This window comes from Papilio xuthus, unplaced genomic scaffold, assembly GCF_000836235.2.
Source record: "Papilio xuthus unplaced genomic scaffold, Pxut_1.1 DF826938.1, whole genome shotgun sequence".
NCBI lineage: Eukaryota > Metazoa > Arthropoda > Insecta > Lepidoptera > Papilionidae > Papilio > Papilio xuthus.
In genome coordinates, this window is record NW_013531711.1 from 829487 (window position 1) to 901575 (window position 72089).

General features: G+C 33.8%; 3 protein-coding genes across 3 annotated transcripts; 1 reads left to right on the forward strand and 2 right to left on the reverse strand.

Moving 5' to 3' along the window:
- Positions 1 to 21559: 21559 nt before the first annotated feature.
- LOC106121827 (uncharacterized) lies at positions 21560 to 35519 on the forward strand. The gene is made up of 3 exons (XM_013317655.1): positions 21560 to 21638; positions 28599 to 28771; positions 32399 to 35519. Exons 2-3 carry the CDS (start codon positions 28620 to 28622, stop codon positions 35145 to 35147), a joined length of 2901 nt encoding a protein of 966 aa, XP_013173109.1. The 5' UTR covers positions 21560 to 21638; positions 28599 to 28619; the 3' UTR covers positions 35148 to 35519.
- A 15368-nt stretch (positions 35520 to 50887) lies between these two features.
- On the reverse strand, positions 50888 to 57345 carry LOC106121569 (uncharacterized). The gene is made up of 4 exons (XM_013317281.1): positions 57331 to 57345; positions 56837 to 57158; positions 56253 to 56352; positions 50888 to 51251 (listed from the first exon to the last, which is right to left on the reverse strand). The coding sequence occupies exons 1-4, from the start codon at positions 57343 to 57345 to the stop codon at positions 50888 to 50890; spliced, it is 801 nt and encodes a 266-aa protein (XP_013172735.1).
- Positions 52186 to 55512, reverse strand: LOC106121808 (uncharacterized). The gene is made up of 2 exons (XM_013317626.1): positions 53268 to 55512; positions 52186 to 52621 (listed from the first exon to the last, which is right to left on the reverse strand). The coding sequence occupies exons 1-2, from the start codon at positions 55111 to 55113 to the stop codon at positions 52608 to 52610; spliced, it is 1860 nt and encodes a 619-aa protein (XP_013173080.1). The 5' UTR covers positions 55114 to 55512; the 3' UTR covers positions 52186 to 52607.
- Positions 57346 to 72089: the final 14744 nt, after the last annotated feature.

Below are 72089 nucleotides of genomic sequence, written 5' to 3' on the forward strand. Positions count from 1 at the left end.
ATTAAATATTTTTACCTATATTTTAACCGTATTAAGTTTAAATAACCAGTATAAGCTGAGCTATCTACACACGTGTACGCTTCAAATTATATTTATAGAATTTAAATAGTCTTATAATATCGTAATTGTACGTGTCTAGTAAATAATTAAATCTGCTTGTAAAGTGTGGCGGCAGACTTTCAAGTTTATTACCTGACATATTTGAAATACCTGTTTTATTGCTAGACAGGGGAGGAGAAGACGAGTGCTTTGCAATTTTCTGTCCAATACTTCTTCTTATTTAAATTTACAAACAACAAACTTGACTTTAGTTTAATCTCTCGTTAAAGTTACTTTTTAAGTTGTTGCTTGTTTGCGCCGTTTTCAACTTAGATCACGTCTGATTCAGATGAATATAATCCAGACTTCATCTTGTTTGCTCAATTTGGAACTTTGAATATGAGTTCAATAAAAAACTTTGATTTGTACATTGAGCTCTTGATGTAACAATAGCGTTATCTCTTCGAAACATATGTTTTTATACATAAAAATATTAGAATATTTTGGTTAAATTACTAACATTTCTTGTACCATTTTAACTAAACCAATCTTATATCTTTAAATGAGCAATTCACGATATATGTTATGTTATGGTTATCTAACATAATTCACGATATATGTTGGTTATGTTTTATCTAACGAATGGTTATGGTTATATATATAACCATAACCATTCGTTAGATAAAACATTCGTTAGATTTTATCTTTATTTTAATAATATTAACGTGTTAATCGAATGTTTTTCTGAATAACGGAAACATTAACTGATGTCATATTTAACAGGAGCGAAGGAAACTCACAAAATTTTAGCATAAAAATTAAAACGGTCCAAATGGAAAACGCTTGTTCCGCGAAAATTGATATGATGGTAGGCTTTTGATTCTTGAATAATAAAGTATGCGAGATAATGATATCAGAAAAACGTAGCTATTATATTGATTTATAATTTCAATTATAATATTTAAAAATTTAACTTTTATGTTTTAGTAAGTAGAAATCTAATAAAACCCTGTCTTTCCCCAAAAAGGTAGAATAACTTACGACGATAAGAAAAAAAGGCTCAAAGAAAATAAAAATGTTCACAAAACTGTTGTTATAGTACTTTTCAAATATGTTTCTTGACGGCCCAAGATCATCGCCCTCCCCCCGCATCCTAGTACTCCCTTCTTCTTCTAGTACCTCTTCAGTCTTAAAGGTTGGCCGCTGATTTGGAATATTTGGTTGACTCTTTCATAAACTTAGCTCCCTGCTACACCTAAAATTGTGTTCTGAGCACCGACTCGCACGAACTTTAGAGCCGACAACGTATCTGAAAACTACTATACTATACTAATAGAAATCACTAATTATTATCTATGGCAGTGATCTATGGTCTATGTATTTATGGTAGAATGCTTCTATAAAGGTAAGGCTATATTTAATACATCGAAGCTTCGTGATAGTAATTATTTAAACACGTGTACTTTCCACTTTCAACAACAAAGTATTAGTACGATCTATCAATTTTATGTTTGTTCCCACAATGTAGTGGTTTGAGGTTCAATAATGATAGGCTATACGTATGATTGACAAAGAATTTCTGTTATTTTTACATATCGATTTGTTGGCTTACTACTACGAATAGATAACTGTCAGATTGTTGACTTTGTTAGTGTCAATATAAGGTTTTGTACACAGCGATAAAAATCAATATGTTCTTTAGTATACATATATATATATATATATATATATATATAAAGTATATTGATATAGCCTACTTTATTTTTGTTTATTATTTATTTACTGTGAGTTTCTGATACCAAAATCTGTTTAGTTAAAGATAATGTTGTCGATATGTTTTGTAGATAAATTTTGGTCTCGGAAACCCACAGTTAGACAATTGATTTTTCATTACTCCGTCAGTTAAAGGTACGTATATGAAATTGTGGATGTTCGTGGGCCACAGTCACTTCGCTTTTTCAGCGATTTTAGGTGGCCACTCGTATGTCGCCTTATGATATAAAAAAAACGCATGACAGGCTAGTTAGTTAATAAAAAATAAAGTTTTTTCTTTTTAGAAACCGCAATATTAAGCATTATAATAAATCCGTTCCCCAACTAAACGAAATTCAATTAAAAGCCTTTTAAAAGGTACAAAAATAGTTATTCATTGCACATAAAGGCTTGTCCCTGCCGAATGCGAGCGATTAATTCAATGTTGAGACGGAATTCCGGCCACAGGTCATTCGGACCCCTATTTACAGTCCAGACCCCTAATAGAACCCTTCAATACTACGCATTACCGATGCTTACAGAACATATAGAAACGAATGAAAAGGTGCAGATTTTTTATAGGTGAGTACTAAGTTATAGGAAAGACAAAGTCACTAATAATTCATTTTGAAAAAAAAAACAAAGTACGTGACGACTTCACTACACAATAAAATTGGTGCAAAGCTTTAAGTTTTAATATTGAACCGATATAAGTTTTTTTTTTGTTTTGTGTCTTCTATATCCATTTTTTTATTTAAAAAAATGTAGTGAATTTTTCAAAGGAATATAAAATTGAATAAGAAATTAAGTAAGAATTTAGAAATAGAAAACATATTTCGCGAAAAATCTCCATGTAAAAATGTCACGCTACGTGCTAAATTAAATTTACATATAAATCAAGCAAGAAAATATATTTTTCATAGAATTCTTCTCCATTTTTTCCCTTTACTTAATCTTACATTCAATTTTACATTTCTTTAAGTTATGAAGATCCTAATTGAAATTGTTTCTTACAATTATCAAACTCAAAGTGAAAATTCAAATTGCATTTTTATACAACCCTTTGTTGAAGGAATGTATTTCGAACATTATAAGAAACTTTTTGAGTTAATATTTACGATGTAATAAGGAACGAATAATAAAAGAAGAAACATTTAAGGAAAAATTAAATCTTTAGGCCCTTCGTACACAAAGCAAATGTTCGAAATCTGGCGAGTTTAGTCACAAAGCGAATTACGCAATACGATGAAGTTCATACACAGCGCACGTTGCCGACATTTCCATATATCATCGCCAAAGCCAGTTGCTCGCAACCTGCTGGTCAAGATCGTTGTGAGAAAAGTCACTGCAATTTTCAAGATGGCGGAGTATAATACAGTTGACATGTAGTCGCTATGCCTCTACTGACTGACTCAATGTTGCGAGCCCAGAGCGCGGGCAACGCGACTCTCGCGACGCAATCATACAATATTAGTTTCGACGATTTACGTCGCCTTGTGTGCAAAGGGCCTTAGATACTGGAAACAACGTGGGCAATACGGAAAAATTTATAACTTATAATTCTTAAATTTTGTTTTATTCTTCAGTTAATACTTTGAATAACAATTATGAATTTAATGAAATATAATAAAATAAATTTTTGTTTTAATATATTTTACCTTAAAAACATCCAGTATACTATATCAGCGGTATGTTAACAATTTGGGGACAAAGTTATTACAATTGTATTGTAATTAAAATCGAATTTCTTGTTCGTTGAACTGCTACGAGGGGGAGTTTTATTGGATTCGACCGACGCGAGCTATTCCGTCAACATTAAATATTACAACATCGAATATGGATTTAGGTAAATTACGATTATCAAAAAGCGACGCTTTAGAAAGACTCACGAAGATTTCTACCTAGTCATAATTCGTAAAATCTTACTCTTACTAATATTATAAATACTTAGGTAGCTAAAGTAAAGGTATCTCTGGAACGGCTCAACGAGTCTTGATGTTTGGCACAGATATATGTAGATCATAGTATATATAAACTTTAGGCAATAGATAAGAGAAGGTGCTGTCTCCTGAAACACAGTATTTACTAGTTCAGGAGACAGAGCCCACAAAATTTTTGTGTAAATGTTTTTTATTTGGTCAATAAAGGATTTTTAATTTTTAATTTTAATAGTCTGGAACAATAGGCTATTAAGTTTTTATTTCGGGCAGACGGAGTCGCAGGCGACCACTAGTATTATACTACTAGTACAATTAAAGTAAAATCTTATTTGTGTTGAATAGATTTTTTACTATGGATCACACAACTCAAATTAAATTGAAATTACTGCGCTGAATATATATTCAAAATGTATTGAAAACCGCAAACTTGAAGACCATTAGTCTGCTTTATCGGAATAGAACATCTGCTTCGAGTGTTTTCGTCTTATATCGTATAGAGGGCGCTGTCTAGAGGGCTTGCATTACAATACGCTCTGCACAAGTTCAGCTCTCGAAAATCTTCGCAAATATACGGAACCTAGACAAGACCCTTAAACTATACGTAAGCTGAAGTGAAGACATTTTATGTATATTTCCAAGCAGACAAGAATTTCATACTTTTTACCATAACATACTTGGGTAATTTTTTTTTGTTATTTTATATATAATTGTTGTTTTATATCGTTTTTAGGTGACTTAACATGTAGGTATAATTTATAAAATCTCTTAAAAAAACACAATAAGCTAGTAAAAGGGACGGAAATTGTCTAGATTGATGTGCGCAATTTAGAACAACTCTGGGTCGAGATTAAAAGAAATCTCTCCGCTGGAAGGAAGTACTGTTGTTACTTATTTCCCTGACCCGTTTTATCTCTTCTTATTTACTTTTAAAAATCACTGTCGTTATTCTCAGTGTGATGTGATTTTAGGATAACTTTCTATCTATTAATATCTCAAACTGCAAGTAGGTATAGTTAGTACTTTTAGTTAACTTTTTTTGTATCAGAACTACTGTTTTTAATTATGTAAATTTTCTTGTGATTGCTTCTTTAAATCTATACTAAGGGAGACCCTTAAGAGAGAAACAAGAACAACGCTTTACTTCAATGGTCGTTATTTAATGTTTCGAATGTAAAATACTGTTGAACTTTAAAAAAGTTTTTTCGACATAAAAATTTATTTTATACTTACATTTCAACGTTAATTAAAATATAATATTAACCTTAATGATATTCTAAGTAGTTATTTCCTTAGCGTTTCATGTATATCGTGCATTTTGTTAATGACCCAAGTTGAAGGAGCGTAGTCTTTCACGGTGCGTTTCATAGGCTACTATCATCGCGTCGACTGCCGACCCCAAAATAAAGGGTAAGAGAAAAGCTCACCCCTAACACGTAAAGTTTTCCCTCGTGCGCTGTAAAACTACCCTCTCTTACGCCAGTAGTGCTCCGGCTTTGCCGTCTAGAACCTAGGGAGGATCACCAAAGATTAAATAAATAAGATAATAAAACACAAAAATATAAACTAAAATAATATTATTATATGAAAAGAAAGATGTATTAAGAATCCTAACTAACTACAAACATAGATCTGACCTAGCACTATTATACTACAAATAAAAAATGAATGTATTTTCTTCGGTTCTTAATAATACAAAAATATACTAAATCAGTAATACTACCAAAAAGCGTGGTCATACATCCTGCAGGAATGATTAGACACTTAATTCAAGACGATTTTATCAAATTTGACAATGTGACTCTGAGAGACACGAAGCATTTAGGTACAAAATAAAACGATGTGATCTATGACGCGTCATACAACGCATCCGGCACACTTTACGGCCTATTTGCAATGAAGGCGCTTTACAACCGCCCTGTATCCGCTTATTTCCACCTTTATTCAGTATTTTTATATCACCTGCCGCAATTTTTTTCCTACCGAACAACATCTGCCAGTTATGTTATATTAAACGCGGCAGGAAGTTTGTTTATGTGAGTATTTCTCGTTTATTATACCGTTTGTATTGCGTTTTGGAATTGCTTCGCTTTGTGATGTCGTTTGATCGCTGAATAATTTTGCATCTGTCGGTACATTGAAGTTCATAAAGTTATATTGAATTTGTCTTAAAATATTATACTTATTTTTTTTTCTGTAGATGTCATCTACACCAAAGTATTAAAAATACAGCGACTAGTTTGAGACATTATTAGTTAGAATCCTTTGGCGCGGATGACGCGCTTTCGTTACAAAGTTCAGTGTCAGAATGAATAGTGAGGGGACATAAACGTCGACATTTTAGTAAGGCTAGGGTTGCGTCAATACACTGGCACATTTTCGTATTTTCTTCCTAACGGTAGCGAGAGAGAGAAGCGGGTCACCGATACTTGAGGACCACAAGACTGCAGCGACAAAGAAGAATATTTTTTTCAAATTATACACACGACATTTCTTTTACTCTTACATCGCACGATATTTATGCATTTCAAGTTCATAATATCTCTCTCTCCTTCTAATTAAGCAAATAACGACAGTACATCGTCTGTCAGATAAATAACATTGAGTACAAGCATTATCGAGTGCATCGCAAACCAGACAAGGTCCAATTAGTGGGCCCCGAGCCGCTCGGGCAAAAGCTCGTTACCCACGCATCTTCTCCCACGTTAAATAAGTAACGAATACATCCGCAAATTGTTATTTACAGCAAGATGTTTGGATCTAAAACAAAGCTAAGAAAATCACAGTTAAAATTACATTGAAATCTTTACGAAATTAATATTCACTTATTCTGTTGTACAGAATATTTAAATGTAACGTTCTGTATTATTATTATTTTGTCAAATTTATTGTTGATGTTCTTCAAATACGAGTAGGCTAAAGCTCGTAAAATATAACACCAATTAAAGACGATAAAAATTTTATAGATAACATTAGAGAATTTTTGATATCAGGAATCATTAGAGGCGATTATTTATCACCCTGAATAGATTTCGAAGGCTGGCAATCCACAACCGTGCGGTTTGTGCGAAGCTTCCTGCCTCGCACAGCAGCGTTGTGGAATGGTCTGTCCTCGGCGGTATATCCAAACCGCTACGACTTGGGGTCTTTCAAGAAGCGAGCTTATCACCACCTCAAAGTTCCTCTGGTATTGCTGATGTCCATGGGCGTCGTTGAACACCTCGGTGTTCCCGCTGCTCGTTTGCCCCCTTCTGTTATAAAAAAAAATTGAAATACAAAATTAAACTAAAATGTAAATATTGAAAGTAAATAATAAGTTAATAAACTTGGTAACTATTATGAATAGAATCGCCCACAAGACGCCTACACTTGCTGCCAAACAACCAGAACAATCATAATTAGTGCCTCAAGACTACTTTAATTACATTAACTTATACTACAGACAAATGTAAATAAGAATAAATATCTGAATGTTTTTCACATCAAAGACTCTTGTCTCAATTGTATATCAATCAGGTAATATACAAATGTTTCTTTTGAATAATAACATCACAGGTGAAACGAGCTAGCAAACGGGAACTGGAATAATCGAATCAATTTATTTTTTCTCGTCTAAACAACGTCTGAGTGAACTAACTGGGGAGAGGGCGCGGGCAGCGATGGAGAGGGGGGAGGCAGACGTCAGATATCGATTATTCGAGAGGGAATACAGCATTCACTCTAGACCCGGACACGTCTTTTCAACATCACATAGTAATTTAAATCTTATTCATATGAACATAAAGTTTTAATTCCAATAAGGTAAAAGGAATCACTCATGCTCGCAGTTGAAAGGTAAATATACCTCATCAAAATCATCTCTTATTGTCAAAGTAATTCAGTCGGAAATCCAGTAATTCGAAAACTCAATACGTAATACCAGCTGAAGATTTGTTGCAACTTGGATACTAAGTACAAGAATTTATCATCGAAAACTCAAGCGAGTCTTACTTAAGATGTTCACGTCGATAGATGCTAAGTTGGATTTAAGCACACCACTTTAACTTAAGCACCAGATGCGATCTCGATTTACGAGGTATTAAAACTTAGTTTTAAAGTAATGAAAAACTTTCGTGTAATTTAATTAGATGAAGGAAACACGATTCAATGACTTTAAAATTTTATATTAACAGCTCAGCAAAAATGGTTAGAATCGCAATAAGCTTTGCCTGATAAGTTTATGCAATATATTTAAGCTAGTATTCATTTGAATGAAGTGAAAAATTTACATTGAAACGTGGGATTGTTATCAAAATAAGCTTATTTAATGATACACGCACGCAGCATCTAAATATATTTGACATTAACCTTAAACAAAGGTTATTCAATAAATAAATTACTATACATTTTGGTCTTCAAAACGCTCGTATTACGTAATATCAAGCCAACTGTAAGGTCATTTATACTAATTTCACCATAATAAAACTAAAAATCTCGTCGCCAGGGAGACAGAAACCGCATTAATGGAAAAACTTCAGCGTCGACAATCCGTAGATTAGCATACAAAAGCGGCCGCGAACAATTTTCAACGAAAAAAGAGGATTAATTTAAAAAAACAATGGCCTCATATCAGTCCGCAGCAGACGGCGAACAAACAATGAAAACTTCAGTGCTCGTCAGGCATCATGTTTGAAATTGGAATTTAAAAAATAAAATTTATATTATAACACTATCCAACCTTTATTAATTAGGTATTAAGTATCGTAGCGATCTTTGGTAGAGGCCTATGCCTAGCAGTGGGCGTCTTATGACAGAAAAGAACTTCGGACTTGTGTCCCAACTTGTATTGTGGAACTTAAACAAAATTTAAGAGGGGAAAGGCAAGCACAAAGAGATAAAAGGGAAACAATAAGACATATACTAAGGTAAACATCCCTAAAGTAGTTTTTTCTTCAAATATTGAAAGCTTCGCGCTACTTGCTGATAGATGGCGCTTAGAGATTGGGCACGCATTCACTTGCCTATGACGATTTTGATTTACGAGGACGCTTAGTAAAGTTATGGCTACGGATACCAAGATTTATGAAATTAATGGATCAGTCCGAGACATCTTTACTTTGTCGTTAAAAGGTCTAAGAATATTAGTTTTACAACACTTTTTACCTTCAATTAAGTCTAGTTTAAAGGAGTAGGTCATTTGAGGTCAACACGTCCAACGGTAAAGCGCTATAATTTTGCTTCATAAAATACTTTACTTTTTATAGTTTTATTCCGAGAATTTTCTTTCCCAAAGTGTGAGACCCCTACTCGCAGTGTTATGTGACAGAAAACTTTGTAAGCAATTGCTTTGTACGAGTTATGGAGATCAACTTTTATCGCCAAACCATTTCACCCGCATCCACCCAAAGAGCTATCGACATGTTTAAGAAGTTGGAAGGAAAATATAATATTTAGGACACATAAAGATATCTATCTAATTTTACTTTTCTACGCAGAGGGTTATTGCATAAATTTATATTTATTAACCATTTTGACCTTAAATCAGTCTCAAGCAATTAAAAATTGTATACTCATTTCTTAACTAGAATTGTCAATGAGTCGTTCAATATTCAATTTATGTCTATTTATAAAATACAGTTAAGGCAGTATCGACTGTGAAATAAATTTGAAACCTTGACAAATTAGTTAATTTATGATTAAAAAAATAAAAATGTAAACAACGCCATCTAGTGTTCATTTAGTGAACTAACAAATCTTAACTGAAATTTCGCAATGAAGTTATTTTGCATTCAATGCGCTATTGTACACTAGATGGCACTGAAACCAAAACATTGAACCAAAAATGTTTCTCCAATTAGAAGTTATTGGCAATTATAATGAATTACATTCAATCTATTAAGTTTATACATTTTTATTTATTAATGACTTAAAAATACGATAAACATTACGTAAATATTATAGTTTAGGTGATTATAAGCGTGTTAACACATATCAATATTAATGAAGTAACCGATCAGTTTTTTGATTAATTTCTTTACTATTTTATTATTCATACGACTGTTTATTCATTAAGTTTGAAACCGCACAATACCAAGAATATCGTATTTCACTTTCCATAAGTAATTATTTTGCCATCTTAATTCGATAATTGAATCGTAATCGATTATTACAATTTCAAAAAGCCAAAATTGACAAAAAAAATATTTTTACGACTTTAACATATTGATGTCAGTAAAATACGCGGTAAACGAGCTGTTTAGTATTCTTTGGGCAGTTTGAGGAATTTATTCTTGCTGTATATATGTATTTGTACATACTTCTTGATATATTGTAGTGATAATAAAGGTCAAAGTAAGTACTTTGATCTTTGATATGTAGGTATATTGCCATGCCTCTATTAAAAGTTGCATTGATAGTATCCTGTTTATTAAACTTAACCTAATCTAACTTATAAATTGTTACGGTTACGATTTATGACATACGTCAGTAGTTAATCAATAGAAAGTTAAATAATAACCGACATTTTAAATGTGGAGTAATTTTTATTTACCTTAAATTACCAACTTGCATGACTATTTAAGAAAATAACGGATATAAGCTTAAATAGATTATAGATCCTATGTTGGGCTAATTGTCATGTATCATAGTGTTCCCAAAAAGCGACATCTGGTGAGTGAAAGCGGAATTATTTTGAATTCATACGTTGTCTTGAATGTAAATTTGCTATAATACATGATGGAATTCATTCGGCTACTCAATGGAAGAGATGTACGGAATCAATTAACAGTTCAAGGTGATTGAACAGAATATAGGACAATTGATAGAGTCAAAAATAGAAATCATTTCACGTTAGTTATGTATGTTTTGGAAATCTGACTAATTATAATAGAAATTCGTCTACTGAATCTTGTTCTCTTAAATAGAATTGTCGCCTTCAAGGCTAGTCAGACTCAATTTGAAGCATCTTAGCTGGGATGATGGTGGAAAACGAAATTGATATTGTCTTTAGAAACAATTAACTGTCTCAACCCTTGTGCTATGATTTTTTTAAGGTAAGCACATACTGATTTAGGTTTCCACCTTGTAACCTTGTAAACTTGTAACCTTGTATGTGATGAATCTTTCTGCAATTGAACTGTACCAGGAAACCAATTGTTTTGACTGTAAATATTATATTGATTTTTCAGGAAGTCAATGTTTTTAAGTTTTTAAATGACATTGAATAGACGAGGATAGTACGTCGTAGAAGGTGATTGTGCGTGTGGTTGGAAAGTGAAGTCGTGCGAAAAATTCTAATAATATGAGCTGCCGGGTTGTACGTGGCCGTGTAAAGGTTAAACAGCGAGATGATATCGTAAGACTTTCATCTGATATGATGGTCAGGAATGCCTCTGTACTTTGCTTCAAGCCCTACGAAAGGAAAAAATCGATCAAAATGATCTTGTGTTGTGATTGGATATTATTTGACGAATTATTAAAGAATGTAAGCTTTAATTTTTTTAAGGGCATAAGTTAAGAATAAGACAAAGAAATAATAAGTGGCCAGCAGTAAATATCACAAGTTACTGTATTTTTTTCTTACCTAATTTTTCTTCTTAATTGTTTTTACTTGCACTTCACACATGTGGTGGCTTTCTTTACTCTGTCCTGTAGGGACGCCTATGTGTAGTTAAGGATTGCACGGATTCGAACCTAAACCGCTGTAGTAAACTCATGAACCATAGAGTAAAGCGCATCATGACTACCGGCTCATTACTGATTGCAATAAATTGTGGCATTTATCAAAACATTGCAAAATGTTAGCTTCACTCACTTTTACCTCTGGCTCAAACTATTTAATAATAAACCTTGTTTACTAAGGCTTAAGGTTGAATATCTTTTAATGTATAGTATATTAAAGTATGAACTTCCTTAGACGCGGCAAAATTGAGTAGAGCATTACACTACAGGTTGTGGAAAAGAGTAGACGTATAAAATTTTCTTTATTCTTCAACGTAATTACGAGTGCGTGTAAAGTGTATGGGGATTTTGTATGGGAAATTTGTGATATTAAAATTCAGTTTTCTTTTTTTTTGGATTATTTTAGTGAGTATTTATTTATTTTCAAATTTATTTTTAATATTTAATTTAGCAATAAAATTGATTCATATTTTACGTGTAAGTTATTTATTTGGAGCTTATCCAATTTAAATGAAGTTCTTAAATCGATGTTTTCCTCCTCTGGATTTTCTTTTCTCTACAAAAAAATCAATTAGGAGGCCCGCGTCTAGTTCGTTTATAAACTGACGACGTAGGTCGATAGCTTAAAAGGACAACGTATAAGAAACATAGTTTAATAAATACATATTCGTTCAATTTTTATTAACTCAAACGATACTTACAACTGTTGTGACTCCCAACTAAAAAAAGGTCTTGTTTTATGATTACTTATTTTGTTGATTAAAAGCGTCAATAGTCTAATAGTTAAGGGGTACGGATTTCCGACCACGAGGTCGGGGGTTCGAATCCCGTCATTCGACTATTGTCGTAAACCATATCCTAGCACAAGCCTAGATTTAAGTTGATATGTTAAAAGAAATATTAGTAAATTTACAAAAAAAAAACTGCTAATATTTTCATATAAAAAAAAGTTTTTGTTTTTTCAATAAATTCAAAACCCAAATACAAACTATTTTTACAGTAAATCTATCTTGAATACGAAAGCTTTTGTTTTTATGTATTACCATATTTGGTAGCATTGTTGTATAAATGTCAGCAAAGTAAAAACCATTGGGATAGAATTCGCACGTCTGTGCCATTAAGTGAAAACACTTTCTATTGAATCAGAACATCGGGGAGTTAACTCATCATGATCTAAGTAAAGTCGATTGGATCAAATAATAGGTACAGTTTAGAACGTTATTTCCCTAGCCATTTGTACGTGTAACAGTTTTCTGGTTATATTCTGGAACAAAATTAATTTTGTAATTATACAATGTATATGACACTATACATAGAACAACTGAGTATTTAGGATAGGTTAAAGACTAAGATACAGGGTGTTATATAGGGGTCGACGTATTACATTCACCTTCTCGATCTATTTTTTTGTCAACCACAAAGTGGTACAGAATAAAAAGGTACTATGAGCGACCACTAATATTTGATACTTGATTTTGAAGAATTAGTGTGCTGATAGGATAAAGACTAAAGCTGTCTAAATTTTAGACTAGAGCAGACAAACAAATATAAGTGAAATATTGTTTTTAAAACGTTGAATTCAAAGTTAAATAAATCAATAGTATGGCTTATAGACATAAAATCATTAACAATAAAGATTTATCCCAAGCCAACAAAGGTTTGATGTAAACCGGGCCGGTAAACTGTGGCGTGTGTCAATTACTGCGGCTTGTGTCTCCATTGCAGTCATTATAAGATAACATCTCGGGCGCAGTCGCTCGGGAAATACTGTTTTATTTAGGCATCTAGTCTTAATAAATATCCCGTCTAAATAATAGAATCTATTAGTATTACAAAAATAGAACTTAACAATGACGTCACGGAAACGCCTATTCGATATTCTTTCTTTTAGTATAGTCATCAAAGATATCTGAGGTCTTAGACAAAATGTATTCGCATAGCGAACTTCAGAAGTGTAAGGAGCTGACGCGCGATAATCACGTGACTTATTATTGACAGATCCATTTTTGAAGTTCGTTGTGCTTCGGATCGAATGCACTTTGTCTAACCTCACTAGCCCGAAGAGAGGTATTGATATCGAAGTAAGTTATATCAGAAGTTATGTATAACCTTCGTGGTCATAGGAAATGGTATAAAAACTAAACCTGACAGATGTAGTACGTAAATGATACTGTGACATTTTTTGAAATTGACATGAGGGCGCTAGTGTGCTATCATAATTTATTTTACATGCCCCCGGTGGACAGATATCGCAACACAAGTATTAAGACGACTAAATCTAATCGTATATATTACTCGTATTTATGCAATCTGTAAACCAAGATTGTGAATAATTAAGTTTAAAATACTTTAAATAAAAAAACACGTTTTAAGAAAAAAGACCAATAATTTATATCCGCAAAAATTTATTTACAGCCTGAATCCTCTTAATTGACTTTCACTTAAAAATGGCTATAAGAAGGAAATAATGAAATCGCTCGATCGATCGTTCGACAATCATTATTAATGATATTTTCATGTTCATTACGCAATAAAATGCTAAAAACTGAAATATGCATTTCAACAATGTCATTAACTTGAAAGGTTAATTAATTTAAAAAAAAATCCTTTAACATTCCTTCGTAAAAGCATCCTTGTTTGAAAAAAACCATTAAAATTAAAAAAAAAATGAATTCGAAATTTAAAAATTTTTAGAATCTAATCTAATCTTATCCATTTAATATTGTTTGTGTTCTTAAACGCTTCTTAAAAAAAAAATAATCGCACAATGACTTAGTGTCAATAAATGGGTTCATCGCCCTACTGTTAATTAAAATTTCACTTGACATTGTAAAAGCATTCGCTCACCTCTTAGCGCCGTAATGAAGCATGATCGAGTTTTATGATCTCACTGCAAAGAACAGGTCTTTATGCAAATATCACGGTGATTATATATTTCGTTATAGATAATTTTACATCTTTGGACGTTCAATCTATTAGATAATAGGCGGTAAATCACGCTCCGCTACTGTATGTAATCTGTGGTTTCTAAAAGGTATTTCGACTTGTTATGGAACGTTTTCACTTTTGGCGCGAAACAAGATATTCGAAATTTTCTTATTTTTTTAATTACATAAGTCGCAGGAAAATACTTTTATGCCACTTAAACCGGTTAGGAATAAAGTCAAAAGTATTTAGCGTGTAGGTTCTATTATGATTGACAAATTAAAAATATTAGCAGCAAATACTTATTAGAGGAAATAGTTGCTATATAAATATATAAATATATTGAAATTAAATTGAATTTTGAAGTTAATCGGTTAGATCAAAGAAATTGATTCTCCACACTAGTGACGGGGATCGAAAACGCAACGATTCTGTTTACTTGCGTTTATTTTTTTTTACTTTAGTTTCGAGAACTCAAAATTAATAATAAATATTCGTATATCGATAAGAATAACTAACATTATAACAAATTATTAATCAGAAAAACCTTAATATACTTTAAGAAAATCGATTAAAATCTATCATCTTCATTTTGTACATACAAGGTTGTCAAAAATAAGATGTATAGTGAACTAAGTTACTAAATTATGTATTTTCCGGAACACAAATGTTGCCAACCCTTCGTCTGTTATTAAACAGCTATACTTTTGGGTACCAAAAGAAAAACTTGAAACAGTATGAAGCTATTTATTTATAACAAAAGTCGATTAGTCTCGGTCCCTTCGGCCACCTATCCAGTCTTTGTGATAGAACCTCAAGCACCTATTGTTGCACTAGAAAGTTCCATCTTTCCTCCGGCGATGGAAACTGCAAGGTTATCACTATTAGTATAAATTTTATGCGGTAGAAAGTAAATGGACTTAGATAAATCAAGACTAGAGACTGACATTTTCGCTTATAAAATAAAATTGCGGTCCCGATATAGTGCCTTGGGGTAATCCAATAAAAGTACTGAGTAAATGTACTTTAACTGGTCTATAATAAGAGTGGTTTAACTACATTAGTAGTCTTAGCATCTTGACAATATTTTAGATAATTTAAAAGTAGAAAATTGATACTATTTGAACTATTGCCAGACATTTTACCAATTTAATGCTTTGCCATCTGCTCATTCCAAGGCATTTCTCGATTCTATTTGTTTTTACATGCCATTCGTGTTTTTAAATTAAGTCCCAAAAACATGATTTATGTTTTATATTCGATCTGGTGGACGAAAAACTGGCGCGCCAACCCTATATAAGTGGGATAAAGATAAAGAGCTAATGCTTTTTTATTTTCAATACAAAAATCAATATAAAAGCTTCCTTAAATTTGATAAAAACTTTATTTAAAATTATAAACAAACAGACGAACAAAAATACCGAACAATGGCGTTATAATAGCAGCGGAAATGATTGCTCATGTTAAGCCTTCATGGTACACTTTCGTTTGACAGACACAAAATTTAACATTTGAATCGTGTGATGTACAAAACATGTCAAGAGAGATGTGATTTGATATGAATAAAAATGATATGATTTCTTCTACTGTTCTATTTAGTTGGCATCACAATGGTTACATAGGTACTTTAACTCTGAACCTATATATATCTTGCTACATTGTACTAGACATCAAGATTTTAACTTCGTAAGAGTTTCAGAGAATCAGAGATTCTCTAGATACCTTTAAACAAACATTTTTTTTTATATCATAAGGTGGCAAACGAGCAAGCGACCACATGAAATCGCTGAAATAGCGAAGTGACCGTTGCCCATAGACATACGCAATTGCATATGCGTTGCCTAACTTTAATCAACGGAGGAGAGGATGCACAGAAAGAAAATATCTTCCCTTTCCATGCTTCCTCTCATCCGGAAAGTCCACTTCCACTTCCCATTCTTTCCTTATAAAGAAAAGGATGGGAAGGGAAAGAGGACTAAATTAGGCCTCCGGGACGCACACTCATCAGACGAAACGCGGAATTGCTTCCACTTCACGCCTGTCTTCTGTGTGGTCGTGGTATTTCACCGGGCCGATTCGTGCGAAGATGTTAAAGCGGGCTCTACCACATCCATTGATCCTTCCATCCATCCAAATATTCGCATCTATACTAATATTATAAAGCGGAAGAGTTTGTTTGTTTGTTGAAACGCGCTAATCTCAAGAACTACTGGTCCGATTTAAAAAATTCTTTTTTTGTAGGATAGTCCATTTATAGAGGAAGGCTTTAGGCTATATAACATTACGCTGCGACCAATAGATTTTTTTTAATTCCTCGCGGACATTTTTATTTTATTCCATCAATCATTTTCCACAAACAAATCTAGCGCATACCAAATGAAGATAAAAGTAAATAATCATACCAGATAATACAACCGCAGAAACTAATAGGTGAAGCCTCGTTAGTTTTACGTCGTGACAATCAAAAGTGGAATAAAATTATGGGAAACTTTCGGCTTGACATTAGAAAGTATTCTCTTGTATAGATCAAGAAATAAATACTCTGTGTTTATAGTTTTTTAATCGATGCAAAATCGTGACTCAAGACGTCACAGTCGTAGTATATCGTGAGTACTTTGCCCTCGATGCTCGGATATTGTGAATTTTAAATAGTTTTCGTTGAAAGGTCAATTACTGTTCCAACTACCTCAAACGATGAGTAATATTGAAACTTGCGAATTTTATGCGAAATGCCTTAAACATACAAGGTATTTTAACCTTTATGTGGAAGCATGAAGGGCTAAGTTATAACTAGGTTGTTTGCTATTTAGGGACGAATAGATATTATTATTTTTTGTTGATTTTTGGCATTTTCTATGTTTACAGCCTCAAGAAAATTACATATTATATATTAGATTAAAAAACATTGTAAATTTAATCTTATCTTACTAATATTATAAATGCGAATGTTTGAATGGATGGATAGATGTTTGTTTGTTGGTAAAACATCTGAACGAGGCGCTGAAATTTAGCATAGATGTAGAACATAGTCTGGAGGAATGTATAGGCTACTAATTAAGTTTTTTTTTTTTAATTCTACGCGGCAGGGGTCGTGGGCGACAGCTATATTGAATAAACGTAGTTATTCATAATAGTTTTTTTCACTTTACGTGAATAGACTTAAATGATGAGATTATAACAATGGTAATTATTTTAAAAATCGCACATAATTAAATTTGACTTTAAATTAAGTTTCTATTTTTATATTCTATTTATATTTTACTTATGTAAAAAAATTCCCACTACTCTCAGATATTTTAAAAACATTCAAGACTTGAATTCATTTCGTTTTTTTCGTCTCCTTTCCAAATATGTCTCATTTACCTGTTGATTTTAAGCTGAGATAACTTGATACTTGAATTGTGAAAGGAGTTTAAGTGAAACTAAAAAAAATTACAAGATATATTAAGATATATGTTGTTATTACATGTGTTTTTTTCTTATTATAATTGATTTGTTTTTAAAAGATTTATCTATAAATACTGTCAGTAATTATGAGATAAACGGCAGAGAGAGCGATAAATTAGGAAACAATTAATTAAGACCTTAATGAGTAATATTTAAACAATATTTTAGTTTACAGAGAGACTTGCACGTATAATACAGACATTAGTCTTCGTTACGTTATCGACAAAATTAACATAGGTATAAGATTTTTGGTGTGCTTTACATTCGATAAAAAAATACTATACCAATATTAACACAAATTTTGTCGAAGACTACGAAGTTGATCTCTCTAATATTCTTTCTCGCCTCCCTTTACTCCTTGTTTGTTTTCTTTTTTTTATATATTATGAGATGGCAAACGAGCCATCGGCCACCTGAAATCGTTGAAATAGCGAAGAGACCGTTGCCCATAGACATACGCAATTGCATATGCGTTAACTACCTTTAATCGACGGAGGAGAGGATGCACAGAAAGAAAATATTTTCCCTTCCCATGCATCTTCTCATCCGGAAATTCCACTTCCACTTCCCATCCTTTCCTTATAAGAAAAAGGCTGGGAAGGACTAAATTCCGGGACGTACAACGTAAATGGTGTAAAATGAAATGTCCATTGTCTTCATATGATATGTCATTAAACTTCGAGAAATCTTGTTGATTCGTAGTAACGTGTGAATGATAGGAAGTCACGATTTCGTCACTTAATGATCGATCAAACTGGCAACAACTTACTTATAAGATAAATAATGAAAAGCAAATAATGATACATAATTATTTTATTACAGCAATTGGCGGATGACACCGGTCGTTAAGACAACGAAGAATAAGAAAAGGCCATAATCCCGAAGAATAAATTCAACTTTCGCTAACTTTAAAGACAATCAAAATAACGAGATACAAACTCAAAAGAATAGAAATTACATGTTGTTGGAAACAGCAAAGACGTGTTTACAAGAATCAATAGCAAATATAGAAAAGAAGATAACATTGAACAGACAAATGTAATGAAAAACGTAATAATAATTTAGTACATAGACTTGCACGTAACTGAATTACCTAACTTTATGGTCAAAATGTTAAATTAACAATCGAAGATAATTGTAATGTTTTAAAAAAGGAAGTAAATCGTAAAGTTAAATCAACAGTTTATTGGATGTATCGAAAATTAATGGCGTTGAATTGAAAGTGAAACAAATTCAAAATATTATGCAACTGATAAACCGAGCTGAAGAATTGTTTGCTTCAAGACGCTCTAAAGGGCCCAATGAAATGGATGGGTGAGTGTTTACAGATTATATAAAATCTGTTTATTTTTATCACGAAGAAAGTAAGCGTCGCAAATTTAATTATGTTTAAGCTATTAATAATTTAAACCTAGTCTAGTCATCATCACCTCTCTATACGTCCCCGATGAAAGGCTCGGAGCCTACCCTAACTTAGGGGTGATTAGGCCATAGTCAACCACGCTGGCCAAGTGCGGGTTGGTTGACTTCACACATATCTTTAAATTTCTTCTTAGATATGTGCAGGTTGCATCACGATGTTCAGTAATAAATTTATAATGCTGGTAATTTTAAAATCTATGTTAGTGCGAATATTACAAACTACAATTTGAAACGCAGTATTTGTGTTTACTTATTATTATGGAACTGTTTATGTATTTTAGAATATTCTTGTTTGTTTTGCAATTAACGCAATTTAGTTAAAGCAATACCTTATTAGCTGGACGGTAATGAAAGGCCTTCCTGAGACCAATCACTTTCCCTTTTGAGTGCACCTCAGTTTCACATATTATATATTCAGGATTAATATAAATGACAGCGATAAGGCTTCTACATTTATTTAATAACTTTTATATATAATCAATTAAAGTATATGTAGATTTAATCGAGTAAAATTATCTACCAATGTATTTTTGGGTTTCTATCCTTTTGGATAACCTCTTAAAAATTAAGGGAAGCAATTAAATAGTAGATCCAGCTATATTAATATTAGTAGTAAGTGTAAAATATAATTAAAATAACGTTTATGGATACTCAATATTTTATATACGTTACAAGAAATACTCATATTAAATAGGTACGGTACAAAATATAAATTATTTCCCGCTTTGTTCATGCACTATGTGCGCTACCTAATTGTCGTAGTGGAAAATAGCAAGTCTAATATCCGCCATCCAATAAGCTAAGCCAAGCCTTAGACGTCTGGCTGTGATTTAACTCGCTTTCTTGAGAAATCTCCAGTGATGCCTTATTGTTCACCATTACGAATATTATGGTATTAAATTGCGTATTATTATATTTGTTTTTTTTTTATAACTTTAGGTTGTGGTGCGGTTGATGTAGCTTAGGAATTGTTTATGCCTGGTATCAAGTGTGATATAAAACCTTTAATTGATTGAGATCCACTATAAAATAAGATAAGATTTTTTAGTTCACATGTTTTATGTGTAACAAACTATTGTTCTTTTTACCACTTTTGAATGTGCAAACATTTATTAAGATTTCACATTTTAGTGAGATTTATTTCGGAATTAATTAATGTTAGCTTACCGCTTTCTAGTGGTGAGTAGTTAAACTAAATAATACATTTTGTAATAGCGTCATCTAGTGGAGAGTTATAAAAACTAATTTATTTTCCAATACCGCCATCTGTTAGCAAGAAGTAAAAACATAATTAATTCCTGTAAACTTCACTACACTCAATTCCAAAAACATATCATAGATGGCGCTTATCTTAAACCAAGCTTGTCAAGTTAAAAAAAACACAAAAAGTCATTTAAAAGTAACAGTATCCAGTGTCAGTATCAAAATCAACATTCTTGAGCTTTCCACATTTTATAATCATGAACTGTATGAATGGAAACAAAAGTCTTAAAATAATAACATTATCTGAAATTCAAATCAAAACTCCGAAAAAATACGTTAGCGTTGTACAATGAAGAAATATTTGGTACATTATGTAAGAGTATGTAAGTGTATCTTTGGTGCATAATTTAAATTACCTCTTGTATAAAATTTTTGGTAAGGTGTTACAAATTAAATTTTATTACGAATGCATTGTTCATGTATCTAGGCTTAATGTTGCTAATTAATTCATTTTATTTTAGGGTTATTATTAAACGCAACGTAATAAGATACAATGATAGCGTGTTAGTACAGTTCATAGAATGCTTACGGCTTCTAAAATGTATTTATATTCATTTCATAGGCATTTATAACACCGTTATGGTAAGTGATACCATCTCAAAATTAACTTGGCCTAGGAAAAAATCCCCCATAACGTGTGAAAAGGTACAGCAAATTCTGTCATGAAATCAGTTTATAATAACGTTACTTACAAAATATAGGTATATCCTCAAATGTTTACTTCTTCGTCTAGATAGAGTTTCAACATTCCTATCATCAAGTAAACAGTCTATATCATAAATAACCTATTCTTATAGCAAGTCGTTAATTGGTCGCTAAAGAAGCACCTTAAAGTATATTTTACATAGTAGCAGCCCTTAGTGGCATCTTAATGAGTCTAGTAGACTACAAAATACGAAGTTCAAGTTTATCTTGCCCATATGATGGGACACGCATCTAAGAGTCAAAGGCCAAGCGGAAAACATCTCGTTGGTAAAGGAATAGGAATGTTTGCATTACTCCAACCTTGTTTATCACGTCACGTCACCGTGACGTGTGAAGGTGCGTTAAGAAAACACAAGGAAGTGGACCAGGGTACCGTTAGCCGGTCCGGCTCATCAGTGCACTCGCGCGCGCGTTACAAGTAACTCGTATACCCACGGTCTCCGGTCTGGACCGAACTTAGTGTGATCAACAACGGGTCTTTATTTAACGGTAAGTTATATCTTTAGTGCTAAGGAAATTCCTACTTTACGTATAAAATATTTATTACATCTACATTTAAAAAGACAGATTTGTATGTAGTTTTTGAAAATCGTAAATTAGTAAATGTGTTTTTAAGTTCTTAATCAAAAGCTTTGTTTAAAAAAGTTAAGTTACTTTTAACTTATTTTATAATCTGCGCTGGGTTTTCTCGGGGGAGTCGTGTCGTTTATGAAAAACCAATGTGAACTCGAAGCTTCAAAACCTCGGACCCTATGAAGTCCTTTATTGATGTTCGTCGAAATATTATGTCTTTTACTCATAGAAATAGAACATAATTTGTTAGTTTTTAGAGGTAATTTCTACTAATTACAGAAATAATAAAAGTATAAGTAAGAAGTATTCCCATCGTGCGTGAACCGATAACAATTTTGCCAATTTTTTGTTGGCAGGATAACAGAAATGTAAAAACATTTATCAGCAAGCACAAACATTTAAAGTTAATAATAAAATAATTGTCACATTATCGAGATAAACACGTCGATTTGTTGATTAATTCACGTTAACGCCGTACTATGTTTTAACGGGGCTAATCAGAAACAAGCGGCGTACAATAATCACCGGTGACGTATATAAGATTTGCGCGTAAATTCCATCTATAAATTAGTGAGTCAGCCCTAAGTTTTTGCGGAGAAAGTGACCTTAATTTCTAGAAGTATCAAGGGTGAGGGGTAAGGTGGGGCGAGGGGGGTTTGTTGTGTATCGGCTTCGCGCTTGCCACTTTCACCGATTATTATTGTTTATTCGTAGCACTCATATATTACGATTAGAATGTGGGTTTTTCGGTCGAAATACGTAATAATTTTTGAAGAAATAACAATAAAGAAAAATACCTAGCACGAACATCATCATCGACAAAATTTGTATTGATAATTGTGCATTGCCCCATCAAGCGTAGAGTAAATCAAATATATAATTTTAACATAATTTACGATGACGATACGAAGACGCTTGTCGAAAATATTCGTGATAGATCCTCAGTTGTTTTTAAGGATGAACAATTGTTTTTTCTACAATTTAAGGGTCGTTTATGTTTGTAGTGGTTTATCCAAGTCATGACTTTTATGAAGCCAACGGATTGAGATGTTTAGTTTCTATCAGTAAAAATATTTAAAAAAATAACTTTCGCTGTAAGGTTACTCAGAATTTCTATTAGTGATGAATCTGTTATTCACATATTAATCTATTTAGGACAAAATAGCAGAGTGGTTTAAGCGAATCGTCGTGAACACCACAATTCAATATCATGCACAATAATATATCAACAACTAGCTTCGAAATATTTGAATCTTTAACTCTATAAATTATAAATTAAAACTCTTAGAATTATTAACACGTCTTCAAGCAATCTTCTTCTAACTTTTGCGTCTTAAACAAAAGAATTAAGACATTAAATACCACAGATAACACAATAATATACTAATATTACTTGAGTTTACATTTCTCTCTTTCTCTCTCGAAATTTAAATTGAGAAAGCAATAAAAATTCTTATATGGATATATGGGTAACGGTATGATAACGGTCAGTTAACAACAGGTGACCTATTCGAATGCCACCTTGATATAAACATGTTTAATGTAAATGTTATAGCAATGAGAACATAAAATGTATTATAAGATTCAATCGGCACGAATTCCTTACCCTCTTTACATTCCTCATGTTTGTTTGTTGCTTTCACCGTTTTATGCACATTGGTACTATAGTTGTAAATTAAGGTTCTATTTCGGTATAGGAATAATTCAAATAAAGACCTAATTAAGAACCTTTTTAATTAAACACTACGTTATAGTACTATCACCCTGAATACTTCTATTTGAAAATGGAATGGATTTTCTTAAGTTTGAAGCTGCTACAACCTATCCTTACTACATAACCTTACAAATGTTTTGTAATCTTAAGGTAGTTGTAAAATAAAATTTTGATACAAAAGAAGTCAAAGTTTTGACTTCCTAAAACACTTATTTTCTTCCGATTAAAAATAGATTATGTTACACACTCTATTTGTACAGTTGATTTGTCAAAAGAAATCAAGACGTTACGCATTATCTTGAAGTATTTTGTAGGTCATTTGATTGACATTAAAATTATATAATACGTAGAATCATGACGTTACATAATCTGTGGTTATTCCGGGTTAAGACAGAATAGTATTTAAGTATGCTACTTTAAGATCAAAGGGCAAAGAACAAAATGTAAATGTAAAGTTTCGTTCATACATCGACGCTTTGGATCATTATAGCAATTTTAGTTGCAAATTAATTAAAATCCTATAATATTTTGTAAATATTATCAGACGAAATTACACAATGAATGAACAGTTTTACAAAAAAAAGTGGTAGACGATTTCAACCACCGAATTTTTGAAGTACATTTCCAAAGAACCTTAAATCGTTCATTTCGTTTCCTTTTTTGTCATCGATTTAATAGCCCATACATTGTATTTTTCCTACAATCCTTTTTGTTTGTTGAACCGTAACCGAAAAGCGTTTAAGGCGCGCTTGTTCCAAATACCAGAACAATTCGATGTACAACGGTACTCTAATGCAGAGTGCGACACACTTCCACCATACTTATGTTACCCTGGTACTTTATATAAATTAATCCGTGCTACCGAAAATTAAATTAATATGAAATGCAAATAAAAACTTGGAAAGCAGTGAATATTTAAAAAAAGATTTGAATAACTTTATTCAAACCACAAGATTTCTAGAAATAGTTAAACTAATAAAAGACCCCGACTGTTTTTGTCTGAATTGTGGACACATGTTCTACTCCTAAGGTAATGGCTACACTTTAAGGGATACGAATAAAATCTTATTCTGTCTTTAGCCATTGGAAACCTTTCTGTAGTTTGTTCTCTTCCATATGTATGTAACCCTGGTACTTTTGCGAACTCCCATGGGGCAATAACATAACTAGGAAACGCAATACCCATGTCAAAGCATGTAATTATGTAGAGGTGGAGTGTTCCGTCATGTGTTATTGTAGGACCACTTAGCATAAGTTGGTACAAAGATTATGCACTGTAGTATACTCGTAATTGTTTGCTGTACCCTATTTTCTTCCTATTCAGAAGATGTAAAGTTAGTTGGAAATTATTTTGTACGAGAATGTTTTTGAAACCAACGAATGTAAGTTTTAGGAGACTAGGACCACAGTCGTTGGCTCAATTTTAGATGACTACAAACATCATTGATTTCTCAGATATGTGCAAATTGCATCACAATATTTTCCCTCATAATGAACGTTTATAGTATTTCTAAGCTCCCATTACCTTGTGTAACATCGATGCTTATGGTAGGTGACAAATTATAGTGCGTGCTTAATATTGCATGTGACACTTGAAGCGTGGAAATGACATAAAGTGGAAAGTGTTTCCGGTATAACACAAGTGTGCCCGAGCCCCGTGAACGTTCATTAAATGTTACCAGGTTGTCACAAGTCGAGTGTGACAATAGTAATTGAATAAGAATGCTCACAAGTCGTGTTTCAAAATAACTGAAATGGATTTTCTGCTTTTGTTTTTAATTTTGTGTCTCCGGTGTCTATTCTATGGTAACTGTCCCGGGTAAGCGTCCCGGAGGCCTAATTTAGTCCTCTTTCCCTTTCCTCCCTTTTTCTTATAAGGAAAGGATGGAAAGTGGAAGTGGACTTTCCGGATGAGAGGATGAATGGCAAGGGAACATATTTTCTTTCTGTGCATCCTCTCCTCCGTCGATTTAGTTTAGGCAACGCATATGCAATTGCGTATGTCTATGGGCATCGGTCATTTCGCTATTTCAGCGATTTCGGGTGGCCGCTCGCTCGTTTGCCACCTTATGATATAAAAAAAGCTGTAGCGCTAATTAGTTAGAGCGGCATTTTATTTATTACTATGGAAATAGCTTTGCATCCTTATATTATATAATTAAGTACTTACGTTCCATAAATCTGTGTCTCAATCTTGATTAACACATTCATCGTTGATTTTTGAAACCCCTGATGAAAACATATCGTGAAGCACCATATTAACTTTGCCAAAATAGAGATAACAATATATTTTATACAGGGATTTAGGACGAACGATCAGTGCGTGAAAATTATAAGAGTTCATCATCAGCTTACTATAAGTCACCACGGAGGGGCTCGGAGCCTACCATAGGTTAGGGGTGACTAGGGCATAGTCAACCACGGTGGCCTACTGCGGGTTGAATTTCTTCGCAGTGTAGTTTGCATCACGATGTTTTCCTTCACCGTAAGATCATTCGATAAATGTAGATATGTAAATCGGAAATCGAAAAACACATCGGTATATAACGCGATTCGAAACCAAGACCTTTAGAGTATAAGCTTAACACCAGAGTCGCTGACGCTTTTAGAGTAACTGTTCTCTATTTAAATTTGGCAATATCAGCTGAATTCTAATAAAAAAGATTAATATAGTAAGGTAAAAGCATAGATAAATAATTACTGTGGACCCGTTGTAAAAGGAGCGCAGATGACGAACTAGAAATGAGAACGCATTCCGATACTCGTCTGCAGTTATACGATTAACATAATGGTCGCGCTCCACTGACGGCGTAAAGTGATAAGCGATAGCGATTCTATATTGAGATTGATTACAACTCGTGCTAAATAACATGACATTTGAGTATAATGACGTATAGAAACGACAGATTGAAGTAATAGATGTTATAGAAAATGGGTACAGCTATTTCGTTTAGACATCGACACGACGTAAATAAAAAATTATATTTTGTAAAAAAATATACAAATATTTTTGTATATCGATTAAATTAGGCATAATTAGTTAAAGAAGATATATATTAAATTTACTATTGGGCATAAAAATGTGAGTAATCTTACTTACTAATAATAAATGCGAAGTTTGTAAGGATAGATGTTTGTTATAAGGTATCTCCGGAACGGCTAAATGAATCTTGATGAAAAATGGATATTAAACATAGTCTGGAAGAACACATAGGTTAATAACATTTTTTTTAATACCGCGATGACGGAGTCGCAGGCAACAACCATTTAAAAAAAATAATGGTTTGGGATAAAGTATACTTATAGCTGATAAGTACTAAAGTAGCGTTTAAAGTTGACTAGCAAGTTTTAATACGGACCGGTTACTTAAGGGTAGTGCATTGACTCAACATCCTGGAATCTTATAGTTTATTTTATTATGGAACATAATTCTTTTTTAGAAACTCTGATAAATTTTTAGTTTTAACGCTTTACTCAAAATCATTAAGTAGTCAATAAGGGATTTCGAAGTAAGTCAAATCTGAGTGCGCCAAAAAGGTTTACGACTTTTTCAAAGTTAATTTCAGTTTTTTTTTTTTAATTTTGTAGAACTTAATAGAATTTTTATGCGCATAGTAAACATCCTAAAAATCGGATTTATAGCTGTCAATATAAAAAACCCAGTCAGTGGCACACATCCTTCTTTTTGTAACGGACTGAGTCCAAAAAGCTTGTTTTAGTTATAGAGGTCAGTAATGCTTCGTATAATGACCGCCAGTAGGTCATGGCCGCGGGGTCGTTGACCTTTTGACGGGTAACTTGTCGATACTTTGAATTTTTTTTTAAATTTCAGTTTATTTATTGTGACATGGAATTTAAATAAGTGGTTTCGTAAGATTTTTAAATAAGAAATTAAATTTTATATTGTATTTTAATATTGTTGTTTTTGGGGACCTTATTACATTAAGGTAAAATTAGTGTTATATCCAAAAAATCTCTATTTGAGAAGTAATATTTCGGTGTTTTTATTTTTTTTTCTTTAAAAATAAATAACAAAGGAGTCAAAAGAGTTTTCCCATGCAATTCATCATTCACGTTAGGAATATTTTAAGGTTTAGTTGCTTGTAATTCAAAATAATTCCTTGTGGCTATGCTTCATCCTTTGTGGTTTTCCTAAACAAAGGTTCGAGAATTTTAACCCCTTACATTCTTTGTGTGACTTTATGTATTTGCATTGAGTACTTACATGTGTTATGTTGTTATTTATATTTCACATTTTTATATATTTGAGAAAGAAAAGGAAACGAAAACATATTTATAGACTTTATTAGTTAGAATCATTTGGCGCGAATGACGTGCTTTCGTTACAAAGTCCAGTGTCAGAATGAATAGTGAGGGGACATAAACATCGATATTTTAGTAAGGCTAGTTGCATCAATACACTGGCACATTTTCGGATTTACTTCCTAATAATATGAACCTTAAACAATAGAAAAAAACTTAAGAAAAAATTGAAATGTGTAATTTTATTTTTTCTTTTGTTTGTTAATTTAAAGTCAAAAAATCAAAGCTATTTTATGTAGGCAGATGCTATGGATACTTGTTTTAAAATAGTGTCACCGAAATACCGTTGAAACAGGTTGTTCTAAAATTCTAAACTTTAAGCTATCATTAACAAGACAAACTCCTCCATTTATGTATTTAGTTGTATTGTAAATAACGGTATAGTAGATAGGAATATTTTTGATTTTTTTTGGGTCATATATTTCCAACTTTATAAATTATAAAACCAACTTAAATCTTATTTATAACGGTGTTCGAACCGTTACATGTTAAAGTCAATCAATGAAATCTGGACCTATAGTGAAGAGACGCAAGACTTTAAATCTCTTGTTTCAATATTAGCTTCTATATAAATGAATATTGCCCTGCATGTCATCCGATACTGGTTATATACTTCGGCAATTATCAAATTGTCTTTCAAGTTACCGTGAAATTTAGTAAAGATAATGTGAGGGATAATTTTTTTTGATACAAATGTTTCTTCAATGAAAACACACGGTTTTGTTGCCATCGATTATCAACTGATACTGTTTATACTGTAAAGTAGACTACTGTATTATATATTCGATTTATTACCTATGTTGAAAATTATAATTCTAACGATTTTTTTTTCTTTTCAGGTAGTTTCCGCGAGTTTCAACATGACGCGTCACAAATGTGCAAACTCAAAGTGGACTGTAGTTTTAGTTTTATTTGTTTTGTGTCAAACGGTTCTTTCGCGACCTCAAAATGATACGTCACCTGTTCAAAGTTCAACTCAACCCTCTACAGATACATCAGAAATTCCTACAAGGTATAATTTTAGGAGTAATTATAATTTAAGTACATTTGTGTCCCCAATAGCTATAAGTTTGATTAATAAATCTCGTTTAGATGTTAATTTAAGAAACCAAAAATCATCTATTGTAAATCTAAATGAACATGTTTCACATTTAAATAATCCTAAATTATTTCAAATATTAAATGATACGAAACATACATCACACAGACGTGGTCGGGTTGTAAGAGGTAATCTTAATTCATTTATTAATGAACAAACTACTAAAACAAATGACATAGGCAGGGCGTACACTTCAATATCTAAGTTAAAATTTAGCGAACAAAATGTACTAAAAGATGATAGTTTATTTCAAGAAAAAAATAAGCCAGTAATTAGAAAAGTCATAACTAAATGGATGGATCAAACTAAATATGAAGATTTAAATTTTGACAAAGAGAATAGTGATTCTGGAGATGGTAAAATAGTTGATAATTCCAAAGATAGTGACGATTATACTAGTAGTGAAAATAATAATAGCGAAATCAGTGGCTTTTCCAAAGATAATCATCCAAAACTTACAAAGAAAGTATATTATAAACCTAGGCCACAATATTCAGAACATCCAATAAATCCTCCTACTGTACAATACATGGACAATTATCCATACAGCCATACTAGACCTGCTTATGTATTTACAACCCCATCCCCCACGCCTATAATCACTAACGTAGGTTATCCACCACCTTGGCCCCAACAAAATTATCAAGTTATGCAACCCGTAACAACGACACAAAGACCTAATAGGATAACAAACCCCGTAAAAGATCATTATAATTATCATAATCATGTCAATAACTACCCTCAATATCCAACTAATAATTACGAGGTCACAACTTTTCAACCAACTTCAGCTTACACAGACAGAATTATAATAAGACCGGAAGAATACAGTGCTTCACCGGACGAATGTCCTACTATATATCTAACACTGAATAACACTTTCCAAGGTCAAGCTAAAGAAGCTTGTCCAGATCTAAATATCGCAGTAAACACAAACGTTGTGAACAAGAACAATGTAATAGAATCAGAGGAAGATACAGAAACATCCTTTGCAGATGTATTTGGATTACCATCTATGGATGATTCAGAATCAAGTGATAGTAATAATGACTATAATGAGTCGGTTGAAAGTGATGAAAATACCGAAAGTGCCTCTATAGAAGGAACAGCATTAACAAATTATAATGCAAACACAGTCGCTCAAGAATCAGCAGAACCGGGTAACTTTGCCTCACCTAGTTCTGCGTTATCCACAATCACAAAACCAGGACGTCCAAGTGACAATGACGATGATGTGTTTGGATTTTCCTCCATCATTAACTTCTTTAGACCAGCTTTAGGTGCATTTAATTGGTTAGCGACAATCAGTCCTTTAGGATTTGGAATAATCTCCTTTATTTTAACTCCAATAGCAATATTATTTGCAGGGTTTTCAGGACTTGCAGCATTATTTGCTCCATTATCGTTGACATATGCTAGAGAGGCTCCTTTACAAGTACCATCACCACTTCGGTATTTGGATAGTAATTTTATGACAGTGCAAGACTTAACTACGCCGTATCAAAGTTGGTTACCAAATGCACATGGGATTGATAAACAAGTTAGTGATAAAAATGACAAATCAATAAAACCAACATTGTTTTTTAGAATGAAAGAGTGGATGAGAAATTTAACTGATAAATTAAGAAATAATAAAAGAAGTTTCACTTCAAATAATCGTAAAAGTAAACGAAGAAAACGGGAGATTTGGACCTCAACTGTTAAATAACAATTTAGTATATTACAAACATAAAAGTAAAATAGCAAAATTAGACCTACGACCGTTAGTTTTCTAAAAAGCTACAGTATAAATAGTATCCATGAACATTTTTTAAAAACCAACACCTCCTACCTAAAAATAACTAATCCGTTTGGTTATAGTTATAAGGTTTAGAAGCTACGAAGTTTATTAAGAATTAAATTTTTAATTACGACAATACGTACAACCGTGGGCCTTCCACGAATATTTCTTACAAACGCCATCGTATCTTCATCGAAAAAATTTGAATTAAAATTTGTGCAGTTGCGTAATGTATACCAAAAATCTCATAGTAAGTTTGACATAAGTATGACGATGACGATACGAAGGCGAATGTCACAAATATTCGTAATACGTCGTAATTTTTTTTTCTGCTTAGTGTTAATAATAAATTTGCTAAACATGTAACGAAACTGTATCCCAATATTGCTATACTACATATCTTATACTACTACCATAACAATCATCATCATCAGCTCACTATAGGTCCCCTCCTAGGGGCTCGGAGCCTACCCTGAGTTAAGGGTGATTAGGCCATATTCAACCATGCTGGCCAAGTGCGAGTTGGTTGACTTCACACATATCTTTGAATATCTTCTCAGATATGTGCAGGTTGCATCACGATGTTTTCCTTCACCGTAAGAACGTCGGAAAAATGTACATATGCAGTCGGAAATCGAAAAACACATTTGTACATGGCGGGATTTGAACCCAGGACCTGCAGATTGCAAGTCAAGTGCTTGACCCCTGAGCTACCAGTCATAAATGACTTCTTGACAGTTAATTTTTTCCTTACATTTCTTTTTATTGAATAAACCAGTACTTGACCAAAAACCAATTGATAGTAAGTTGCTATGATCGAAGGTATGCACCATCTTAGTAAATTATTCACCCTAATCTTGAAGGCACCCAACTTATAGCTGGAGGGAAATACCGACGACGGCAACTTATGTTTAAGCATCTGGTAATTTATGGTATTTATAGAGTTAAATGTACGATTTTTTTCTTTTTTAATATTAAAATACAGTATTATTTTTAATATAATAATTTATTTATTTATTACTATGTAAATATTAATAAAAAGTAGTTAAGTTTTGTTTTAGTTACATTTAATTATTTCCCTAATAAATTATTTTCTTACATTATGTGTTATTTGTTTTATTTATTTAATATTATAATAGTCTAGAAATAATATATTTTGTTTAATGATACTTTACTTACAAAACCACACTACGATGTTTTTTCCCGGTCGAGGTAAAGTAATTTTTGAGTAAGCATGAATGAAGATGGCGTCAGAGAAAGGTCGAACATTGAAAAGTCAAATTAAAAATATAAATTAGTCTGTGGACATAAAAGTAGTATAAATTAGAATCGCCTTGTTTTTGTTACAATATACTAATAATAAATTTTATATTGTTTCCAATAATGATCAAAACATAACTATGACCTTGAGGTGTAACACAATCCTCAGGTTTATGTTTTGTCTCCAGTAAATACGATTTATTACATCATGGCAATAGTACTCAAGAATACTAAATCATAAGAGCGCTTAATGTGTGTGTAGCAAACGATTATTAAAATGACCAAGCTGTCCATATGATGTTAAGTGATGTTTAGGTACAAAACTATCCCATCACAATATTTAAGGATTTAAGAGATAAGTAAGGAGATGGTAAAACATAACATAAGTAATGAATGAACTGTGACTACAAAACTAATTTTGCCAATGAACAGTATAAAGCACCTCCTTTGTTCATTGATGATTCATTTACCTTTAATGACAGTCTTTTTTCAAATTTCAGAATCGAAAATATCGACGATGTCAAGCCGCAAGATCCAGCAACGCCCGTCTCTGAATCGCCTAGTACGTTACGAGAAGATAAGAAAAATAAGCCACCTATAATAGGAGATTCAATTAAAACAGTTACAAGTCAATTGGTTCATAAAACTGCAAACGAAACTATTGAAAACCCGATTGTCATAGACACAAGAATACCACCTAAGCTAAAAAGTCAAGTAAAACATCGCATCAAGACGAGGAACGATGATGGGGATGAACCTATAGAAAACTTTCATACTGGCATAGCGGTTCCCGTTACTATGGAAGAACTAGAATCTGAAAATGCTGTGACGGATGTAGTAAGCGAATCATCTACTCCAAATGAAGGAATTTCAACGTGGATTCTTTTGAATAACCCTCCAAACAAAGAAAACCCATCATCCACGACAGAACCAACAAAAGTTGAGGATCAACCAAAAAAACAAAAGCCAGCAAATTCTAGGAACAAAAATAAACGACCCCAAAATAATAAAGTCCCAAAAAGACCAATTATCGGTAGTACAAATAAATCTGATTTAATCGCTGGTGGTTCCGCCATTAATGAAAATGTCTATAACAAAATAAAGGACACTGTTTTATCAAACGTACAAAAGAATAAAAACACTGTTCAACGTACGACAACGACCACTACTACCCAAGTAACTACGACGGACGCACCAACAACTAAAAGAGAAGTAGTGACAAAAGCATCCGGTTCAATGGCACCTGTAGCTAAAGTAACTCCAAAACCTGCAAAAAAGAAGAATAAGAATAAGGTGAAAGTAAGTACTTATGCTCCCGAAGTAAGTGAATCAGCTTTATTACCTATGGAAGCTAAAGAGCAAGAGATAGAAATCGAAGTTAGCACGCCCGTAACAACAACTAAAAAACCTAAACGGTCATCTACTAGAAAGAAGACTAAAACAAAGAAAAGGAAAACAACTAAACATAAGCCCGAAAGCACTACTGCTGTTGCGACTGAATTAAAAACTGCAAATAAGACGAAATCAGCGAAGCAACCTAAACCAGCTACTAGTGGACCAATCACATCACAAATTTACAATTACTTTTCCAGAGAAGTAATGCCATCTGTAGGTGTCGGTGTTATTGGATTAGCGAGTTTAGTAGGCATTGCCAGCTACTTCTTATACCCGTTTACTTCACCGGTAAGACGAACCTTCGAAGTAGATAAGAAAGACGACATTTACAAGCACAACGCCGAGGAGTATGGAAGTGAGGGTAACGGTCAAGCAGAGGAAGAAATGTTAGGAACTGTGCTTGCAGGAATGCCAACTCATGCAAAACATAAGATCATAAATCCGTATGCTGCTCAAACTCCATCTTTGAATCGGTATCAAGTGAAAAAAGATCAAGATATCAGGTATCGTCATGTCCAACAACCGGCAAATTATGACCCGCACTATAAAGCACAGCAACATTACGCTCAACAAAAAACTGGTATTGCTCATGGCGCAGTGTATCCCGAACCATTAAATTACAACCGTCCTCATTACGAAACACGACATGCTTATACAACAGAACACAAATATGATAAAGCTTCGACATCATATACACCTTATCCTGCAGTAGAACCTATCTATGCAGCTCCACAGACAGGCGCGGGAATTTCATCATACGGTAGTGAAACAGCTAACGCAGTGGTTTACGGAGTTAAACCTTCTGCAGAATCTGATTTTAAGCCAGTTTATCCGTTTGATGGACAGTTTTATGGTGACACAACTAACCCACCTGCCACATATGCACCAACATCAATGTTTTTAGGTTCTAATAATGAAGACGAAGACGATTCGGATAAATATGATAATTCAAATTCTAACAGTGGCATGGCAGACAATAAATTCGTGGTGGGTAACGTTCCTAAAGAACTAAGCGAAGAGTCAGCAACACCAGCAGTTGTTCCGGAACACGGGCCTAGAAATATTAGAAGACGTCGTCATTTACGTAAGCGTAGAGGTCTTGCTCAATCAATTGATGACTTACTTAAAGCTGCAAAAGATAACAAGGATGTATTTTTGAGCAACGAAATAGATGAAATGCCTAGTATCTCAGGAAAATATACAGACATGTACCAAATGCCAGCTGAAAGTATGAATGTACCAAAAACCTCGGAAGGTGAAAACGTTCTAACAGTTTTCGCAGTATCTATGGATCCCGCCAAAGACCCGTCTCTAACTGAAACTACTACAATGAAAAATATTGTAGTTGAAAGCGTTTCAACTGTACCATTGGATCAAACGAAACAAGAAATAACAACAACAGAATCTGAAGGTATAAAGGAATCAGATATTACGACAAAATCGTTCAAAGTAATTGAAGTGTTTACAAATAATCCTATAACAACCGACAAGAGCAGTCCTTTGATAATTGATGGAGCAGAAAAAACTGACACAACTACACAGGGTAGAAATTCGAATACTGAAACGACTACAGAGTTAAAATCTGAAACGACTTCAACCATGCCACCTTCTCCATCTCCTGTCACAGAACCTAAAGTACAAACCACGTCACCAAAACCTACCGATGGTCCAGAAGTAATAACTTATCCACCTTTAAACCAAGATGGCGGATTTTTCGGTTTCTTAAAACGTTTGGTTGAATTCAAATACAGACTTGGATTAAGTATTTTACAAACTACGTCAGAATCTTTGAATAGATATTTACGTTCAATGGAAGAAACAGTAAAGAATGCAGCGAATGGATCACATCGATAAATTATTATTAGTATTATTTCTTCAGATACTCAGAATTTCGACTGTTTTGTTAATGTTTATTTCTTTCTATACTTTTATAAATGTCCCATTGGAACCCAAACGAATTAGTTCTAGATTAATAAAAAATAATAGGCATTTATTCATGTGTTTCGAAGGAACTCAAATGTTAGGTCTATTGACATACTAAAAGAAACTGTTTTGAACATCAACCGAAGGCATAAAATATGGTCCCACGAGGATCTCATTGCAATTTTTTGACATTGATAAGAGGGCCTCCAATTTTTAAGGATTACCAGTGAGCTAATATTTCCTTACTTCTTCTATTCCTTTAACTTCATTTGTTTTTCAACATTTGCATCGAAACTAAAACATATTAAAAATGTAGAGGTTATTTTATTAATTCGCGTAGAGCCGAGAATTTATAAGACTTGAATTTATCATAAGTTTTCTTATTTCTTATTTTATTTCTCTTATTTTACTTAGTTCCAATCTTATGCATTTAGTTTAGAAATTAAGGATAATTATTTTTCGAGCATTTCACTAAGAATTTAACAAAGGCATGGTATTAGTGTTGTTTGTAGTAAACTTATCGTCACACTTTTAGAATATACGTTATTATTTAATTATAATAATAACATATTTAACTATGTTATTGTAACATGTTATTCTGTAGCAATATAAGAAAAGTGTAACTGAGGTTGTCAAAGCCTTCCAATGTAATTATAGAGTGTTCAAAATGAAATTATGGAAAATATTGGTTTCAATCAACCGTCAGTCGCAAGCATTTTTGTTAAAAGATATGTTTACAAAATATGACGATAGATGGCATTACTAAACGCAATATTAAAATTGCTAGCTCTCCTAAATTTTGTATTTTTATGCTAGCCAAATTAAATTGAATTCGTATATTTTCAGAATGTTTTCCTCGATATTTTTTTGAATTAAGTGATTGAGGAAAGCCTACTGAATTTATATTGTGATAAAATCTATGTATTTAATACGAAAACATTTTAATGTTACAAGCTTTTTAAACGAATTGTATTTTTAGTTAAATTAGGTTGAACATCGAATTTAAAAATGTAAGCAACTATTTTATATTTTTATATGTAAATAATGAAATAAAGAAATTAAAAATAATTTTACTTATTTATTTTACTGATAGTTTTAAAATTCCTTTATAAGAAATTTAAGTATGTAGTAGATCAACGGCAAATGTTGAATTGCCAATAACTTTTAACTCTTCCTGGTTGCATGGGCTAATTCTAACGTTAAAATGTTTTTTTTTATTTCCAAATTCACTTAAAACATTAAAAAGTATGGCAGTATTTAAACAATTTCCAATTCTGTGGAATTGTTGGTTAATTTATTTTAATTTAAAAACATTATAGGCAGTAGCTAAGTAAGAACAGTGACATCTATGAATAGCATTGAAAAAGTCTTATATTAGTTACATTTACTCATTCACTGTAGTTCAAAAAAAATTAATAGATGGCGCTTAAACCAATGAAAGTAAAAAGGAAGAAAACTTTAATAGACCATAGATTTTTACAAATATTACTGCATTTCTTCTTACAATAATTATTAGAAGAGTTATTAATACTGAACTTTTCATGCATTGTAATGAGATATAATTTCTATATAAAGGTAATAAATTACGTCTTTAACTAAAAGTACAACGATTATTACGTAATGACAATCACTATTTAAATTATTTTATTAATGCTGGAAATATTTTGTTTCCATACAAATTGTTTTGGGTAAACAAAACTGTGGACAAGTTGGGTCGAGGGTTAACCTCGTATAAAAATAATAACCCTTCAGCGTAATGTTCGGGATGAGTCACAAAGCGGCTCACTATGGGGGTCAAAATGTCCCTTGTTTCAACTTTGTTTCCATTAAGGGTTGACCGAGCGTAATAGTATTTAGTTATACATATAATAAAGAGATTTGCAAGAACATGTTGGAATTAATTTGATTTTTGCGCAAAGAATTTTTCCATTTGCTTTGCGTGCGACAGTTGTTTAATATTTTTTAACAAAAACTGTCAAATCGTGCAGATTTAGAGTGAAATTTACACTAAGTGACTTACTTAGTAATCATTAAAGTACTCTGAGTAGCATGGTTAAATTAGCTTATAGTAAAACTAAACTCATAGGTGAAAACCAAAGAACTATTAAAACAGAACGGGGCTTTTGTGGTTAAGTTCTCTGATTCCTTCCTAAGGAAATGATGGAAAAATGAAGCGAATTGGACAGAGAAAGGGAAGTAAAGAAGGGGAAATAATCTCTTTATATTCTTCCGTCGATTAAAGGGAAATAACCTATCTTCTAAACCTTTCTATGAATGCCTAACGGTAGCGATCGCTTCGATGTTTTGACGAATCCAGGTGGCCGCTTTTTGTTTGACATCCAATAACATAAAAAAAAAGTTTCATCGGTACTTAAAGATTTATTCTCTGATTCTGATCGTTATCATTCATCGATTGTTATTGAATGTTCATTTATAACTTTTTGCACGAACAAATACGGCAAGACAATGAACACACAATACGCCGCTACAAATTTGCGTAACGCAAACATAAAGCCCCGCTACGGCCTTTCGCATTCAAATGAACTCCGCCGATATACATTGAACAATGCTGTTTAATTTATTATTTACTACATACGCACTATACATTTTTAACTATTAAATAATTTAAATAATTCAAATAAAAAAAAATGTTGGTAAGTTTGCCCTCTGGCGGTCACAACGCAATCGGAAGAAAAAGGTTATTAGTAACAAGATATATCTTTTTTTGTTTTATGGGTCTATGATAATAACATTTTATTATTTTATTTAGAAGTAAACGAACAGTAATTCTATTGTAACTATTTTCTTTGTAGTCTTGTACTGTAGAAATAATATTAAAAAATGATAAAGCAAAATTAACAGAAAGGAAATAAAACGAAGAACAATCCTACATTTCAACGAATTCCTTTGTATAGCAACCTGCGGCTAACGGATCTGTTTGTATCTTTTTTATGTCATACTGGAGTTGAATGTTAACATAATATAAATTAAATTATGAGCGTCGGTGGCTCAGTGGTCAAGCACTTGACTTGCAATCTGCAGGTCCTGGGTTCGAATCCCGCCATGTACCAATGTGTTTTTCGATTTCCGATTTACATATGTAGATTTATCCGACGTTCTTACGGTGAAGGAAAACATCGTGATGCAACCTGCACATATCTGAGAAGTAATTCAAAGATATGCGTGAAGTCAACCAACCTGCACTTGGCCAGCGTGGTTGACTATGGCCTAATCACCCTTAACTTAGGGTAGGCTCCGAGTCCCTCGGTGGGGACGTATAGTGGGCTGATGATGATGATGATATGAAGATAAAGTTCCTGTAAATGGAATCTATTAGGTACTTTTACATTAGGGATATTTTTATCTCACTTGAGACGTACTGCGAGGGTCCCAGAGTTGTCCTTTGGATACTCCATCACTTCATCACACTACAGGATGTCTTCGTAAAAATCGTACATCATTACTTACTTAATCTGATAATCCAAACCGCTACGACTTAGGGTCCTTCAAGAAGCGAGCGTATCACCGCAACGGCCGGCAACGCACCTGCGGTTCCTCTGGTATTGCTGATATCCATGGGCTTCGATGAACACCTCGGTGTTCCCGCTGTTCGTTTACCCCCTTCTCTTGTAAAAAAGTCATATCACCTCCCCCATAAAAATGGTATTATATAAATGTAGAAGTAATCTGTTAAGAATATAAACAAAGTGAATTTAATTTGTTTCTAACGAGGCTACCGCTGGATAGAAAATTAAGAAAATTTACCGAAGGACTGATTACAAGTTTGGTCGCAATGGAGATTAATTATTTTACATTCAAATTGATTTTAAACTAAATTTACCACGTCTTGAAATTGTTTAATCGTTAGACTTAAACAAACACATAGTTTCAAGAGAAATTGCTTTTTAGTTACTTAGACTAATTGGAAATTGTGATGAAAACAAATTACTGAAGCATTCAATTATGTTATTGAATTTAATAACGCAAAAAACCTGAATGTACGTTTTTTTTATATCATAACAACGTGGCAAACGAGCGAGCGTCCACCTGAAATCGCTGAAATAGCGAAGTGACCGCTGCCCACAGACATACGCAATTGCATATGCGTTGCCTACCTTCAATCAACGGAGGAGAGGATGCACAGAAAGAAAATATCTTACCTTTCCATGCATCCTCTCATCCGGAAAGTCCACTTCCACTTCTCCTTTCCTTATAAAGAAAAGGTTGGGAAGGGAAAGAGGACTAAATTAGGCCTCCGGGACGCACACTCATCAGACGAAACTTGGAATTGCTTCCACTTTACGCCTGTCTTCTGTGTGGTCGTGGTATTGCACCGGGCCGATTCGTGCGAAGATGTTAAAGCGGGCTATACCACGTTATTTTTAGAAGATTATATTTGGCGTTCATGTTTCAATAATATTAGATGTTTGACAAAATATTAATTAAAATATGCCATCAACATTTTTTTTGCACAATATATTGTCGGGAGTTTTAAATCACCCTCGGATCAAAACGGCTCGCGCCATCGATCATTAAAAGCTTTCCAAAGTTATTAATTTTTACGTAGAAAAATATTAAAAGAGCGTTTGAACTTTTTTAATGTGTATTTTTAACATAAGCCTATTAATATCAATAGATCAAGTCTAGACTTATAATGATCCTGTGACATCGTCCTGTATGGAAACTAGTTGAGTTTTGTGTCAACTTTTAGGTTATTTTGCCAAGATAAAAAAAAATCTCTTTACACAATTTTATCATCAATCTAAACTCTATACATTTTTATTTAACACATTAATTACTTCATTTTTAACACTTCTTTTTACATCGATATTCTTAGTGGCCAGTACGTCCGCTGTTACCAAAAAGTTCCAATGTTGACAAACATTAAATATTAGAAAAAAAAATGTTATGTTTTACTAAAGTTTGAATCAACAACGTCCCCGTACTTTAAGTGAAAAGCATGTATTGATAATGTCTTGAAAACTGGCAAGAACTTCATTCGTATTCCACTCGGTAAGTAGAGAAGTTGCAAACTTTGTGAATGTTTTAACACTAAGAAAGTCAAAGTAAAGTTTGTGACGTTAGTTTGAATTCATTAAGTTGTGATGCATATGCCTATGATATTTCATTGATCGATGAGTATGTAAATACTTACTTCTTACTAATGTTATAAATGCGAAAGTTTAGATGGATGGATGTTTCAAGGTATCTCCAGAACGACTCAACGGATCTTGATGAAATTTTACACAGATGTAGAACATTATCTGGAAGAACACATAGACTAATTAAGTCTTAAATATTTTCTCTCTGTGCATTCTCTCCTCCGTCGATTAAAGGTAGGCAACGCATATGCAATTGCGCATGTCTATGGGCAACGGACACTTCGCTATTTTTGCGATTTCAGGTGGCCGCTCGCTCGTTTGCTACCTTATAATATAAAATAAAGGTCACATTTCAATGCTTCGTAGACGGAGTCGCGAGCGACAGCTAGTATTGTAATATAAGTGAGCATTTTATGAAATTTATAAACTGGAAAATTAACGATTTAATTGACTTGTTTCTATAATGTTTATAAAGTTAAGAGGACAAATCATAAAGGAAATTAATAAGAATAATAAATAATAATAAAAATGTTTAAAAACGTATATAAACACGGCTAAACACTCACGTATATTTGTCCGGTGGCGGCACCGACTAGTTTCGAGTCGATTGGGGGTTCATCAGGGTGAGTGGTTCACCAATATACTGGAGTATTTAGCCGTTTTTATATAAGTTTATTATAATGTCTCTCTAAAGTTTGAATAATTTAAATACTGTTTATGTTATACAAAAATTGGATTTGAATTCGTTTTACTTTCTAACTTTAGTACTGTAATTTAAATAGATAATATAAACGAAGACAGATTTTGTTTGAAGTAAACTTTGAAATTAGTTCAGGACAGTTCTTTAACTGGGATTGTTGTAGTTCTGATAGTTTAACAAAGTCTAGGAAGTTGGATTGAATTAAAGGTAAATTTTAAAAACTTTCTCCTTTACTTACATTTGCCATAAAATATTGGTATTATGGCCTAAAGCCTAAAACGTCCTTGTTACTGAGCTGATATAACAATAAGAGTAGATTTTATTCCATACTAGCTGTTGCCCGCGATTCCGTCCGCATGGAATTAAAAAAAAACATAATTAGCCTGTCTGTTCTTTCAGGAAATGTTATATATTTTTAGACATTATTAGTTAGAATCCTTTGACGCGAATGGCGCGCTTTCGTTACCAATTCAAGTGTTCGATTGATTAGTGAGGGGATATAAACGTCGACATTTTAGTGAGGCTAGTGTTGCGACAGTACACCAGCACAGTGTCAGATTTTCTTCCTAACAATATGTATCCCAAATTATATCGAGATTCGTTCAGCCGTTCTGGAGATACCTTTAAATTAAAATCCATCCATCCATCTGTTATGATGTAGGAATGTGAATTTGCATTCATAATATTAGTAAGAGCAAGAAGTAAGATGTCATAATAAATAAATAAAAATACAGATGTATGTTTGATTATTTTACAACAGGAATGAACTTTTTTAATCTGTGCATATATTTTCTTTATTTATCCGAAGTAAAGAGTTCTACAAACGTCCTACGTACAAAGGAATCCGGCGCCATTTTGTATTTTTTCACAAACTGTGAAATTATTCAAAATTATTTTTATAGATATTTAAGTTTTGTCGATTATATTAGTGCAGTAAAGTCTAAACGTTTTTAGTTACGTTATCTGTGATGGACAAAGTTCTAGACGTTGCGGTTGCTTTGCATCCAGACAGTTTAGAAACGAGCGATTTAAAACGATTATAGGCGAATTTGATGCTAACTTCAGTTTTCGACGTAAAATTTTAGACAAATTTATTTTCAAGTTATATTTTTTTTATCGTTATATAACGTCTAGATCAGAACAATATAAAAATGCAAATGCTTCCAAAATGTTATTTAAACTTAGGTCATACCTTTCATTCCAATTCACGGACGACTAAAGTTTTAATGATACGTCAGTTTGTAGTTGAATAATTGTCAGGTTTGGAATTTTCAAGTATTGTTTACATATTACAGGGTATTTAATTAGAAAACATAATTACATCTGTTGCCATGGATACCAGTGACCCAGTGAAAATTTATAATACTTATGGGAGATAGGAAGAGGTACTATTTTGAAACCTACTAGGTTGTAGTTTTCTCTAATACTTACTAGATTCCGCTATAATTGCTTACAGCATTAAGAAAGCGTATCGCAAAAAACTATTCAAGACGATTCAAACGAGCCCAAACAAGATGAGATTGTGTCTTTTGATTGTGAAGTTACTTTTTCCACACCTTCCAGTTTCATCATCAGATCAGTACCATGTCATCATAAAAATTGCATTGTGATGTCATTTACTATAATAATATATGCATACTCAAATATATTCTCTCACATATTCAAATTTAATTTGCATGATTTGAAGACAAACATAGGGACAGGTGAAACTATATATGTATAAAGTTAATACAATAATTTATATAATGCCTTTAATTTGCATTCATTGTTAGTTCTTCCAAAATGTAGACAATTTTGCGATCGAACATCGAACGTTAAAATCTCTTTAAAACGCCACCAAAGTGTTAGCTAAAATCGAATCGGCTTCCGTGGTTGTTAGTTGTTTCGAAAGTTCTACATCTGCAGTAAAGCCGCATAGACTCGAACTTTGGCGGGAAGTTAGACGTTAATACTGAAATAAAACATCGAATACTATTTAATTTATATCTTTTGGTGATGTACGAGATATGCGACAATGTCGGTAACCGATAGGTGGTGTAATTTCTACGAACCGTATTTTTATAGACCCTTTCCAAGTTGTACTAGTTTCTGAATTCCTGCTACATTTCTTACATAACTTATCGAACCTTGACCTTGTCGGGTCTTTCATAAATTACCATGGGCTTCCGAGTCCAAAATATCCGTTTAAAACATATTGTAGTCTCTGTATTATATATGAATGACAGGGATGACGATATGTTTTATTCAGAGATTTTGGTGTCAGAAACCCACGGTTAGAAGTTCAACTGGAGCACACAACAAAGACAGAGTAAGGAAAATATTCCAGAATATTTTTAATCTTTACCTACTCTCTCTGAGATGCGGCCGTGAATTAATTGTAATATTTTGTGTGAAAAAAAAAATAATAAAGTTATACACGTGTTCTATCTTTCTTACATTCAGATTATTTCCTTACTTTGTTAGTCATTAGTTGACCTTTGACCTTACGCTTGATTGAAAGGACAATGAACAGTTCGATAAAAGATTAATGGAGCATTGCTAACAGTCTTGTTACTATCTGAAAATAAAGATAAATAAGTTGCTTTAATGCTCCTAACAAAATTAATTTCATTTTCTATTATGACAAGGATTTGAATAATCATTAAATTAACTTCAGTACTAAAAGAGCGTCGGTGGCTCAGGGGTTTCAACACTTGACTTGTAATCTGCAGGTCCTGGGTTCGAATCTCGCCATGTACCAATGTGTTTTTCGATTTCCGATTTACATATCTACATTTATCCGACGTTCTTCAATGAAGGAAAACATTGTGATGCAACCTGCACATATCTGAGAAGAAATTCGAAGATATGTGTGTCAACCAACCCGCAGTGGGCCAGCGTGGTTGAATATGCCCTCGTCACTCCCAACTTAGAGTAGGCTCCGAGCCCCTCGGTGGGGACGTGTAGTGAGCTGATGATGATGACTAAAAGCTGTCAGTTTCTAATCTGACTAGATAGTTGAATATGAAATGGTAGCACATAATAATTAAATGCAACAAAAATACACACCAAATATTTGTGCTTAGTTGTATTGAAAGTAGGTCTTTTACTTCCATCTTACTAATATTATAAATGCGAATGTTTGGCTAGATGGATGTTTGTTCGACAGTATCTTGAGAACAGCTTAAGGAATCTCGTTGAAATTTGGCATGGATATAGAACATCGTCTGGCAGAACAAATAGGCTACTAATTAAGTTGTTTTAATTCCGCGCGATTGAAGTCTCGGACGACAGTTAGTTGATAATAAAAACGTACCTACATACCTCTCATTTAACAGAATAGGAATAACATATATTTATGTAGCTTCAGTAATGAAAAGTCTCAGTTTAAAATTGTTAAAAATTCAATTGAAATATGAAATATTCAAAATATCAAATCGCAGTAGACACGGTTAGACAGGTCTATTAAATTGTTCCGCTGCGGACATGTTCCGAGGCATTTGATTGCATTGAAACGCATTCAATGAGATTACACACGCACCACTGACGGATGACAAATTTGAGGTTTCTATACTGCTATGTATGTATCAAAATTATTACTCAATAAAGAGTTCAGTGAACAATTTTACATATATTTTATAAAAGTAATTGTTGTCCGCGACTCCGTTCGCTCGGAATTAAAAAAAAAAGTTCTTCCAGACTATGTTATATACGTATGCCAAATTTAATTGAGATCCGTTCAGCCGTTCTGGAGATACCTTCAAACAAACATCCAGCAATCCATCTAAACATTCTTACAAAAGTGCAGTGAGTGCGTGTACTAAAGACCAATAATTATAGACTCTTTCTTCATCTTACTCTTTTCTTTGAATTTGGATTTGCAGGGAGCTGATATATAGGAAATTAAATATCCGTGGTACAGAACATTCTCTCCTGTCTATTAAAGATGACGTAACCTTAGAAGATAATGTAACGCAGATGTCCATTCCCAACGGTAACTTCGTTACTTTAGTAATTTTAAGTGTTCTTTTACCTTATACTATGATTAAAGTAAAATTTACTCTTTCTTAACACAAAGCTTTGTTTTAATTAATTTGCACTGCTTAATAGAAATGTGTCCTATTTAAAATTATACCAAAGTGTCACCATTACTGCTTACATTTGAGAAAGTTATATAAAGTTGGGATGACATTTGCTACAAGTATAGTGCTAACAAGATGTCCCGCCGCAGCGGGCGACGTCTTTTGAGAGAATTGCTTGCAATTTGTCTTACTCTGTCGCCTTCCTCCCACACACAGTCTATTTAACTGACTTATTTTGATTTTTATCAGTAGAATGTAATATAACTTTTTTCTAAAAAGATTTATCCGAATAAAATGGAATAAAGACAGGGAGATGATGACTTATTTAACATAGCATTGAAAATGACGTCATACGTGTTATTTAAAATATATTTTCACCATTGACAATCTAATTTTTCTTGAAAGAAACAAAGGCGATTTTATTTGTATTACTATAATAAGGGAATATTAGATTAATTGAACTACTGTGATATGAAAAATTATTTCACTGTTGGGAAGTTTAACTACCCTATCCCGGGGTAGCTAGCTAGACTGTTTTATAAATCTGCGCGGACGAATACACGGAAAACTGTTAGTTTTATTATGATCATTTCCAGGCGGTGAGTACTAGCAAGCGTGATTAATACGCGAATGTGATAGCTATAAGAATCAGATTACAACCAGAACTAAAATAGTAATGCTTAAGGTGACTAACGTATTTTTTAAGTTTAAGCGCCAGTAGCCTAACGGTTAAGGGTTCGGATTCCCGAACACGAGGTCGGGGGTTCGAATCCCGCCATTCAACTATTGTCGTAAACCATGTCCTAGTACAAGTCTAGCTTAGTTGTTATGGTACAAGAAATATTACTAAAATTATAAAAATGTTCTAATATTTTAATACAACAAAAAAATCTGTAAGTATACGTTGTTTAACATTGTATAATTTGACTATGTTGGGAAATAATCTTATCATGCTGACCTTGTTTTGGGTGTGAACTACGCGACGTAAATAAGTTACAAAGGGCGCGTTAACTTAATTATCAACTACGTGACAATAATAGATCTAGTGTTAATACCATTTTATATGTAACTATAACTTCAGATCAAAGACTGTATAAAATATATCGACATCTCTGTCATTATCTTTGACAAAGCAGAGATTTTAAACATTTTGGTCTTAGAAACCTGCGGTAAGATGATAAGATAAAGATTCAGAGCTAGCAGCGTAGGGAAATATGATCAGAAAAACTGATTTTGCTAATATAGCGAACTGACCGATGTTCATAAGTATCTGGAAAAAGCTGTAGATGCCTTATCAAGGTTTCTGTGCGTCCCCTTCCCTGCTAAATCCATGGTCGAAATTAGTGAACAAAATTCTAGCCCTTCAAACTCTACATTTGTTTACCATATTTGAAATTTGATATGAAAACATTTTTCGTGTATGATTTAAGTCAAATAAAAATAATCAAAGGAAAGATCAAAAGTGAGAGGGCGCCACTGTGATAGCCGTAAGCACCCGTTTAGACATAATGCGGCCGAAATTGCGAAGCTCAAACGAAAAGCAGCTGCGATGAGATGAAACATTTTGTAATGCCTCGTCTGTAGTACGTATTCCAATGATAAATTTGTTCACATTTTATATAAGAGTGAAAGAGAGAAGAATATATTAGAGACGGTGACCAGACGACGCGGAATTAGTCATACTGGAAATGTCTACATGAAACGAGCATTTTGTAAGGTCGTTATTAGACTTGAAATTACTATTGCGGTTTATTTACAAGGTTTGAAATAAACGTACTCGAAAAGATAGACCGGCATTTTTAAAACTACATTTCATCTTCTACTAACAAATTTCTCAATCCCTACGTATTTTTTAAAAAAAAAAATGCCTTTGGACATCTACAACACTAGAGGAATACAGACAGACCATTCCACAACACGTTTGTGCGGGGCAGGAAATTTCTGCCATCAGAATCAGAATGCCAGTCATCCAGGTGGTGATTATGAATATTTTTAACCAACAGGTACTTTTTACTGGACCGTTGATATTGAATGATACATGTTGTCCAGTATAATATATATATATAATATGTTCTAAGTTTCACAAAGTCATATAATTGGAAACAAATTCATTTTTTTAATAGAAAAAGAAGTAGTCAATACTTAAAATCTGTATGTTGAAGTGGCAATCGATCAGTGACGTCTTCTTTGAGTTGTAGTGTGAAAAATTTGATTAGACCTCTAGACTTACAACTTTGAAGTTGTACACACTAATTGCTGTCTACAGCCTGTATGATATTTCGTCAGAGCGGTCAACTGCTTTTGTTTTTGCAAAACTTTGTCTTCAAAGTTCGATGTCGCAGAAGTTAGTAACGTAACTTAGTTCAGCTCGAAACTAACATTGTTAGTTCTGCGCATGTCGGGGTCTCAATAACGTGACCTGAAACGTATTGGAAGATAGAACATTAACTTGTACATGACAAACTCAAAAACTACTGAGTGACCTTGAAATTTCACTGCGTACTTGAATTAAAACGTAAGCTTGTCTTACACCAGTAGAGATCGTTTAGGAAGAGTAGTAAGACAATACTAAGAGCATAGCTCCTCTAAAGCGATATTTTACAAGCACTATATTATATAAATAAATTTTTCGTGTCACGATGTATGTTCACGATAAACTCCGAAACTACTGAACAAATCTTATCAAATTTTGTAAACATCTGTAGTTTAGTTATCTCAATTATTAATCTGAAAATTTATTACGTTAATTACGCGCGGACAGAGTCGCGGGCGATAGCTAGTGTTATATAGTTTATTCACCGTTCCTGTAGTCTTTGGATTGTTTTATATCTTGTAATATAACATTTATTAACTTTGCCAGTGAGTTTATTTTCAAAATATAATGTTAACCTTATGCTACCAACGTAGTCAGTAGAGCAAACTTGGTTAATTACTTTGTTAAAGGAGAATATTGAAGTAGGTCTTTGAGTGATGATGTGCCGAATATTCTTAATACAAAACTTCTTTGATTCTCTTTTGATTACGGACTTTTGGACATGAATTTGTATTTTAAAGAAACTTTATTTATCTTTTAATGTTTGACTTTAAAATATGTAAAAATTTTTTAGGATTCTCTCTGTCTCTTTGATTTTTGATAATCAAAATAATTTAATTATTTTTTGCACAGTTTATTGTTAGAGGCATACACATTTAATTTAACTTAACAGTACGTAAGAATTCGTTTGAATTCTTTGTTTCCATTTTTTTAATGTAATACAAAATAAGAAGAAATTTCAATCAACATTCTTTATTTTACTGAAAGGAAAAGTTCTAACGTACGAAATATGGGAACGTTTGTTCTGTCGAATTTTTGTTTTTATAACTTTCTTTTTATCAATCTCAAGGTGCTCTTATAAAATTTCTTTTAAAGCAATTTTTGAGGTATATAATTTATTTCAAAGTTTTAATGGAGTTATTGACTCGAGTCGAAATGAAATTATTTTATTTGTAGAGTTATACTATTCTTATTAATATTATAAATGCAAATGTTTGGTTGGATGGATGTTTGTTTGAAGGTATCCTTAGATCAGCTACATGAATCTCGCTGAAATGTGTCATAGATGTAGAACATAGTCTAGAAGAACACATAGACTATTAATTAATTTTTAAAATTCCGCGCGGAAGGAATCGCGGGCGGCGGACTAAAAGAGTTGAAATTCAAACAATCATATAGTTTAGTTCTAGTGCTTCGCCAGTGAAGATGTATCGATAGGAAATACATTTTAGAGTTATTCAAACAGTAAATAAATAGCTTTTTTCCTACTTAGTGAGCATTAATGGGTTTAAATGTTTGTATGAACAGACCCTTTGAAGTAACACTGGTAAGTGTTCGTAAATGAATTGTCGGATTAGATACATTAAAACATTAGAAGTACTTTATTTATCCGAAGGTGCAAACTTAAGGTGAACTTAAATCTTATTACTCCATTAGCTAACTGTATTTCCTTAACGCGAAAACCAATTTAGAGAAAAGAAAAGCATTTTCTTTCACAAATGAATTCCTATTTGGTCGTTTTATTGTCGTAAGAGATTTTATGGGGCTTTGGTGAGATTCGAGTTTATTTTATTTGGGGGTGTCTGATCGATTTAATTATATTGTCTTGTCCTGGACGTTTGTTTGTATTTTATCGTGAATTGAATACACATGGGACTTATATTCAACATAATGTAACACGTTTTAGTTTTTTGTTTGCTTGTAGTTTTTGTGTATATTAGTTGTCGCCTATGTGTTCTTCCAGACTACGTTCTACATGTGTGCCAAAAATCCGTTCCGAAGGTGCCTTCTAACCAACATCCACCCATCTAAATGTTCGCATTTATAACATAAGTAAGATTAGTAAAGCGCCTCAACAACGAAACAAGGCTCTTAGATTTTTATTTAATTCAGTTCATTTGTTTTACAGTTTAATTCTTGTTTCGAAATTGATTAAATGATTAAGATGGTTTAACAGTGGTAGAGCGCGAAATGGCGTTTTGCACGAAAGTGCCAGATCGACCGGTGGAATACTACAAATACTTTTCTTATAAGGCGTGGGAAGGGGAGGGGACTTTGACAGAAGAGGGGACGCACCGTTAGGACAAATATCCTCTTTCTGTGCATTCCCTTCACTGTCGATTAAACGTAATCAAAGCATCTGAAAATGTAGATGTCTTTCGGCAACGATAAATTCGCTATTTTGGCGAATTCTAGTTGCCGTTTACTCGTTTGCTATCTTTTGCTATAAAGAAAGAATGGTCGATATTGAGCGTTTGTGAAGGAGACGAGGATGTATAAATGTATTCAAAAATGGTGTCTCACGCACTAAATAGCGATCTCTGTCTACCCTCTGAGTACTGAGTTGTATTGTTATGACATATTCCTTATATTTGTATTTATTACGTCATAAAAATTTTATCATTATTAATTTATATGTGTGTATTTGGTGAACAGTCTGTCATGTTTGTTGCCCCCAGGGCGAAACACAAACAAAGTAATGTGAAAGGTAAAACGAGGGAGATTTACATTACAAACGCTGACGCAAATAGGATTGGCCCTCTCATTTCGTGGTTATTTCCTCAAACCATACAAACATATCTTACGATAGGTCCAGTTGACAGAAGAACATGATTTCTCGAAATACTGGTGATGTTAAATGTTTTATTTGTATTACGACAAACAATAAAAAAAACTTATCTTGCTAGTTGATGTTATGTTGTTTTTACTGCCCTTTTCAGAACAGAATAAATTCTTATACTCGTATATTTGATTACATTGATGGAACCCATGTGTTTCTATTAAATGCGTTAAAATGTTTTTTTAGTATATTATTTTTAGACTTGTTAACTAATGTAAGTACTTATTTATGTTCAATTACATAAGTGTTTCTTATTCATTTTTATATTGAACGTTCATAAAAATCAGTGTTTAATTTAGATCATAAAATTTCCGATTAGAGATTGGGTCGTCTTTATTATTTCTATTTATTTTTTAAGGCGTTGTTATCCGCGATGTTTCAATTCATTCGTTACACTAGCAATATTTATTTAGACAAGTTTTATGTGTTCAGTACAGAACAAGAAAATAAAAAACTGTTGGAAATATCTTAGATTCGCGTTTAATTAGAAGAAGTACATTAGTAGTGCGACATGTGTGCGCTTGAGTGCGAGAATTGCGAGAGTGAATTGAATGAAAGAGTGAGTGCTTGAAGTTGAGTGACGTCGCCCCCGCGCCGCTCGGCTAGGTGTCAAGTTCGGCGCAGACATCCTCCGGGGCCTTGAAGGCGATAGCCTTCAAGACAGGTCTTCTTCCGAGGAGGGTAGAAAGCATAGTTTGTTGAGTGCCCTTCGCACGGTCCCTTGAGAAGTGACGACGTCAGCGACACGAGGGACATCATCAGGACCAGGATACAACTTGTTGACTCGACCGAGGCGCCAACATAATGGAGGTGCATTGTCCTCCTTTACAAGGACAAGATCGTCGATCTTCAAATGTCTTGATTCAGCGCGCCACTTCGAACGTTGTTGTAGTTCCGCAATGTATTCGTTAGTCCAACGTTTCCAGAAGTGTTGCCTTATTTGCTCTAAGTGCTGAAACCTGCTGAGTCGATTGGCGTTGCAGTCCAGGAAGCTTGGTGACGGTAGCGAAGTAAGCGGCCTGCCAATCAAAAAGTGTGCCGGGGTGAGAGGTTGGAAATCATTAGGCGAGGGACTGAGGGGACACAAGGGTCGGCTGTTTAGGATAGCCTCGATTTGAGCAAACAAAGAAGTCAGCTCCTCAAAGGTTAAATGACTATTTCCTAAGACCCTACGAATGTGAAATTTAGCGGATTTTACTCCAGCCTCGGCTAAACCATTGAAGTGAGGAGCGTATGCAGGTGAGAATTTAAAATCGATACCTCGAAGAGCTGCATAATCATAAATAGTGTTAATATTTGACTGTAAAAAAGATGAAATTTCTTTAGACGCGGCAACGAAATTCCTACCGTTGTCACAGTAAATTAGTTTAGGTAAACCTCTGCGAGCTATAAATCGTTTTAGTGTTAAAATAAAAGCATCCTTACTTAATTCGCTGACGGCTTCCAAGTGAACGCATTTGTAACGAAAGCATATAAAAATACACAAATAACATTTAGTTATTTTACATCCGCGGCCCTTTCGATCACTGATCAAGAACGGTCCAGCGAAATCAGTACCAACGGTATTAAATGGAAAGTCTGGCTCAACTCTTTCGTTAGGCATATCGCCCATTATGTTACTCATCGTCGTACCTTTGAAACGACGACAAACTAGACAGTTACGAGTTACCTTTCTTGCCAAGTTACGGCCACCAAGAGGCCAATAGCGGTCTCTAATTGAAGCTAGAACTTGTTGGGGTCCAGCGTGTAAAAGACGCTCGTGTTCATTTTGAAATAAAAGTTTTGTCAATAAATGGTCAGACTTTAGAATAATAGGGTGACGTTTGTCGTAAGAATAGGCGGAAGAATCGATTCTACCTCCTGCTCGAAGCAGTCCATCCGAGTCAAGAAAAGGGTTTAAGGAAGAGAGAGATGACTTTGTTGAAAGAGATTTTTAGACTTTAACCTAATAATTTCATTAGAAAAGGATTCGTTCTGAGCTTGGGTGATAATGAACTGTAGGGATTTATTGAGCTCATCCACGTCCAGACAGCCAGTTAGTTTATTTTTAGGATTACGGCAGTTGTGTAAAAATCTAATAACTCTTGCATAAGTTCGTTGTAAGGTACGAAATTTGGAAAATCTTTTAAAATCTATCACAGGAGATGTCGTTATTATTTCCGCTGACAAAGTAGAAACCGTCTTCAACTCTGGCAAATCGAAAACGGGTGAAATTTCTTGAGGCCATAGATGATCGGGTTGCAAAAGAAAGGAAGGGCCATGCCACCAAAGATGACAGCTTACTATATTTCGTGGATCTACACCTCGAGACGCGAGATCAGCGGGATTTTCGTTGGTAGGAACGTGACGCCATTGCGACAATTGAGTAAGTTCTCCTATAGCAGCAACTCTGTTGGCAACGAAAGTTTTAGTTTTGTTAGGTGACCTTAACCAGCCTAAGACCACGCTTGAGTCCGTCCAGTATATATGTCGATCGACAGAACGACGCAAAGCCTTAGTAACTGAATTGCTGAGTTGTGCTCCGAGTAACGCAGCACATAGTTCTAATCTTGGAATTGTAGTCGCCTTTAAGGGGGAAACTCGTGCCTTGGCGGTTATTAAATTAACTTGAACTTTATTATTTGAGTCAATAGATTTAATATAAATACAGGCTCCGTAGGCTTGCTGAGAAGCATCGCAAAAACAATGCATTTCAACTATTTTAGAATTTTGGATTAAAACTAGTCTTGATCCTTTGAGAGATGAAATATAGTGCAGTTGGTTAGAAAATTTAAGCCAAGTAGCTAGAATATCTTGAGGGATCTCGTCATCCCAGCCTATTTTAAGAAGCCATAGTTTTTGAATAAGAATTTTTGGTTTTATTGTACATAGGGATAGCAATCCAAGAGGGTCAAATATTTTAAATGTAGTAGATAGAATTGATCTTTTAGTAATGTTCTCAGGCGGGGAAAAATTAACTTGAAAATTTAATTCATCTGAAGAAGGAGACCAACCGATACCCAGAGTGCTTGTAGAATTACTAATAATTAAGTTACCTTCTTCTGGATTTATCGAATCGGACATAAACAACTCGGGAACGTTAGAACGGTATTTTCTTAGATGAAAACAACCTTTTGTCAGTTCATCTGACACAGCACGCTGAATGTGACGAAGCTCCGCGACGGAGTCAGATCCTGTAAGCAAATCGTCACAGTAAAAATCCTGTTGTATTATATTTTTTATTTTGTCGTCGTCACATTCCTCGCCCAACTGCCAGATGCATCTAGTACTTAAGAAACTCGCACTGGAAAAACCGTATGTCACCGTATTTAAACGTAAAGTACGTAAAGGGTCATTTTCGTTTTTCCGCCATAGAATAAGTTGTAGGTCACGATCTGACTCTCTTAAGCTAACCTGACGATACATTTTTTCTATATCGCCCGATAATATATATTTATATTGGCGGAAGCGAATTAAAATATTAAAAAGTGAATCTTGTATTGTAGGCCCTATCATTTGTAAGTCATTCACTGATAAACCTGACGTAGAACGAGCCGATGCATCGAACACGACACGTAATTTAGTTGACTCGCTCTTTTCTCTGATTACAGGATGATGGGGAAGAAAGAATGAATTAATAGGTTTAGGTATTTTAGATTCATTTAAGTGACCAAGCTCGGCATACTCGCGTATGAAATCAGAATAGGCTTTTTTAAGCTCTGGTTGCCTTCTAAACCGCGCTTCTAAATTTGAAAACCGTTTTTTGGCTAGTTGATAAGAATCACCTAAACAGTCTCGGTCATCACGGAGTGGTAAACTGACGCAAAATCGACCGTCACTTAAACGCGTAGTAGTGGAAAGGAAATGCTGTTCGCATAGTTTTTCCTCTTGTGTTAAGGGCTTGTTGTGCGGAAAACCTTCTAATTCCCAAAATCTTGACAAGGCCTTTTCAAAATTATAGTTTTCATGTTGATCTATAGATAAATTATTAGGAAAATTGTCATCCTTTAGACAGAAGTTACATATTGATAAATTATTTGGTGTAGAATTTTTAGGTAAATTAGGTAGGGGGCCAGCAACGAGCCAACCAAGTTTAGAGCTACGTAGGTTAGGGGTTTTGGTTTGGTCCCCTAGACGGCGCTGCTCTGAGCCTATCAGGTCCCAGAATAAGTCAGCGCCAATGAGCATATCAATAGGGGATGGTTCGTTAAAACTAGGATCCGCTAATTCAAGTTTAGGTAAATTTATGTCGTTGTAATCAAAAGATATCTTTGGCAAATTGCTGGATATTATAGGTAGAACTAAACAACTCATTGTTACGTTGAAAGAACTATTATTGGATTGTAATCGTAAAATGCATCTTTTCGTATTTAGGTTAACTTGAGCATTACCAATACCAAGTATATTAACGTTTGAAGGTTGAGGCGTCAAGTTTAATTTTTGTTGGACCGACTCGGTTATAAAAGAAGACTGACTCCCGCAGTCAAGTAAAGCTCGCACTGTAATAGATTTGTTAGTTATGGGATTAGATACTAAAACCTTGGCTGTACACAACAACACCTCAGTAGAAGACAAGACGGACATTACTACCGATTGATCAGGCAGAACGCTATTGCTAGAATTTTCACATTCTTTAATAATATGTAAAAGTGAATTATGACGTTTTTTACAAGATCGACAAGAACCTGGAAGCTTGCAGTTGTCAGCAACATGACCTGACCTTAAACAATTTTTACATAATTTCAATGATGCTACTATTGAGTTCCTATCTTCTGGTGACTTGGCCTTAAATGAATAACATTCGTATAGGCGATGGTTACCCTTACAATGTGCACACTCGAAGGTTTTATTAGAATTAGAAACAGCGTCCTTAGAAGTAACTACAAAAGACTTAGTTTGCATCCTATTGTTAGGTGCAGAAGAATTTGTATATTTAATTTTATTATGTTTGTCTTGTTTATTGCGATGGACAATCTCTAAAATATCAGCACGTTTTCTTAGGAATGTAAAGAAGTCACTAAGTGTTGGAATATCGGACAAATTATTTCTATGTTCCTCCCATTTAAAGGATGTGGCGCTGTCTAATTTTGCTGTAACTATATAAATTATTAAAACGTCCCACTTGTCAGTAGGCAGGCCCAGTGTACTGAGGGCGCGCAAGTTTTTAGTAATGTGATCAGTGATGAAACGGAGTGAACGAAACTTGTCAGTCTCACGGACGTATTCAAAATTAAAAAGTGATTTTAAATGATTGTTGATCAATTGTCTTTTGTTATCAAAGCGTTCACATAAGAGTTGCCAGGCTTGTAAATAATTTTGATCTGAAACTTCTAAATTACTAATGACACGGGCGGCTTCACCTTCCAAGTAAGAATTAAGATAGTGAAATTTGTGAATATTTTTAATTTTAGAATTTTCATGAACTAAAGAACTAAATGTTTCTTTAAATTCCAACCACTTGAAATATGTTCCATCGAAACTGGGTATTTTTATTATAGGCAATTTAAACCCAAGCGTTTCATAATTATCATTATGTTGACACGAATTATTAGAATGGTTTGAAGAACTTGAATGAATTTCACAATTAGCTGACTTGGAAGTTGAATACGTTTTAATCATATTTTGAGCAAGAGAAATGTAGTGATCAAAGTCTTGTTCAAAAATATCGCGAGTAGTCAATTCAATTTCTTGATTTGTAATGTTTAAAAATTCTATTTGGTTTTGCAACTCTTCGAACTCGATAAACAAAGCTTCAATTCTAGATAATTTCATCGCAAGCTCAGTTAATTCTACATCTGAAATAGATTCTAAAGTTTTTAAATTATCGATAAAGTTCTTAAATTTAGTTAAACGTCCTTTTATATTGCTACGTTTAATATTGAGAACCTTAAGTTCTCTAGATTCGGTTTCTGTAGACATTGCGATGAAATAAATAAAAAACTAATAAATGTATTAAAAGTAGAATGTAGGTTAAAATTGCATACGATACGCTCCTCGCTTCGTAGTCAGCCGCAGCCTCGCGCGACTATCCGCAGACGCACGATTTGTCACTGGAGTGAAGAGCACAGGTAGCTGCATACACGTAGACAAAGGGTGACGTCACGCGAGTCGACTGTTGCTTGTCCGATGCGCCGATAATGGCTGGAATTGATTTTATAAAACGATTGAAACAATTTTAGAATTAACTTAGAAATATGATGCTCCTTAGCGGTAAAAGCGCGTTTGTATATTTGATCAAAGATGGGTTTGTATGAATATATGCAAAAATGGGCAAAACTAATTTGTTTTCAAGCTAAATTAAATGAAATAAGCTAATAAGCAGCGAAGAGCAATATAAATAAAGGCAAATACCATGCCACGCAATGCAAGCGTGATTTTAGCGGTTATAGAATGAATGAATGAATCACAAAGAAATGCGCACGTGGGATGACTTTCAACTTTGATGATAGATGAATATAATAGCAATTAGATAATTTAAATTTTTTCAATAATTAGGCACTCACTATAGCTAGATATAAGCGTAATTAGCGAAATTTTTTAATCATTTAAACGCTGAAAAGCCAAAATATTTGTTTGCAAATCAAAGCAAAAGGCAATTAGGAAAGTAGAAAAGGAACGGGCTCACTTGAGAAAGGCAGGAAGCAACAAAAAGAAAGCAGTTCCAATAGGCGATGCTGGCTGTCTTCCACGTAGGCGTGAGGCTCCTTCGGGATGTTGCTTGAAACGTAGACCGGCGTGAGGAAGTCTAGTTGCACGGGCTCCGATGTAGTCACAGCCCTTTGTAGTCCTCCAAGAAGGTGTAGAAGGCTGGACGGATGCACGTGTCGATGACCTTTGTTTGTCCTTCGCTCGGCAAAATGGTTGCAACTTCGAAATTGTTGTTTCTGGCTTTTGCAGGTCCTGTCACGGTCGCCATTTTGTTCAGTACAGAACAAGAAAATAAAAAACTGTTGGAAATATCTTAGATTCGCGTTTAATTAGAAGAAGTACATTAGTAGTGCGACATGTGTGCGCTTGAGTGCGAGAATTGCGAGAGTGAATTGAATGAAAGAGTGAGTGCTTGAAGTTGAGTGACGTCGCCCCCGCGCCGCTCGGCTAGGTGTCAAGTTCGGCGCAGACATTATGTAAATCCATTACACTAAATGGCGAAGGAAATCACAGCCGCAAATGTTTGTGTTCGACTTCAGATGCAGACAGAACACACATTGACATGCTGCAGATCTCAATGAGGTCACGCAATTATTATCTAGACCAGTCTTTCCCAAAGTGGGCGATAACGCCCATTTGTGGGCGCTACAGGTCTCAAGTTGCAGGTTATAGTAAAAGTTTCGTTTAGAATTCTCCGTTAATATACCTACATATATAGGTCAAAACAATTAATTTATTTATTTTAAAGTTATAGTGGTTTTTAAAAATGTGAAAATATGGGGGCGCTAAAAAAATATTTTTTCTCAAAGTGGGCAGTAGACAAAATAAGTTTGGGAACCACTGATCTAGATCAACAATTGAATACTGTTATTATATCAAATGTAAATTAAATGATAGTTGGTTAAAGAATTTAATTTATTAAATATAAATTTTCGATGCAAATTATACGCAAGCCGTAAAGTTAAGGAAACTATTAACGAAATTTTTTATTGCTTAATCAGATGTCTCATTGTCCTTTTTTTAGTTCTAAGAGAATGAGACAAAGATAATGATGAATATTTTGTTTTTATCTGTATTATATAGACAAATAGAAATTAATAAATTATGCTAAAGTATTAAGTAATTAATTATTTTAAAGAGCGTCGATGGCTCAGGGGTCAAGCACTCGACTTGCAATCTGCAGGTCCTGGGTTCGAATCCCGCCATGTACCAATGTGTTTTTTCGATTTCCGATTAACATATGTACATTTATCCGATGCTCTTACGGTGAAGGAAAACATCGTGATGCAACCTGAACATATCTGAAAACAAATTCAAAGATATGTGTGAAGTCAACCGACCCGCACTTGGCCAGCGTGGTTGACTATGGCCTAATCACCCTTAAATTAGGGTAGGCTCCGAGCCCCTCGGTGGGGACGTATATTGAGCTGATGATGAAAGTATTAAGACTCGGCTTCTTAAGGAACGGTTGAGATTTTTCAAGATTCTCAAAATCATTATTTGCTAGTGGTCTCCGAGAAAGCGCTTTAAAGCACTTCAGTCTTTTACAAATACAACCTACTCAAAGCTCTTGAATCATAAATAGATGTGATATAAAATATTTCTCGTTGAATATGTCAAGTTCCTAAGACGGAAAATGTACTAAATGTGTATATTTCGTAAGGAAAAAAATCAGTTTCCATCATATTGTGTCGAAATATTATTAAGAAGTGTCGGATGATATACCTCGATCAGTAAATTGAATTTACTGTAAGCGTGTCGTCTGCCAACAGAGGATCAATTTTACTCCTACTTTGTACACCTTAACGCAATATGGTTGTCGTGATAAAAATCTGAATGAAAAATGAAGAATAACTAAATAGAAATTGAAAACAGCGGATAAAATTCGTTGGGTTATTTACTATTTCCAGATAGTTTATAATTTTTTTTTATATCAAAAGGTGGCAAATGAGGGAGCGGTCACCTAAAATCGCTGAAATAGCGAAGTGACAGTCGCCCATAGACATACGCAATTACATATGCGTTACCTACCTTTAATCGACGCAGGAGAGGATGCACAGAAAGAAAATATTTCCCTTTCCATGCATCCTCTCATAATAATATTCCTAGTACGATTACAAACTGGTAACTAACCTTTTTTGTAACCTTTGATAATTTTCAATGTACAGCTTAAATTATTTATCGTTGGTTTCTGAATACAAATTCCCGTTTAAAAAATAATTAGTTACTGTTTAGTCAGAGATAATGAGTAGGATGACGTACACAGGAAGTTTGGTCTCAGAAACTAACGATTAGACAACCCGATGTTTTACCTTTTACTATATTTTTGGTTTTTAGCAGTTGAGCTACTTTGTCTACTAGACTTTGTCCTCGCGGAATTAAAAAAATACAGATGTAACCTGAGGATATCACTTTAGTAGTTTCTTAGTATATTCAATGCTAACAAACAAATCTTTCCTCTATATAATTTTATAGTGTAGATTCCAGTTATTTACTGTTTATCAATTCTAAATAAACAATATGATTGAAATTGAATAATCACCGGTGTTCCATTTTAATTGAAAACTGATGAATTTCTCAATCATAAATCTTCACAGAGTACTCGTAAGTCAAAAGATAATAACCAGTTAAGTCTTACCACAAATGTTCCATTGAATTGCTTTCGAAATTCGATTTGCATGCAAATTATTCAAATCGTTTTAGATTGACTTTCCAGCATGAAAAAAACTAAGTCGCCAAAGCATTAGTAAAAGGAATTGGTTCAGTTTGACTTTCGGTCACGGATTAGTTTCTAAATAAAGTGCTAAGGAAAAATGATCTATTACTTTGGACTATACTTTCTCCAATAAAAAAAATCTTGGTATCGATAGGAAGTAAATCCGAAAATGTGTCAGTGTATTGACTCAACACTAGCCTTACTAAAATATCGACGTTTGTGCCCCCTCACCATTCATTCTGACACTGGACTTCGTAACGAAAGCACGTCATTCGCGTCAAAGGATTCTAACTAATAATGTCTAAAAGTAATAGTATAAACTTAAGTATAGGCTTAACTTTCCATAACTCAAAAATGTACTACTCCAGCCAGACCCTGTCTTCAAAAATCCCACATATAATAAATCTATATATATAAAAGAAAGTTGTGTTAGTTACACTATTTATAACTCAAGAACGGCTTTACCGATATCGCTAAAAATTGGTGAGGAGGTAGCTTAGAGCCAAGAGACGGACATAGGATACTATTTGTTCATTTTTTTTTCGAATTTATACCTTGTAGAGCTGCTTTTTATTTAACTTACTATTATTATAAATGCGAATGTTTAGATGGATGTGATGTGGATGGATGGATAGGTGGGCTACATTAAGTAAGTATTTTTATATATCCACGCGGACGGAGTCGCGAGCGACAGCTAGTATACTAAAAAAAATCTTTTAAACACATTCATAATATAAACACGTGAATACGTAAAAATCAATTGATATATTTTCGATAAACGATTAATTTGGAATCTAAATCATACAAAGAGTTGTTAATAATTTACACAGTTGTAAATATTCCAATAAAAGCCCATCTATCAGGCGAAACGTTTCAAAGTTATAAATTTGAGTATTTGAAAACAATTTTTATAAGCTAATCGTATTGTTTATTGGAGAATATGTTTTTGTATTTGAGCATTAGTTTCATCTAGCGCTCTGACTATTACAAAGTTGAAAAGATTATATGGTCTAGATTTTATTTATTTTTCGACTTTATATTTAACTAACTATCGCCCGCGACTCTGTCCGCGCGGAATTGAAAAAAAAACTATTGGTCGCAGTGTAATGTTATATAGCTTAAAGCCTTCCTTTATAAATGGACTATCAAACAAAAAAAAAATCAAATCCGACCAGTAATTCCTCAGAGCGTTTAAACAAACTCTTCCGCTTTATAATATAAGTATAGATTCATATTTTATTTAGAGCTTCATCAGGGTGTGTGAGATTGGTATTATTTCGCGGACGCAGCCCATCGTTTACTAGCCTAAAGATGTCTCAAGAAAGTTTAAATAATTTAAAATCTTATTTGTCATAAAAAAATATAAACATAAATAAGGATTGTTGCTAATTTTTACAGTTTTCATATAATAAATTCCGTAGTAGCCACAAAAACAAAGCTGACGTTCTCATGTTATAGGATAACAGCTGGATAATAAGTGGATCATTTTCACAAGAAAAACTGCGTGAAGAAATATGTCTACGCATCACGTACGTCGTTATGATAAATGTCTTTGACTTCTTTTTCCCGGGAAATCCTTGCAATATGATACGTTTGGACGCGATTTGTATTCTTATGCATAAATACTTGTCGTATAATGCAATGATTGAAAACAAAAAGCTGTTATTGAATTTTAAAACAAGAATGAATTGAAATTGCTAAGTTATCCAAACTAATTGATTCATTTAGGCCAAAAATAAGATAACAAAAGCTTAAAGGTAACATACCTTCTAGACAGATAGAAATAAATACATCAAATTGCTAAAAACCGTTAAATGGTACAATAAATTATTAAATTTCTAACTACATTTTTGTACGTACGTTAAAAGTTGTGAATTTCTGAAGTACACTTTAATACAGATGAACGCACTCGGCACTCCGAGGCCGAGCGTATATTGAAATGAAATCACATTCGAACCGATACGTACAATTTACTGTCTGCCGTCTGAGTGCTACTTAAATCAATATTCAATACTCAACATTTCTTCCATGAACGTTGTTCATATGTACATGTACTAAAATCTTTTTAGTCTAAACTACTTTGTCTTCTACACAATAGTCTTTTATTTAAGTAACTGACGGACCAAGAACAAAATTAGATAAAGGTTTGCCAACACTTCCACCATGCGATCCTAGGTCATCGATTCACCCAAAAGAAAGTGAGGTATGTTCCCTTTTAATTTTTAGTTTCTCAAGTTATTATTCGCGTAGTTTTTATCTAGTGTGTTACTTCAGAACTTTCGTTACAGTCTTAAATTTCATTTGTTTAAGGCGTAGTGTCATTAGTCAATAACTCGTTTGTATACACCATAGGGTAGTCCCTACGTCAAAAGCACACATTGGATTCAATTGAAAGCCTAAAGCGCGACGAGGAAAAGAACTATCGCCCCACGCATGCGGGCTCTAACGCATGCGTAAACAAGAAATCTGTTGTACTCTGGTGCTGTATAAAGACGGAGTAATCGACTAATAAAGCTCCATAAATGTGGATGTTTATGTTAATATTACGTTCTTTATTTAAATATCAAAGTTGTATACTAACTTATAGGATTGTATTTCATATGGGACAAAATCCAAGTTCCGCAGGATATTAAATTTCAGTTGCCAGACCCTTTTCAATACAGAGAGCAGACGTTTAATTTAAGCACTTATTTCTTTTCATTTTATAAGTAGCGAGGTATAAAGAACTGGTTATTTAAGATCCAGACATTTTCTTGTAAGATGGAAAAAATAACAAGCGATTTATTTTAAAGTAAAAATGTTAAACATAACAAGAATTGTTAGATCGCAAATTTCACGACTTGACTCCGATGTTTGATACAAAAGTTATCTATATTTGATATGATTAGTTCAAAATTTAAACCTTTGCGCAATTAAGAAAACATTTTTTTTTGCACGAAGTAGACCCGTTATGCAAATTGTTTCTGATGGGGGTAAACCGTGGACCCCATGGGTGTTGACAAAAATCCTTTGGGGGTATAACATGTCGGGAAAGGAAGTTGAGAGTTCCCGAGTTAAAAAAGAAATGTAGCAAGGGGTTTACAGATACTAATAAAATTTTGTAAGATAATACGAGAAAAAAAGTTCGTGAAACTCTGGTGTAGACGTTTATTGTAGGCAGAGGAATATTTCTTATTTATTTGACTTTTCGTGTGTCGTATAATATGAAAGTGTTGATTACATTAACCAAAATTCGTTCATAACAAGCGAAAAGTGTTTGCTATGTCAACAACAAAGATGAGTGTGTGTGGAATAAAAGTACAATAATATGATATGATTTGTATTCAACTCCACTATAAATCGTGGTCTATTGTGAGTCAAAGTAAAAATCAAGTATATTTTCGTTGACGTTTTTTTTCTTATTTACGTTTTGTCTGCCAAATATTAATACTGTCTATATTTGTTGGAATATACCATTAAATATATTAAAGAATAGCGGTCAACCGCGGCTTTGATAGCGAATTAAAAAAAGTGGCGGATAATATAATCGCGTGCATTAGCTACCTTCCCGTCCAAGTACCGTCAAAATCAGTCCAGCCGTTTTGGAGATTACCTGGACCAACGTAAACAGACATATATAAAGACAGACAAAAAAAATGTTTGTTTTGTTATCAGCTATGCACATACACATGTGTACTGATATATTTTTTTTTAGATATTACATACAGAATAGATGAACGTCACGTCACAAAGCTTCTGAGGAAAAAAAATGATTTACTCTTTGGGCGACTAGTATGAATAAAATCTTCTTGCTCTTTGTCTTTCTGTTTCTTCTTCACAAGTTTTCGTAATATATTTTCGAAATAGATGTTATAATAAATAGTGGAAAAAATATTAAGCTTTGTTATAGGATAATCCACACGGCGCGAAGGAACCAGCCAATGAAAGCTGAGTTTGCTACGGGCGTAATAAATCTTCATTAATCCGAAAATCTCGTTTAGTAAAGTACGGCTTACGTTTTATGAAATAATTAAATAAGAGATTAAAGTATTGTTCCCGATATTACCAAATAATTCTATTTTTACCGTCTCTATTTTAATGTTATTTTTATACTCTTTGATATGAATCGTATTACTTACGAATATGAAGGATGTTAAAAGTATCTGCAGAATCGCTAAACAGATCTTTCTGATATTTGTCTTGTGTACGACATGGTCTGGTAAAACAAATAGACTACTTATGAAGTTGTTTTATAATTGCGCGCGGACGAAGTCGCGGGCGACAGTTAGAGATAGGATAAAGGCTCAAAGAGTATAATTTTGTTACAGTTTCTTACCATTGTACTCGGCTCCGATGGTATCACCAATAGGGTGACCAAACTATTTCCAGCTACTATACTACAACTTCTTGTTGCTATATATAACGTGGCAATGACCAAAGGAGTTTTTCCCACCGAGTGGAAAGACGCCGAAGTCATAGGGTTCCTCAAACCCTCTAAGCCACCTACAAATCCCACCTCGTATCGCCCCATCAGCCTTCTCAAAACGTTTGGGAAGATATATGAACGCCTGGTTTTAGCCCGCCTTCGCTCTTTTATGGAAACGAAAGCCATGCCCATTGCCGAACAGTTTGGATTTCGCGCCAAACATTCATGCACTCATCAAGTGCACCGCATCACGGAGTACATTCTTTCCAAACGCCAACGCGGCCTTAACACCGGAGCTCTCTTTCTCGACGTAGCAAAAGCGTTCGATAAAGTATGGCACAACGGGCTCATATACAAGCTATATGAGTACGGAGTACCCGACCGTCTCGTATGCATAATACGAGATTTCCTAAGTGATCGCACGTTCCGCTACCGCGTCGAGGGAATATGTTCTCAATCGCACCCCGTTCGAGCCGGGGTGCCTCAAGGGTCGGTGTTAGGGCCGGTCCTATTTACGCTCTACACCAACGATATACCGCGCGTACATGGTGTAGAACTAGCATTATTTGCCGATGACACCTGTATTTACACGTCTGGTCGTAAGCCCGAAGCTATTTGTCGACGCCTTCAGACTGCAGCCAACACCCTTGGTGCCTGGTTTCGGAAATGGAGGATCGAAATAAACCCTACCAAAAGCGCGGCGCTCTACTTTTCCCGCCGCAAAGTGACTCGTCTTCCATCCGTCACGCTCATGGACAGCCCAATACCATGGGAAGACAAAGTTAAATACTTAGGTGTCATCCTGGACTCTAAACTCAACTTCTCCGCACACGTAACCCGGGTTAGAAACCGCGCGGCTTTTATACTAGGTCGTCTTTCCGCATTACTCAATAAAAAGAGCAAAATGTCCCTTCGGAACAAGGTGACACTCTATAAATCAGTAGTACGTCCCGTCATGACGTATGCTAGTCCGGTATTCGCGCACATAGCTCCGAAACAAATACATCGACTTCAGGTGATTCAGAACAGATTTTTACGTAGAGCCACGGGAGCCCCGTGGTACATGCGCAACAGTGATCTGCACATAGACCTGGACTTGTCCACCATAGCCCAGCACCTGAAGTTGGCGTCGCGTCGTTATTTTGACTCCGCCGTCGGGCATCCTAATCCGCTAGTTGTAGGTGCCGTCACCTACAATCCAATCGCGCTCGGTAAATTTCGCCATGATTATCGTAGACCTAGGCACGTCCTCGACTTTCAAGATGACGCAACTACCATCGCTCAGGCTAGGGTTAAACAACTTCGCAGTCACACCACACATCCCAGTCGCTGCCGGCTACGGCAATCATTCTCGCGATATGGCCTCATAGCAGGCAGATTTTCACCTGTCAACGATAGAAGCGTAGCTGGAGTTTCTTCCGCCACTTCTTCTCCCAGCGCTAACGCTTTCCGAAGTGGTAGTAATATTAGATGCATCAGAGCTAATAATAATCAGACAACAGCAACCGAACAAGCCGAGGTTCGGCCCCTTCGGGCACCCTTGAATCGGAATGCTAAACGCGTATCGAGTGACAGCTCAAGCCGAGGTCCCCTCGCGGGGGCCCTTGAGCCCCGTCACTCCATGGAGCGTCCACCGAAGCGACCTAAGAGCTCGGCGGCCTCCCAATCCGGTAATAATAACGAAGTAACGGCCCGAGCCGAGGTTCCTGAGGGAGCCCTCGAGCTTAGTTACTCTTAAACGAGGTTTAGGCTAAGTGCCATCTGCGCTCGGCCACCTCAAGCCCGGTGAAGCTGTAAATGCCTCCTCAAGGCAAACAGTGGCAATCAGTCACAAAAAAAAAAAAAAAAAAAAATACCATTGTACTGGCTCCATATTATATTGGAGTACTTATTGTATTTAATATTAAACAGTTAGGTTTTTTAATTGCTCCAAAAATCTACATATTATAATTGCTTGCTTTCTATCGAAAATCAATATCCGAATGAAGGCTGATACGTCCCGATCGTAAGTGACACGTACCAGTTTTACCACTTAGCTAGAAGTTATGGCGGATGGGAAATTGCAAATTTGTGACAGCTTTCCGAGTTAGAAATTGAAACAAATTTGTAAACCACTAACGCGACAATGTATACGAAGTGCTGTGAATTCAAGTATTACGTGCAATAAAAAACTGGTCAAGTGCGAGTCAGACTCGAACGCCGAGGGTTCGAACAAACCTAGGTAGGTATAAGTTCACCTATCACTACAATCGAGTCGTAGTTAAAAAGAGTAAGCTTGGAGTAGGTATGAAAGTTTTTTTTACAGCATCAAGGGACCACAGTCTTGAGTATTTGATATAAATTCCAGTTTGATTCCTTTACGCGTTTTTGAGAAAAAGGTTCTTGACAGACAAACGGACGGACAACAAAGTGATCCTATAAAGGGTTTGGTTTTTTCCTTTCGAGGTACGGAACCCTAAAAATGTATGATGAGTTTGTATACAAGGCTTAGTCTATTAATATTACAAAAAAGAAGGATTTGATTGTTGTTTTTAACAGTGGTAGAGCCCGCTTTAACATCTTCGCACGACTTGGCCCGGCTCGCCCGCTGAAATACCACGACCACACAGAAGACAGGTGTGAAGTGGAAGCGATTCCGCGTTTCGTCTGATGAGTGTGCGTCCCGGAGGTCTAATTTAGTCATCTTTCCCTTCCCACCCTTTTTCTTTAAGAATGGAAAGTGGAAGTGGACTTTCTGGATGAGAGGATGCATGGAAAGGGAAAATTTTCTTTGTGTGCATCCTCTCCTCCGTCGATTGAAGGTGGGCGACGCATATGCAATTGCGTATGTCTATGGGCAGCAGTCGCTTCGCTGTTTCAGCGATTTCAGGTGGCCGCTCGCACGTTTGCCACCTTATGATATATAAAAAAAAATGTTTATTTGTATTTAATAAGGTCCGATACTACTAAACCGATTTTAAAAATTATTTTGGTGTTGGGAAGTTGCACTATACCTTGTAACAAAATCAATCTTGATGCATGAATGTACTTAAACTAAAAAAAAACAATAAACTCTTTACATTTCTTGTTACATTAATTTCGCAGTAAGTAATATTTTTTAGTAATATCATTTCATAAAAAGTACTTCGTATTTTTACACAGCAGATTTTAGTACAAATGAAAATTTATTGCTGCCGAAGCAATCTCAACTTTCATTGAATAATATTCTTAGCGCTGTTTCTTTTTCCACTTGTCTTTAAATGAAAATTGAATTGTAATTTACTAGAAAAAAATTGCATGAAAAATTATTCATTTCGTTTGAAATAACAAAAAGCATTGTACCAAAAATAAAAGAATTTGTGATTCTTATTTCATCATACTAATATTATAAATGCGAATGTTTGGATGAATAGATGAATGGATCGATGGATGTTTGTTTGAACGTATCTCCGGAACGGCACAACAGATCTTGATGTAGAACATAGTCTGGAGTACATAGGCTACTCATTTAGTTTATTTTTAATATCGCGCGGACGGAGTCGCGGGCGACAGCTAGTAAAATTATATTTATAAGTTAACCAGAGAAGTTTTGAAATAAAATCAAAAGGCGCGAGACTTTGAGTGCTATTCTTAGCAGTGGAATGATTCGCATGATGATAATAATATAAGGTCTCTAACACACTTCTGCGAAAACCAAACCGCAACTGTCGCGAATTAAATTTCAAAATGGGTATGCCTTATCGCAGCGTACCATTTACAAAATAGGTTTAAAGCCTAAATCGAAATCTAACGTAGAGCTTTATCTATGTTCTATTTTAATTATGATTTCATGTGCGTTCGTTTGTTTCCTACTGTTGAAAAAGTTGATTTTATCTAACGTATTATTTTATTAATAAAAACTTAGAGATAAGTGAATAATTTAAGAGATAAAGGAATACGATAAGGGGTTCCCTTAATGAAGAGAATAATTCGTCCCTAGGAAGGTTGAGTTCGTTTAGATCTGTATCTAAGCCGACCACATTTAATGAATTGTAAATTTATAGTGTGCCTGTTATTGCCAACAGTGGGCTTCCATTGTTGAAGTACCAGCTCGAACTATTTGATAAAATAGTGCTATTAATACTTTTTTTAATACGAGACATGCATCAGTGGAATTTAACTGTAACTTATGTATATTTGTTCTACAAATATTACACAATTATTGTTTTGCATTTTTATTTTTTAATTGATTTTATTTTAATTTGTTTCGGCTTTAGCATCAAATGCTACGAAAATGATATTTTACTTTACTTTGTATTACTACATTGTAAACTGTTTTGTTATGTACGTATAGTGTACATATATTGAATTAATACCGTAATGATTTACTATATTGATAATAAATAAAATAAAAAATATATTTTTATATAATGATTGAATGTGGATGGCTACAAGGGTAGAGGAAGACCAAAAAAAGTATGGAATGACTGTGTGAAAGAGGATATGCGTAAGAAGGGGATAGACTCGGATATGACGGCTGATAGAGATGTATGGAGGAGTAGTACATGTGTGTGCCGACCCTCGATAGGGATAAGGGCAGGTTGATAATGATTTTTATATAATGACGTACGTGTAATGCAGTGTGACCCATGATATGAAAAGAGTTATATCTCATAAGGAATTCCGTAAGATATATAACTCTTTTCCTCGCATAGATTGTACTAATAACGATCAAGTTCATTTATCTAGAAAAAACTAAACTTGGCAACCGTAAGAGATACACTGACGGAATTTCTTGTCTATTTTCAACAAATTTCTTTATCTATATGTTGACTTCAAATACACTACTTATCTTGTCACTTTTACAAAGATATTTATGTTGTATATCTAGCCTAGTATACAACGTAATAGAAGCCTTCAATTTAAGGTAAGGCTTTTAATGGAACAAGATTAAAAACAGCTGAAAATATTAAGTTCAATTTTACATATCCTTACTAATATTATAAAGGCGAAAGTTACTCAGTCTGTCTGTTCTTCTTTCACGCAAAAACTACTGAACCGATTTAAATGATTTGGTACACAGTCTAGAGCCTGGGTAAGGGGTTGAAAAGGGGTTTGGAAATTTGTATGGAATTATCGTCATTTTAAAGAGAGAATCTCGAAACTTATTTTTTAGGCTGTTTATTTGATATAAATAAATATGATATTTAATTTTTGTAAAAATGTTATCCTTATTCGTGCAAAATAAAAATAGGGGATGAAAGTTTGTATTAGAATATGTGAGGTTTATGTGAATGTTTTGTGAGTTTAACAAGTTTTGTCGCTATATACTATAAGTGTTAGTAAAATAAGTAGCCTAAATAAATAAAATGCCTAAGACAGAATTTCACGCGGACAAACGGGCACAGCTAGTTATGTTTTTTTTAAATAAATATTAGCAGATTTTTTTGTAAATTTACTAATATTTCTTTTACCATACCAACTAAGCTCTAGGCTTGTGCTAGGATAAGGTTTACGACAATAGTCGAATGGCGGGATTCGAACCCCCGACCTCGTGATCGTAAATCCGTGCCCTTAACCATTATGCATTACATACGAATATATGCAGTTATTTTAATAATATTAGTATCGTCTTAAAATATCTCAAGTATTCCAAATATGAATTCGAAATTGCTTGTTTTTCAATTTCATATTTGACTCTTGTATGCAAACAAATCAAGACCTGCCAGTAGCTTTTCTCTTTGAAGTTTGTTTACAAATAAATATTAAATTCATTTCATTTACCAAGAACTTTGAATAAAACATGGATTTGTATGTCTGACTTACATACGATCTTTTACATACGATATTCAACAGAATGAGGTTTCAAAGATAATGCAATAATATTTATATTAGTAAAGAGAAAATATTTATAAACAAATGTTGTGAGTTTAATTTTAAGACATAAAGGTTATGAATTGAATCCATAATAGAGATGAGTAGTAATAAATTATTTTTTATCTAGTTAAAAGATTTATATCTATAATACTATCTGTCGCTCGCGACTCCGTCTGTAAGCTATAAAAAAATTAGTAACCTATGTGTTCATGCAGACTATGTTCTATATCCATGCCAATTTCCAACGAGATCCATGTAGGCATTCTGAAGATACCTTCTAATAAAGATCCATTCATCCGTTCAAGTATTCGCATTTATAATATTAGTAAGATTTTACGATTTAATAAACAATAAGTAGCCAAAGTAACATAATGGTCATACTCATCCAAAATTGATCATTTAACAGTTCTGGTGATATGTAACATATATTTTTCATTGATTGTTTTGTGACAACACAAAGAAATTACCCTATTTAATTATGTTTTCTATAAAAATAAAAGCAACAATGGCGTTGTTCAATTCCTTCGTTAATTAGAGCCTATGGCTGAAAAGAGGAAGGAAAAGAAATATTAAAATGTTTCAAAGATTCGTATAAGGGAGGTAAAGTCTCAAAGCAAGACTTTCTTAACTTCGAAGTAAATAATGAGTGCATAATTTAAGAAAATTAGCTGTGTTTAAATACTTAAGCGCAATTTCTCTCGTATACGCGAAAATCTCATATTTCTTGACAGTAATTCGAGTCAGTGACATTAACATGTATGTAGTTTTTGTGTTATGATTTCGTTGCAACAGAAATGACAGTCCCGTTTTTTTTCTAACGTACCTTTAGTAATGTCCAGTCTCCTCAATCTTCCAAATCATCGTTCAATCTTCCAAAGATTGTCCAAAGAAGTTTATTTTTTAAAAACAACGACAGGTATGTACGACGTTGTAATAGCAAAAAGTTGGGAGGAATATACAAGTAAATTGGGTGTTTTTTTTTTTAAGGATATTCTCAAAAGAGATGTTAATTTTATTTCGCTTCCAAGAAACATGCGTTGATAATTTAAGAATCTTATAAAGGTATAAAACTTTTAAATTGCTTTTCTTTTGACATTACCTTAAAGATATCACACGGTGGAATATTATTATAAAATGAGAAAAGTCGTGTGATTATTATCTGTTTGAAAAAAATATACATTGATACTTTTATGATCTATTAGGAGTACCGTATACGGTAAACTTTCAAGCAGCAATTTCAAGCGATCAGCGTTCAACTATATCAGGACTAAAGTTATATGTCGCCGATAAAAATGAAGCTGGCCGTGTTTTAGGCAGTACGTGTATGGCAGTGTATGTCTTGTTGTTTCATTTTTATAAAATTTTATTTGTCGTTTTATAATTTTTAGGGTACCGTACTTCATTAGGAAAAAACGGAACCCTTATGGGATCACTCTTTATTTATGTATTTTACTAAAGAACACCACATAAATTGTTATGCAATAATTTTAAATAAAGAAGTTCAAAGTAAATTGTAAAATAATCTATACATTTTTGAATAACAGAAAATAGAATTTAAAATATAAATTGCTTCTCAGAGCGGGCCATCCGGCTATTCGATTAAGAGGTGTCAATAACAACGCCTAAAATAATTCGGGGTTCATTACTTTTGTGAGAATTCAAGCTTGTCACGACACAATACAAAACGACAGCGCTTTGATGTTTGTGAATGAAAAGGAAAAGATGTTTAGTTGGAAAAGCGTTCTTTTTTTAGTTTAGGTAAATAGTTCAACGTAGAGAAACATTCAAACTAACAACAAACCTAATTTATAATAAGACTAATTTAAAAAGACGTCCATGAGTTAAATCTAAATCAATACACAATAGAATAACAAAAGAAAATCGTTTCAAATATAATTTTCCGTTACATTAATGACAAAATAATTTCTTTATAATAGTTCCGTCGATTAAACGTCGCATCTGCAATCACGGATGTCTATGGGCAGCGGTCGTTTCGCTATTTTGGCGAATGTAGGTGACCGAACGTTTGCCACCTGATGATATAAAAAACATTATGAAAATGCTGATGAGACCGTCTAAAAGGATTACACCTTATGGTTGGTTGACAATACAACAGATTTATATTAATGCAAGATTTAAGGCGTTCTTTATTATTTTATATTTTCAAGTTGCAATCAAGATTATTGCAGATATTTACAATACAATGGTATTGTTAGATTTACCTGAATTGAAAAATACATGCCAGCTTTTCCTTTTTAGTTACGAAAATTCTAA

What these genes read in the sequence shown, in the direction of transcription:
- LOC106121827 (XM_013317655.1), top strand. Translation starts at nt 28,620, where the DNA reads ATGACGCGTCACAAATGTGCAAACTCAAAGTGGACTGTAGTTTTAGTT. An exon ending in ACATCAGAAATTCCTACAAG is followed by an intron (nt 28,772 to 32,398) that starts GTATAATTTTAG and finishes TTCAAATTTCAG; the next exon opens with AATCGAAAATATCGACGATG.
- LOC106121808 (XM_013317626.1), bottom strand. Translation starts at nt 55,113, where the DNA reads ATGCAAACTAAGTCTTTTGTAGTTACTTCTAAGGACGCTGTTTCTAAT.
- LOC106121569 (XM_013317281.1), bottom strand. An exon ending in TTGCTTCCTGCCTTTCTCAA is followed by an intron (nt 56,353 to 56,836) that starts GTGAGCCCGTTC and finishes AATCAATTCCAG; the next exon opens with CCATTATCGGCGCATCGGAC. An exon ending in CTTCACTCCAGTGACAAATC is followed by an intron (nt 51,252 to 56,252) that starts GTGCGTCTGCGG and finishes TTTGATTGGCAG; the next exon opens with GCCGCTTACTTCGCTACCGT.